The 72,089-nt window shown below is 46.4% G+C and overlaps 1 protein-coding gene across 1 annotated transcript; it reads right to left on the bottom strand.

Annotated features, from left to right (window-relative positions):
• Positions 1 to 26,198: 26,198 nt before the first annotated feature.
• LOC146776426 (cytochrome b-245 light chain-like) lies at positions 26,199 to 52,621 on the bottom strand. The gene is made up of 6 exons (XM_085639661.1): positions 52,420 to 52,621; positions 37,500 to 37,569; positions 36,153 to 36,227; positions 32,340 to 32,423; positions 29,624 to 29,705; positions 26,199 to 26,942 (listed from the first exon to the last, which is right to left on the bottom strand). The coding sequence occupies exons 1-6, from the start codon at positions 52,475 to 52,477 to the stop codon at positions 26,748 to 26,750; spliced, it is 564 nt and encodes a 187-aa protein (XP_085495787.1). The 5' UTR covers positions 52,478 to 52,621; the 3' UTR covers positions 26,199 to 26,747.
• Between the last annotated feature and the right edge of the window lie 19,468 nt (positions 52,622 to 72,089).

Genomic DNA, 72,089 nt, shown 5'->3' with positions numbered 1-72,089 from the left:
CCCATGTAAGGTAAACGTTTCAAACCTGATGTCTGTAATGTGTCACTTTCAACTTTCGCACCCTTGTCCGAACTTACACCTACATCTGTCTTATTTACTGAAACTTCAGCATTTGCAACCACCTTACCCGCAGCCTCCTTCCATGTAACCTTGGAATGTCCGGACTCTGTACCTACACTCTTATCAACACAAATACGTTTCCGATGCGCTTGAGCATGCTCCTCACCTGATTTTTTGGATGCACTGTCTTCTGACAAAACTCCTTTCTTCGCACCCTTAGCATTCGATTTGGTATGGGTTCCGCTCAGAGCACCTTCACCGAGGTTATCCTGTGAAAAATAATTTCTGGAAATATCTTTAGTAAACCCCCCCTGGTCCCGAAAAGAATTGCGAACATTCGCTACCAGGTCTTCTTCATCTTCAAGTTCCCCTTCCTCTAAAGAGGCATCCTCATCCTCAATTGATATTTTTCTTAACACCCCCACCTCACCGACTCTACCACCCCTACTACTTCCACTAGGAAGCTCACCATCCCCTATACCCCCGTCGTACGACATCCAATTTATAGCTCGCGCAAAACGAGACGCTCTCTTGGCATCCAACGGCGCGGGGAATTTCGCTTGAAAATCCCCCTCTTCCGTTCTTCGTACGCTGCAGGACGCAAGAGGCCTGGCTGAGGTAACCTTACTGCCCTTTTTTGTGCATGGCAGTATCTCTCCCTCGAAGGGCTGCAAGTCGCTTGTACCTGCAGCTGCGTGCAGCCTATTTCCCTCCAACTTAGATAATCTAGCTTCATTCGTGATTTCTTTTGGCATCCAGACCCATTGCCCATCTGCTTCCAATTCATTCGTACTAGCCGCATGACCCCCAACTGTCTTGTACATAGATTTACAACAGTCCTCACTAATTGAGTCATCAAACTGGCTTAACTTAACCTGCTCGTCGTTTTTATCCCGCTGTGTCACTACAACACTGGGCTTATTCGCTGGATGTAACAAAATATCCCCCCCGCGCTAGAAATAACAGGTGACAAACATCTCTCTGTTAGTGACTCTGAAGATACACCTGTATCGACAAACTTTTGCTTGTTGAATATAAAGATATTTTGTTTTTGTCGGCACAGTGCTTTATTTTCAGTATCATGGCCCTGCAATGACCCCGAACGGCCAGTAGGCGGAATATTTTCCTTATTTTCAGCTCCCCGTGTGGCTTGGGGAAGAGACCTGTCCCTATTTCGATAGCTTTCATTTACCCGTAAAGGAATAGAGGCTGCGCGTGTGCACGGCCTGCCCCTCCCTCTTTTCACAGGTGTGTGAACTATCTTCCCTGCAGGAGCCTGAGGTAGACGCACACCACACGCAGGTGAGGCGCCGACCCGCAAACCCCCCCACACAGGGTGAAGGCACTGGGGAGCCTTCACTCGACATGTAAGCCGCCACTGCCGCTGACACACCCCCCGCAGCCCTGCGCGAACCGCGCTCCATGCCCACCCACGCCTGCGATAGAACGCCAGGCACTATGAGGTCTTCCCTCCCCGCCTCACATAAAACGCGCAGCGCTTCAAGCACTGAAGCAGCTGCTTCCATATTTGTTAACCAGCCAAGTTAAAGAATGAAATATGCAAAAAACGTCACCAAAATTGCCAAAATTGCAAACCCCCTACCTCACACCCTCAGGAGACATAGCGCGACGGTTATTTCGCGCTCCTAATGTTCGCGCTCCTGCCCTCAGCCAATCAGAATGCGCGCCACCTGTCCGGGCCATACCAATTGCCCGAAGCTGCCCGGGGCTGGACAATCTGCGATTGCCACCCCCAGGAGCCCTCATCGTGCCTCATCAAGGTTCACGAGGCAGGGTTCCGCTGGGATCCTTGCGACTAGATGCAAACGCCGAGATGGAGGCTGCATAGAAACGTTCGAAAGGCGGCATGTTTGTTCAGTTAGCGCTATAAAAACACATGAAAAACAGAAAGCAATCCGAAAAATGTAACGTGGCGACCAGTGGAGGACCAACAGTTGACCTGCTTGTGCGCTTTGGTAGATGGGACAGAGTTTAAGCAGGGTCTCCTAAAAGATTACCGCAGGTAGAAGTATTGTTTCACTAATATAGTGCTTTCTTGACCTCATGCGAGCTCTAAGGCGCTCTCTCGGAGGCCCGATTGCATCATTTATATATAGGGTCTTATTAGTATCACATCATTTAGTTATTTAATACCTTTGTATTGCTCTATAAGTGATGAGGCAGCTTCACAGCGCTTTGGACACGATGATGCAGTTTAACAAACCTCAGCAGCTTAAGGTGGATGTAGAATTAAAAGGAGAAGAAATGGAAAGCGTCAGGAACAGGCGTTTTGGTTGTCAGGTGTCATTGGGTGCAGTTCCAGCCGGCCGGGCCTGCTGTGGTGTGCATGCAGATAACTCCAGGTCCGGGCACCTCTTCCAGCCGCCATTTTGTGGTTGCATTTCCTTGTTCTTCTACTGGAAGGATACACGATGCCTCCGTGCTGTGCAACGAGCTCCAGGGGGTAGAGGAAGTTGGTTATCTTGTGGTGTAAAACAAGGACTTCCTCTTGGTGATTGTGGCACAGTTCAGCCTCCGGCCGCTGATGCTGTCGTGGGAGCCCTTAGGGGGCCTTGTTAGGAAAGGCTTGTGCTGCATGAGTGTCATATCAGCCTCTCAATCATATCTATGAGGCAAAGCAAAGCCACTCTGCGTGGCTTCGAGTGGCCTCTTAGATACCGAGTAAGCCACAGCAGCGCAAGTCGCTGCCTTGCCTTACTCTGCGTTAGGGAGGCGTTCCAAGGGAGTTGCAGTGGTTTTCCCATGCAGCACCCAAGAATTTTTTTGCTGCCGAAGATTAACTTAATCACGTCAACCTGGGGCAGCGTCAAAACATTACACCTCCCCAGAGCAGGCGTAACAAGGAGAAATATTTTTATTTCTCCTCGTTTTTACCTCTTTCCATGTGTGCTGCATTTTGCAGCACACATAGAAAGAGGAAAACACCTCTCGGAATTGTTTTTGTGCAGCAAGGTGCCCTTCCTGCACAAAAACAAACATGCCTGCAACGGAGGCACCCTTGCACCCTACGTTGGCACTAGGTAGCAAATTGTGTGCCAGCACAATGGGAAAGAACAGGGATGGACCGTATTTCATAAATACTGTGCATTCCTGCCCTTTCACATTGGCGTAGGGCAGCACAGCAAGAAGACTTACGGCGCTGCCTATTCCAACTCCTCATAAATGAGGTCCTTGGCCTGCACTGTGGAGGAAGGGCTCAAGCCCAAGGGCAGTTGGAGGACAATGGCATACATGTTTTGGGTATTTTCATTTATTTATAACACTTACTGTCTAGGCCCTGAAGCGCTTTACAGAAGGTAGCTCGCTACTCTGCAGCCTTGGTTGTTAATCAGGTGGTCATAATGTATAAAGATCGTAGGCCAGGATGATTCTTAAAAGTTGTGCGCTTTGCTATGGCCAAAAGAGGCGCAATCCACAATTTTCTTTGCCACAGAAGAGGCAAGTTTGCCCTTATGCCCCCACCCTATAATTTTGCAAGCTATCCCAATTGTTCACAGTCACTCTTAGAATTGTAGACTCAAAACTTAGGAAATAAACCCACATTTTTGGAATGAACAGTCTTTGGAGGTTGTGTAAAAGAAATGTCAGAGACAGCGCAAGTGTTTTTGCAGAGTTGATTGAACAGTGATGAAAATCAACTATACAACAATAAGAATGGAGGAAATTATGGCATTCGGCCCATTTAGAATTCGGAGGGCGGCCTGCCAACGTCGAGGGTGGCAGAGGTCATAGTGTCCGTCACACTGGCAAATGACCACCTGCCATATTCAGAGAAGTCCGCCTGCCTGGAAGACCTCTCTACCTCTGAGGGGCCGCTGCCACAGCACTCACACTTTTGGAATTTTTTTCCCACTGTGTGGGGGTAATTTTCACTTTTTTCTGTTCAAGTCCACCAAGAAAACCTGGTGGTCCTGAATAGGAAAAAATTAAAATGAAAACAGGAAAAAAAAAGTAGGTCAGAAAGTCCACCCAAAGAAGGGCGGAAGGTCTGAGGCATTCAGACTACACAGTGGAAACACGATGGTTTGCAGGTACACCAACAGTTTTATCGGCAGGGTACTACTCTGGCATGTTTGTGATGGACTACCGACAAACTCAAAATAATGACACCCCACAGACAGTGCGTGAATCGCTGTCCTCCCAGCTAATTGCACTTTTGGAGCACTTAACAGTATTAGATTCATACACTTAGTGCAGAGTGAACGAGACTCGAGCCTGTGGTGCCCAAGCCAAGACTAAATAACATGGGCTTCCATGTACTCCATGGAACATTGGCACACTAGTGTTAAAGCAAACAGGTTCCTAAGGAGTCACTTTTTAAACATTTTCAATATCTTCTGGGGTGAACAGCCTCTCAACCAGTCTATATAATAAATGTGTGCCATTAAAATCATCATGGTCATTCCATACAAATGTATTTACCTGTGAAAGAGAATATATAAATGTATGTGACTGTATTATTATTACAACAAGGATTCAGTTACAAGTGGTACAGAAGTGAATTAGGTGGTGGCAAAGTGCTTAAATCTGGAGAAACCATGATACAGGAATGAATGACAAATTGAAAGCAGTTTAGCTGTACAATGGCTGTATAGCAATTGGTTGGATTAAGGGCATACCTGTGTTTGGTCCTATGAGTGACTTGTGTACACAATCCAAACACTTAAATTAGGTGATATTTCGACCCACTTTCTCTAATAAATGCCGGGGTCTTCATTAGGACAAGAGTTCTAGAGACATTGTGGGTAGCACATACAACTGCAAAGGTAGAGCATCTTGTGAAGTGGTCTAGAACATCGGCAATAAGAAAGGCACTTACCAGTTCCACACATATAAGAAGCCGTCAAAGCTCATGTCAGATATGGAAATAATCCTCAAACATCGAAATTTCAAAGGCTTGTGGTGTGAAGAATACTGCCACAACCAAAATTGGTACATTCAATCTGTACTATTTTGAGGTTTCTTCTGACTCTTCAAAAATGCTGTGCTGCGGGCAATCACCCACGGCCAACTGAAGACAGATGCAACCTGTAGGCAGCGTCCAGGGAAGCAGGGGCAGCTTCAGTAGGGGTGCGTGCTACTGGGAAGTGTTTTTAGCGTAAAACCTTAAAAGCGTTATTTATTGCTCCTTTGACTTTGATCAGTGATGCTAGTCCCCAAATAAAAGCTTGTAGAAACCACTGCAAGACAATAGCATGGAGCTTTGGAGTAGGGCAGGCAACAATAGCAAACAAAGCGAGAGATGATGGGAAAGGAGGGAGCGATGAGGAGAAGGATGGAAAGTACGACGACTGACAAGGAGAGATGGATGGAAAGATGGGAGAATTCATAGAGAGAAGGCTCGAGATTGAGTGGGCGAAAGAAATAGGGATGGAGAAGGATGGATGAAGAGAAGGATTGATTTATCAAAGAGAATGGATGGGTAGAAAAAAGTAAGGATGGATAGAGAGAAGGGTGGGTAGATGACAAGAAGGAATGATGGATGACGAGAAGGAAGGAAGAATGGCAGAACCCTTATGAGAGACTGCTGACCTTGCGTGTCTCACTTACTCAGTGCCACTAGAGATATAGTTCAAAATGGGGGTTATATAATTTCTCAGACTACTCCCTTGCAGGATAATATGGCCTAACCCCCCCCCCCCCATTTTGTGATATGTCAGAGCGATAGAGACCTACAGACAGACAGTTATTGGTCGTTGACATTGAAACTGTGTAGCAACTCTGTAGGAGACCGCAAAATGGCTGCCTTGTACCAAACAGCCCACTCATAGGGTTCCTCAACTATTACAGTGAAAAAAAGTTCACAGACCAAAATTCCATGTTCATGGGCTATGCTGCAGAGACGGTATAACCCTCTATGCCTCAGCCAGTTTTTGTTGCTTCCCATGTTGGTTTCAGGCACTGCCCTGGTTCGAGATATGTAGAGTATATACACTTGATGAGTATTAGGACTGTCTGTAAGAAAATCTTGCGATCTTAGTGTCATACAAACGTAATACCCCTGACCACCAGGCATTACTCTTGGCCAAAGGAAAGAAGACGGGGAGGAATAGGAAAATATAGTGAAGAAGAAAGGGATGGACTTGAACCCAGAGGCCTTCCTCTACAAATCCTCCATTGAAGATTGATCCAATGCCTATTAGACAGTTTGTTTCCTAACCTATCCGCAATAGAGAGATGGAAGGATGAGATCAGAAGGGTGAATGGGATTAAAAGAGAGCTCGCCAGGCAGTCGGAGGTTGGTCATGCGGGGAGGCAGACATACATTGACAGCATTGCTTTATCTTCATGTTAGATTCTTAGAAGGAGTGAAGGGGCAAATGCTGAAGAAGCTGAACTCAGAGTAGGATTAATTATGATTGCCTTTTTTTCCCCACATCAAGACCATCGGTCAACTATGTAGTTATAGTTTATTGCCGTCAGAATGTCTTATGTAAGTACGGTCAACCTTTTAAAGATCTCCACTCCTGCCAATCAAGGCTGGACACATTTTTTTGTCTTTCTTTATATGAACATTCTATTTTGCAGGCTCACTTCTTTTCATGCAATATCTCTATTTTCTTCGGTCCTTCATTGGTGTCCCTCTTGGGGAAAGACTGTCCTCAGTACAGACATCCTGCCTTGAAACACGCTGCCTCTCCACTTGCCAATGCAGTGGGACCTCTGAGATATGTATGAGACTTACAAAAAGTATCTGCACGTGGTAACTAGCTCATCATTATTGCCAGGAGTGTAAATGTGCTCAACAAATGGAAAATACAATATATGAAAGGGTGGCAGTCCTCCTTTTTAGAATGAAATTCAGCCGAATACGTTATTGAGGATAGCCTAGCCGGATGAATGCAGATTTAAAGTAATGTGCTAATACGGATTTACTTGTAGGAATGCCAGGACATAAAGAAGAACTTAAGGACAAGGACACCTTGATCACCTCCATCTTATCTTCTGCTATTCCCTCAACCAGGGCCTCTGATCTCAGATGCCAAGGAGCGAAAGGGGATACAACAGGCTCTGCTGTTGAGAAATGAGCCTCACTGTGTCCAGATTGGGACGAGTCCACTCCACCACCAAAAATTAACCATGACTGAACCCAAGAAGATGGAGCGTACCAAGCTCATTCCTGGGAGTCGTTCTGGGAGATCACTCCGGACTCACCAGGTGGGGGATATTTAGCTTTGCAGATCAGTCCAGCAGCAATGTATCACGCAGAAAGAGGAATCCTTGCTGGCCCTGGATCCACAATCTGCTCACAGTGCAGTGGTGGCTGGTGACATTTGAAAGTGGTGGGCGCAAAAGTTAGGGATGAGTTTTAAGTAGCGAGCAACCGCTGCATTTTCTTTCACTTTCGCCTGGTCCTAATTTTGAAAACTGTGTACCCCCATGAAAGGGACCCTATCACACCCATTTGCACAGAATCACAATTTCAACTCATATATGTGACCACTGCCCTCTGCAGAGAGGCCAATGATTGGATGGCCATATATTGTAATCAATTTTGAGCCACTACAGACCCTGTGAGAAACCACAGCTCCAGATCTCTCAATCATGCAAACAAGTGGTGCCCCTCAGTTCAAACCATGCAATGTACACAAGTAATTTGGTATGCGAAAACGTACATAAACATCCTGGAAGTAGCTCAAATACTCTACATTATCCTGCATATTGAAATTGCACCCATTCAGTACCGATAGCCTACCTGAATGACAAAGCTATCTGGAGACTGCTGATGTCCACCTAGCTGTGGTCCAAAACCATGGTGCAGCAGCTGTGACTGCTAGGCACGTGGGCTTTGCAATAAAGAAGGTGACTGCAGAAGGAGCAACCAGTTAGGAGGAGCAGACAGGTGTCTCGACGAACAGCTGTAGGAAGTGGCATGGAAATACCTCCTGTCGCCTAAAAACAAGCACTTATTCTGAGTGCTGGGGCCTGGAAATAAGACTTGGTGAACTTGAAGGAGGCACCCTGCTGTTCCCCATGGCCAGCATTAGATTTGACCCCCGCCCACAATTCTATGACCTGTACAGTGTATGGGGAAAGTCCTGCATAGAACTCCCACATCAGTACCTATGTTATTTTTTGGTATATTTTACAATATTTTAATTGTGCTAAAATAAGCTGTGCCAGTACTGGGTACATTTTGTTTTGTAGCAATAGCCCTCATATCATCTATCGATACTTATAAAGCGTCTAGATATCTGCGGAGGGCATCTGAGTGCAGAATAATGTCAAGGGGTGAAGAAGAGTAGAATAGAGGCCGTTGTGTTTTTTTTTTTTTATAGCATAAGGGAATGAAATCCCTCGAATTTAGTAATGCATTAGAAATTAAACCTGGATTGTATTTACAAATAAAGTACTTCTGCCTGTGGTCACCTTTTGGTAAAGTAAAAGACAACCATTCTAAGCCGATACTATAATACCACTTCCGCTGCATTTCTCTCACGTGTATTAAACATCACAGAAGAGGTTTGTCTACTTACCTATGGCAAGACATGCTTCGACGCAGATTGCACTTCAGTGATATTAGCTCTGCTGGAGTACTTCAGCCATAGAAATGTCAATGGAATCTCTCGCTTTATTTTCTTCTAGTATCGAGTTTAGAGGCAGAAGCTGACTCCACTTAGTCCTGTGTCTGTTAACTAGTAGGGGAAGATATGCACGATAAAGTGTTTTTAGATGCTGGGCACCATTTTATTTGGCAGTTTTATAGCGCTCTCGTCCAGAATGTATTGGTGTATTGTAATTACATTACACTACACCAGGTCATATTCAGATTTTATTGGGATCACGGAAATGAAACGATTTGCCCAGATTCACAGGATGATGCTGCTTGGCTGCCGGGATTCGAACCTGGATCCCGGTTCTATAGTGGGCAGCCCTATTTATCAATGACCTGCGGATGTAATGTAGTTTTAACGATAGATGTGGAGCATTGACTGCAAGAGGCCTTATCGCCTCATTCCCTTGGACCAGCTAATTAAACGTGTGGCAATTGTCTCTCAGTAGGGACTCCGGTTTTGTGTTACAGTCAAAGTTCCCATGATTTCATTGCATATTGCTTCCTTTACACTACAGTTAAATTCAGCATGCCAGTGTCTGTATAATTCCTAAGCTTTTTTTCTCCTTACCGCCGTGTCCTTATCCACTCACAGGGTTGGGGGGGGATCAGGCTGCACTAGGCATTAGGGGGCCACTGGGACTGACTGCTCCTCGGCTCTTGGCGGCCAGTGCAGGCCCAGTGAGAAACACAGGCACCACCTGGGACGGTCCTACCATCAGCAGCAGCACAGGATTTAGGAAGCAGAACTCGAGTCTGCAGTGGTCTTCAAAAGGCCTGATCAACTGCGCAGACTCGACTTCCCGCCTGCCGGCAGCCTCTGCTACACCCTTTCCCAACTCGTTACAGGGCAGGACACATCCTATTCTGTGACAAGTTGGGAAAGGGTGGGGTGACCACCCTCTCCACTCCCTGACTGACGTGCAGCCCCAGTGTTACAGGGTTTAAGATTAAAACGCCCGGGGAGAATTTTGCACGCACGTCTTCAGGGGGTGGAGACTGGTCTTTTGGGCCAAAAGTGGGGGTACAGCACTGACCACCAACCAGCTTGTTAGGTGTGAAAAAGGCAGCTTTATTGAAGACAGGTGCATCTTACAATCAGTTTCCATGGCCTGTACCGTACAAAACTAAACCTCACTAAATATTTTCCTCCTACCTTACCCCCACCCCCTCCCCTAAAGCTTTACCCTTTGCAACCATTTCTAAACCCCCAAATCGGTCCTCCTTGCTGCCCCAATAAACTTGTAACTTCTTATAATTTCCTAACATAACTATCTATGTAACCTTCCTATGCTATTTCCCCTTCCTACATGCTCCCAAAGTGACATTTTCCAACCAATAACCAAACAGATCTACCAACTATTACCCAGGAAAAACGTCCACCTGAAACAATAACCATACACACCACCAGCACCTGCTTCCAGCGACAACCAAATGTACATGTTTCCCCACCCGATGCACCTGTTCCCAACAAAACCAAACAATCCAAAAGAAAAATGCCCATAGTCCTACACCCAAAAGTCGAACAGACCCCCCTCCATCTCCCTGGAAAAAACAGTGAAAAAACGGGACGGGCGGGTGGTTCAAAATTCTCCTTTCCTGCCTGGTCCCCAACCGGCTGTCGACTCACCCCACCGAAACGGTAGCTGGTGCCACAAAATGGCCAGTTAAATATCCTCCCAGCCCAAGACCAGGACAAGTGTATCCCAACAAGCCCAATTGGGCTCTGGCTGCAGCCCCTGGCCCAAAACCCCCCCCGGGGGAGGCAGGCCTCCCGTTGGTCGGCTGCCCCTCCCAAAGCCCTATTAGGCCAAGAGGGGGGTACAGCACAGACCACCAACCAGCTTGTTAGGTGTGAAAAAGGCCACTTTATTGAAGACAGGTGCATCTTACAATCAGTTTCCTTGGCTTGTGCCATACAAAACTAAACCTCACTAAATATTTTCCTCCTGCCTTACCCCCCCCCCCTCCCCCACCCCGCCCCTAAAGTTTTCCTCTTTGCAACAGTTTCTAAACCCCCAAATCTGTCCTCCTTGCTGCCCCAATAAACTTGTAACTTCTTATTATTTCCTAACATAAGTCTCTATGTAACCTTCCTATGCTACTTCCCCTTCCTGCATGCTCCCAGAGTGACATTTTCCAACCGATACTGTAACTGTAAACAGATCTACCAACTATTACCCAGTAAAAATGCCACTCAGAAGATTCTGGCCCCAGACTTTTCTGACACCCCCCACCCCCCCCCCCCCCCCCCCACCCCCCGGATACCTGCATATGTCCAAAGCCCTGTCCAAAACCTCCTTAATCTGTATTATATACAACTCTAAACCATAGCGGAACAAATACACCCCATCTTCTCTGAAAAAGTAGACCGCTGCATACCTAAGCTCTGTATGTACCACTCTCCCTATGCCTTCCGTGTCACAAAAAATGTGCATGTCCCAGTTGATCTTTCTTCTGGCCTTATCCATCGCTGCTGGTCTCTCAGTCCCCCTCCAATGCCTCCTGGGTATGAACTCCGACCAGATAACGTAACAACCTGACCACTGCTGCTTAATCTCCAAAAGATCCCTCTTCATTTGCTTTAACAGGGCCAAACCTTGGCACTGAACCAAATCATTCTCCCCCAAATGAATAATCAACACATCCGGACAAACCCCCACCTCTAATCTTCCTGTTTAACGTTGGGAACAACTCGTGCCACCTCATACCCCCCTTTCCGTTCCAAGAACACAGACAACTGTTGATCCAAACCCAAATCCAACCCGTTTCCTTTTGTAAACTCATAACGTTCTGCCCATTTGACAAAAGAGTGTCCTACGATGCAAATGGATAATTCCGCCGCAGCAGGCTCCACCACCGCACCTGAAAAGACTCCTATATGAGGAAGGAAATGATCATCATGCGTCCCCCTTCTCCAAAGCCCCGCAGTCGGATGTAGGTTTTAAAATAATCTGACTTTCAACTCCCTGGGCGCATGATCTCGTCCCTCCCCCAACCTCTCTTAGCTGCGTCTGTGGATGCCCGTATGCGGAATGAATGTGTCCCAAACTGGCTACGCTCTTCCCCCAGGCATTGGAGGGCGCGCCTCAAGACCCAAAGCAGCTGCGACGCCAACACCCTGCCGACACCCTGCCACTGGAAAACCTCCCTGTCACCCCGAACCCAACTCCTGGCAAGGATCCCCCCCCCCCAAGCCGCTGGACACACTGTCTTGTCCAACACCGGCCCAATGACCACCCACTTCCCCACTCCCCGCTGGTCCGTTTTGAAACGGTTGAGCCGCACTGCCATTCAGTCGACCTTCAGATCCACATCCCCCCCCCCCCACTTAACCCCTGGTGCCCCCTTCACCCCCAGCAGCTCCGAAACCCAGAAAGCCCTGAAGTACATCCAAGACATGAACGTGGAAAACAAAACCACTTCTTCCGGATTGCGGCTTAGTGGTAGGACCCATATCAAGCCGCCAGTAACGCGACCGACAACGGCCTTCTTGGCTGAGGTCTGCCACTCTTCTCAAGCGCCCAACCTTCCAGTAATCGGCTGCCTAAGTCACCCGCCGACAGCGCATAACCCCACCACAATTTTCCCATGAAAGCTATGGCCAACAGCTTGATTGCTATTGTTACCCTAGACAAACCTTTGTCAATCATGGACAAAATAAACTGTACCACCTGCTCTTCCCTTACCCAGGGTTGGTCACAGCGCTCTGCGCCAGTATCAAGTAATTCCTTCCAGGCCTGCGCGTATGCCTTCCACGTAGATGGTGCCAGGGACCCTTTCACCAACTGTATGACCCTTTATCTCCTACATACCACATCCCTGCTGGAACCGGCGTCCTGTCCTTGTCCTCTTCCATGACTAGCCCATGGAACCTCTACCACTGTGAACAAGACAAAGCGTCCACAATGTCATTGTCCACTCCCGGCAGATGTCTGGCCTGAAAAAAGATATCATGCTCCAAACATCTCAGCACAAAAACCCGCAACAACCTGAGCACCTGAGCGTCCCTGGCCAATTGTCTGTTCACCACCTGAACTACTGCCATATTATCCACTTTAAAAATCACTTTGTTGCACGCCAATTCCAGCGCCCTTACTGTCACGGCCACTACCAGTGGAAAGAGCTCTAGAAAGGCAATACTCCTCCCCCATTCTTCCAGTGTGGCGGCCATTCTTCTGTGCACCACCTCCCTTGCCAATAGAGTCCAAAGACTCCTGCCCCCGCCGGGTCCAACGAGATCGTGACATCCCATTCCCATTCTTCCTGGGTTGCCATAGGTATGCCGTCAAAATGGTCAAGAAAGTCCTACTTAGTGCCGGCCGACAGGCACATATTATGGTGAGGCATAGACAGACCCGCCAAAGACATCCCCAGCCTCCTGCAGAAAGTTCACCCCACTCTCACCACCCTGCACGCAAAGTTTAGGTGTCCTAGCAAGTCCTGTACCTCCCAGTCACCTTTTTTTTTAGCCAGCAAACCGTCAAGCAACATCAGCATGTGCAATTTTTTGTCAAGCGGCAATCGGGCTTTCATCGCCCCCAAATCCAGTTCAATACCAAGGAAGGACAACACCGTACTGGGACCGTGTCTTCTCTGGCGCCAGGGGCACACCCAGGTAGCCCATGAGCTCTTTAAAACTTGCCAGCTGCCGCTGACAGTCCACAAAACCGGACAGGAATGTACTAAAGAGCTCAAATAAGGCACAGGATATGGAACAGCCCATTGGCAGTGCCTTGTCCACAAAAATGGACCCCCCCCGAACTGTATGCCCAACAACTGATAATCCTCAGTGTGTACGGGTAGCAACCTAAAGGCCAGCTTTATGTCACATATTGCCATGAGGGCGCCCTCCCCTACCGTGGCAACTAGATGTCGTGCAACATCTACCAATGAGTAAGACACTGAAGACAGCTCGGCCACTATGAAATCATTCACCGACACCCCTTCTGGCCACGACAGGTGTTGTATCAACCTGTATTACCCCGATTCCTTCTTTGGTACCACGCATATTGGGGAAATAATCAGGTCCCAAATGGGGCTACTCATGAACGGACCTGCCATACGCCCCTCCTGCACTTCTTTTAACAATTTCGCCTGCACTACTGGACCGTGCATTTTCGCGGACTTCAAATTCTCAGCCCACCTTGTGGCCCTTGGACCCTCATAGCCCAGCCTGAAACCCTCCTGAAAACCCCGCTGCAACAGCTCTGCGTCCTCGTGCCGTGGATAGGAGGCTAAAATTCCTCCAGACAGCTCTCTTTAATGGGCATACGAGCCTTTGCCCACAGCCCCTTGTCCTCCCCGTCCACCTCTACCCCCTGCTGTATGCTGTGTGGCCGTGAGAGACTGCTGTCCTTGCCCTCTAGCCCCTGTCCCCCAGCATTGCACGACGGGGTGTTTACCGGCACACTTCGAGCACTTGTGCCGAAACTTGAAATACTGTCTGGCGCACGCGCCTTTGTTGAAATCCCAGCACACTCCCAGTGTGCCCCCCACGCTGTTTCCTGTGGCCCCCATCCCCCCTCAGGTGGGGCGGTTCTGAAAGGGGCACGGAACGTGAGGTAGGCCGCTAGCCGTGTATATCGTCTTCCCGAACTTCGCTCCCCTATAGTCTGTTGGTAGAGGTCCGCATCCATCTCCCCCACTTAGCCTCCGGATCCCAGGACAACCTCGCCCTGAACTCCTCATCGTAATGGGACCATGCATACCCTCCGTACGTCACCTGTGCCCGTATAATCACGTCCATGAATTTAAACAATGCGATGGACCGGTCAGGGTACTTTTCACAGTACACACTGGCAAAAATCAGAAATGCCGCCGGCCAATTCTCTATGTTCATGGCCACCCGCGGTCTCTTGGCAAGCTCCAGCTCCTCTTTCTCGGACCCCTCTTTTGCTGTAAGCTCCCTATGCAGTAGCTTCACCATGTCCACATATTCACCCTTCCAGATCTTCTCTTTGGTGGCCAACATAAGGTGGCCCCCAAGGGCTTGGTAATCCCCATGTACGGCAACCTTATTATCTGAATGTCGTGACTCTCCTTAGTCCCCTCCATGGCCACCCAGTCTGTCTCTTTGCTACCCGCATCCATTACTCCCGCCTTCCCCTCCGAGGAGCTGGTTATCGCCGTCCCTTCGTACCCACTGACACCCTACTTCCCGGTGCAATACCTGGCGTCCTCCCCCTTTTCGCTGTGCCCCACCAGCCTCCACCCCCCTGCGTGTGCTCCCGTGCCTTACCTGGCATCAAGGTCGGCGTCCTGACCGGATCCTGCTGCCTAACCAGTTGTGAAGGGGGGGCCGCCACACTCTCCACCAACTCTTCTGTAAAAGACTAGACATTTCATTATGGACATCTTCCCCCCCCCCCCCCCCAGCCTGCCCCCGCCTCTTCTCTGATCTCCCCTTCTTCCACACTCTCTTCATCATAATCCAATAGCAATGGGCCGTCCTCCACTGACTCTAGCCCGCAAGAAACCGCTTGCTCCCCATCATTGTGGATTGGCAAAGGGCCGCCCACGGTTGACTCCAGCCTGCTCAATTCTGCTTGTTCCCTGCAAGTATGTAGTGGTTCTCTTAAATCAATGTTCCCATGCTGCTGCCCTGCACACCTGTCCTGTGCATCCCGCATTGTTATCCATGAATCCTGTGCTTGCGCCCCAGAGGCCGCATCAACCCACCGGGGTTGTGACATCGGAGATCGGTCGTTCTCCCTTCTGCGCACCACCTCGTTGGAGCCCGGCTGCCCGCATGAGGCATAGCCTGCCCATCCTCTTAGCAGGGTGGAGCCGCATGTAACTCACCCGAGCACCTCACCTGCCGCCCCTGCCAAAGAAAAGTGGAGTCCGACATGCCGGGGTTAGTCCTTACTTCTGACCTTAACACCCCTGGATACCACTGACACAGTTCACCCGCTACCCTCCCCAGTCCCAGAGCACCGGACGAGTGTCCCCCCCCCTGCCGTGCCGGAGTGCCCCCCTGCCCTTTTGACCAACCCCCGTCACATGTTCGGTCCCAACCCACCTCCCCTTGCACCCCCCACCTCACCATCACTCCACTACAAGGAGTCCACCACCCGCTTACCAGGGCAGCTGTCCCACGCCTGGCCGTTGGTAGCTGCGGTCCCCCTCTCTTCCACCCCCCCTGCACTCCTCCCTGCCCCGGGGCTCCCCCCCCTTGCCCATCCCTCCGCATCCGACCACCGCTGGCGGAGTCCCACTGGGGCCCTCTCCAGCCAGCTCCCCAGCTCCAGGGACGGCATAGGTCCCCACAGCGAACCCCCCCCCTCCGTGCTACCCGACCTGTCGCTGTGCCTCCTCTTGCCTGACGTCCCCTCCACCCCCCTCCTGTGAAGCCCCCCACCGGAAACCCCAAGTGCACTCGGCACCCTGAAATCCTCCCCGCCAGGTCCCCCCACCCACCGCTGAGTCGACCACCGGCCACCCCACCTCCCCCTCCTCCGACTCCCGCTCCCCACTGCTCTCTACCAGCAGGGGAGAATCCCGGCTGCTGTCCAGCGCAATGGGTGCGACCCCCCTTGATGGGCCCCTTCCCCGGGGCCTTCCCTCGCCTTGGGGCCCCCACACCTGAACTCAAGCGCAGGCGGCGGAACCGCGCCCCGCCCTCCCCCGTGTGGATCTGTGACGCATGGCCTGCTTGGACATGCGGCTGCGCCCCTCAGACCCATTATCCCGCCGTCCTCGGGCCCGCAGCGGCGAGCACGCTAGTACCGTCCGCCGTGACCCCATTTGCCGCACGCCTTGGAGGCCTCACCTTCATCGCGGGCCGCAGCATGTCTGAGCGGCTGCCTCAGCCAAAAGGCGCAACGCCTCAATCACCCACGGATCCTCCGCCATCCTAGTGCTGCAGGAAGCACGATATAAACAGCACCTGCACCCAATATAGAATACACTTGCTCTGCCTACAAAATTCTCTTTCCCTGCCTGGTCCCCAACCGGCTGTCGTGTCACCCCACCGAAATGGTGGCTAGTGCTACAAAATGGCCGGTTAAATATCCCCCCAGCCCAAGTGTAGCCTAACAAGCCCAATTGGGCTCTGGCTGCACCCCCTGGCCCAAAACCCCCCGGGGGAGGCAGGCCTCCTGTTGGTCGGCCACCCCCCCCAAAGCCCTATTAGGCTATGTATTTACCAGGCTGATGACCTCACAACCCTCAGGGCTGTGAGATCCTCAGCCCGGCAAAAACATTTGGTTGTGGCCCCGCCCACAGGTAGCACTATAGGATATGTCGCTTGCTGGCAAGCAGTCTGTGCACAATGGTTTTTATTAAACATGGATATTAAACAGTTTGTGTTTTTAACTCTGTGCCAATGGCTGACTGGGGATGAAAGTAAAAGGAGCGGAGCCCCGACGACCTCAGTCAGAAACCACCACTGTACAGTATTACCTGTACCAAAACAGATCCCACCAGCAGAACAATAGAAAAAGCACTAACTTGTGAAGCTCCAGCTCTTGAAATGCATGCAGCCATCTTCTTTTGAAGTCTTGTGACTGGACTAGCATCAGCCAGATCAAGGACAGTCACATGCCCTGGTCAAGAGCTCAGTCCCACACGGAGGGTCAGAGGACGCTATTAATGGGAGCGCACAGCTCCCTGCTCTTCGACATAGAGCATGATAATTCTGTTCTCCATGGGAAACATTGGGAGAACATTCATACAAGAAAGACCGCCTTTAACCACAGCAGGTTGACATGTAGGGAGGTGTCTACCTTAAACCACCTGTTGACACTGAAGAAAACCGATGCCGCCCCAGCCATTCACTGAGGAGACAGATGTGACCCACAGGACGCTGACCTCAAAGGACTAACAATGAAGGAGTTTCAGGACGTTAAGGCACATCAAACGGAGTTGACTGAAGCTCTAATTCTGGAATATAGTTGACAGCCTGATAGAATTCGAGTGTTCTCAGCAAGAAACAGGCTTAAGGAACAATTATTATGCAGCGTGCTGAGAGCACATCAGGTCGTGCTCACAGAACAGCCTAAAGAGTACGGACAGTTTCAGATGGAGGGGCCGCTACCTCTAGGACTGCACAAACATCAGTCCAACTGTCTATCCAATACTGCTTCAGTAATAGAAGTCCTTTAAGCAGGGGTCTTGGACAACTTTACTATTTACAGCAGTGGGTGTGTGTCCTTAGGCCACCATTTTCAAGAGATTGTTCAGAAGCAAGAGTTAAAGAGCTGTTCAGTGCAAAGAGCCAACAGTAAAGCTCCCAGGTCTCCATGATCTGGAGGTTGCTCTCATGACCAGAGGTTTCTAGATCCAGCTCAAAGCCTCTTCTGAGACTGAGTGGGGCTGAAGCAAGAAGAGTAGTTTGGCTTCTATAACCATGATCCCCAGTGATAAGTATGAGAGGTCCAAGGCCCGGTGTCTCCAACCAGTCAGATAATGAGCAGTGCTCTGCCAGATTTATGACCGAGGCTGGGGCTGGGTCACAGAGGCGAAGAACTGAAGCACTGAGGTATTTAACACTTAAACAAAAGTCCTCGTCAACTCAATATTGGAGTGTGCTTTTAAATTGGAGAAAATTCAAACGAGAAGTTACCTTCATGATTAAGTTAACTCTTCACTTTAATTTTCTCCCATTTCAAAGTGTCGCCTTTACAAACAGCAGGCCTCTTGTTCCCAGTGGCCAGTAGACACTGAGCCATACATAGAACTGAAAAATAGTACTTTTTTTTTTTTTAGACAGGAGAAATTGAAAGTGCAACATGTGTTTTTTAAATAGTCATTTTTTTTTTAGTTGGGAGAAATTTAAAGTGCAATTTTTAACCTCGATATTTAAAAAAAAATTCTAATACATTTTTCTGCACAATAAATTTTTCTCACTCAAAAAAATGGTTGTAGGTTTGTGTTAAACATATAGCGGTGCCACATATGGCAAAAGATATATCCTGTGCCACAAGTACATACGACACAGGCACTCGTACACATACATCCCATTTATACATCGCCAAAGACTGCACTCTCACTGACCAACATGGCAGCCCTGTGATAGTGCCCCTAGCCAAAGTATTTTGTTCAACCATAGTATCTGGCTCTATGGACATTAGGCTTAAAGTCAATTAAGCTGGGCGTGGGGGTGTCTGGAAACAATGCTCGAGTTGTTTATCCTTTAGTAGCTCGCAATGATTTTCACTGATCAGTAGTAGCTCTCACTACAGAAAAGATTGGAGACCCCTGTCCTAGACAATGGTGGCTCATCAGAATGGTGGGAGCAAATGTTTCATTTGCTAGCCTGGGAAGCCAAAGACCCACTGAGAGGAGAAAGGTCTGCCTCTTTTTTCCTTGGAGGGGTTTGATGAGCTGTGGAAGCTCTTGGAGGGTGTCTACTTCCCTCTTTTGGGCCCCCTTGATATGCCCTAGCAGTTCTGTTATGTATTATAATGTGTCAGAGGTAAACGTCGATACTGCTGGACAGAACAACACTTAGCACTATCCAGCTGTCCTAGAAGGTGCAATAATGCTGAAGATGATGCACAAATGGTATTTGTGGTTAAGTCTAATTGGGGACACAAAAGTGCTCAGTGTGCATGGTGAGCTATCACCAGGTAGGACCTGGTGGGGAATTACCTGCCTAAAACACAAGAGTAAGCACTTTTTGCACTCGTCTGCTTTTGAGAGTAAGTGTACAAATGAGTGTGCACACACTTTGTGCCAGACATTGTACTTTTGGCCGTCTCAGAGCGAGAGGCAATGCAGTATTTTGAAAGGATGCACGGTGCTGAAGTTGTGGTGGTAAAATACAATGTTGTAGCAACATGCAGAGAGACACCATTCCCTCACACATGCTTAGTGTATACAATAATGCTAAATACCACGTTTCAGCCCTACACAGAATTTGCAACTAAGGACTTCTTCATGGAAGACACAAATGACAAAGTTGCTCAAAATAATTAGCATCATACTGACAAATGTAAAAATTCACCCCAATGGGTGATATTAGATACAAAGACATGTGAAATGATACATTCAAAATAATGATAATTAGATAAAGGCCGGGAGTGCAAATGACAAACAGCTTTGAAACAAATCTGCATTTGTTATGGGAAAAGAAGTGTCCAATCCTGAAAAACTACCAAGTACGTAGGTTATAATGGTTCTTAGCAGCACCGCCAATCAGTACCATTAGCTGAACTAGATCCTTAAGCAACATCAGATTAAAGATTGTACCTCTGACAAGGGTACACCAGGGTGGTGCAGGATTAGCCAAATACTTGAAGGAGGTCACCTCTCTGCAGAATCTACCTGCTGAAACCAACGCAATGGACCAATCTTGGATGTGTCAAAAGTTAGGGATTGTTTCAGTCCTCCCAGGGAAATGAATGCCTGATGTAGGAGAGGCCTCTTATGTTGCCCCCACTTTTTTTCTGATGTTTACACTGGTTTCTGGCTATAGTCTGGCTGGAACCCTGCTAATCAGGGCCCCAGCCTCTCTGTTCTCTAAACAACCTGGATTGCATATTAGGTGCACTAGTGATTGGATACTGTGGTGCCTTATGAGTCCCTAGTATATGGTACCTTAGGTACCAAGGGCATAGGTACTTCACAGGCCTACCAGGGGCCGAAGCATGTATTATGCCACCCCTGGGAAGCAGACTAAAAATGACACCACAGGCCTGCTACTGCAGCCTGAATGAGGTGGTGCTAGCACCCTTCACTGAGATATAGGTTCACTATATCTCTCCCTACACACACATTTAAACCTATCAGTCACCCCTAAGGCAGGCCCTATCAATCCTGAGGGCAGGGTGCTTGGTTTTCATGCGCGGGGTGCCTCTGCCTGAGCAGGACCCCTCTGCAGCTCTCAGAGTCCATTCTCTGGGGCTGTTTGTGAATGCAGTCAAACCATATACTCTTAAGTGCATTATAACCTTGCGGTTAATGCTAACTTTGGAATGGCTGCATCAAAACATGTCGTGTTTGGTGCATACACCAGTTCAAACCGGCTCAGGGGCTACTTGCCCCTGCTCTGGCGCGAAACTAGACAAAGGGAAGTGGATGTAGCCACCCACTCCCCTGACCCGTAGGTGGGGGTCATAGAGCTAGTCCCTCCCTTCCTTTCAGTATAAGTTAGGGAACCCTTGCCATTGCAAACTAGATACCCCTGGATGACGCTCTGAAGACGAATCCCGGACCTTCGACGTTCCATTACCTCTGGAAGTTGGAAGAATCTCCCTTGGAGTCAAGGAGTGACTTCCGTGCTTGGCAGGCACCACATCTTGCAATCAACGGTCGCAAACTCCACCGCTCCTGCCAGAGCCCAGAGTCCCTGCAGACCAGGAAGAGGATTTCCTGACTTCTCCAAGGCCATCGTGAGTCCCCAGCAACACGGAGGCAAATGGACCCCATGAATGATGAGGAACCGCAATCTCTGGGTACCGTGCACTATTTGAGTGCAACCCCTTCACGACGTTCTATGAACCGGTGCATTGGACCACGTGTGGTTCAAGCCTCCAGCAGGAATCCCTCCGAAGATCAGAGGCCTACCCCGTCCAGAGTGACTGTGGGCCCCTGTTGAGTGAATCCTCCCGAGGCGTCTTCGCGATCCCTTGCCGGTTAGCTTGTGGGTCCCCAGAACACTTTTCTACAGTTCCAAAGGCTCTCCTGGTTGCTCCAGGCCTTCCCTGACTTACCTTCGCTGGGTGAGTCCCTCAGACCTTGATGGTCGGCACCGCTATCTTTTTATCCTTTCCACGAGACTTGCTGTTACCAAGGCGTGTTGGCTCCAATCTGGTCACCGACACCGCAGTAAGCTTCGTGGGACACGCCGAATCCAGCTCCTGGTAATTGTCGACGCCTCCTGGACCTGAGTCAAGACACCCGTGGATCACCTGAAATCACCCGACGACAGGGCATCCATCTTGCTTGCCCCGGGTCACTGCCAAGTGACTTTGAACACGGTCCCCTCTGCTTTCAGGTCTTCCTTCTTCTGAATCCAGCCTTGGATTCCACTGGACACTTCTCCTGTCTTCACAAGCAGCAAGTCTTCATTGGCTCCCATTGAAAATGACGCCGCAACCCGACACCAAAAGACACCTATGCACCCGGCTTCCCTGGGTGAGGTAACTCCAGCACTACGGTGCTCCTGTGGGTGTTGGCTCTAAAACTACTTACCCTGTAAGTGACTTACTTGTAGACTCTCCCGAAGTAGCCTTAAACTCTTAATTTCCAATCACGACTTGCTCCATTGAAGTCAATAGGGATTCACGGCTGTGTTAACACACTGCATGCGTCTCCCGTGGGTCCTTTACTTACCTGCCTTGGGTGGTTTCGTGAGGCCCCAGCGCTTCTGAAGGCCCTAGGCGTTGTCCCTTTGCAAGTCGTTGTTCTTAAGTCTCTTTTTTAGTATATGTTCCGGTACGCCCCTAGGGCCCCAGCCATATTTGTGCTTAACTTCTTGTGAAACGTTGATTTGTGCATATGTTCCTGACTTCTAACCTCATAAAGAGATTAGCAGAGAGTTGTTAGAAATAAATACATATATATTTGATATAGACAGGAAAGATTTCTTCAGTAGAAGGAACCAGATGAACACAGCGGGGTTCTCAGGGGAATTTCTTTAATAGAAGCGATAGGCATGACGCGTTTCGGCATGTGCCTTTCTCAAATGCCTTTCAACAGGATGTCCATTTCCAGAGGCTTTTGTACTTTTCATTCGCTCCCGCGTTAAAATGGACGTGATCCAGCTGCGCCGAGTTTGAAACGGAAGAGACTTGCTGTTGCCTGCATCGGCGGACTACAGTTCCCAAGAAGCCTCATATCTGCTTGCTGGGTAAGTATCTAACATCGGTTTTACTTCTTGTTGTGAAGGCTGGAAGATTAAATTGTCAGAGCGTTCCAAAAGTTCAAATAGGTAAGGACATCATGTTGCCGCTAAAACAAAGAAAACCGCCTTTGTCCCCAATGACCAAGCCGCAAGTACAAAGCGTGGAAGCACGGAGGCTACGAAACAATGTTGAAGCCTCCCCGTGAATCACGGACTGCATCTGTAGCGTTGCCTGCTTGTCCTTAGTTGCGGCAGTCTAGAAACTATCCAATCCCTCGGAGTAGTACACAAATTGCCCTTGTTGTTTCCGACGCTTTGCTGGACGGGTCCCGCAAGCATTCCATGGTCATTAAAAAAAAAAGTGCACAGCCCCTTGCATTTGTACTGAAGGGCATATTTATTTACGAATTGCGTGGCCCTTGCGCCACACAAAGGGGCTCAAAGGCAATGCAAAATGCAAGTCTGATTTATCAAGCCACACAAGGCAACCTGTAACACATCGCAAATCGCTGCGTTGTGTTAGTCTGCCCTGGGAAGGAGCGTGGGTGTTCCCACATATCCACTTATGCATTTTGGCACATTCCCAGATTTACCAACACTGGTAAACCCGGGGATGCATCAAAACACTGTGCTTTCCCAGGTTAGGCCTAATGAGGAGCAATACCTTTATTTCATCCTGCAGCACACATAGAAAGAGGAAAATACCTCTCAGGATTGTTTTTGTGCAGGAAGGTGTCCCTTCCTGCACAAAACAATCCTACTTACAACGCAGGCACCCATGCACCATGGTGCGAGGGTGCTTGCTTTGTCACGAGGCAGCACACTGTGCGCAAGCCCTGGCAAATGACAGGAATGCACCGTGTATTATTAAGTGCGTCGCATTCCTGCCCTCTCCCTATCATGCAGCGCAGTACAGCAAGGAGACTTGCTGCACTGCGTTGCACGATCATTTAATAAATATGCCCTTCACTGTATATTTCCAGTTTAGATGTTTTGGGGGCAATACACAAAGGCATGTAATGGTACATAAAAAGAGTACTACAGAAGTACTACTTTACATACTCCAATAGGTCTTTGTAAAGAGTCCTCTAAATGTGCTCCCATGCAGCACTGCCTAAATATAATTCACGTATACATCTCACGCTTATAAAGAACATGTCCCCTACTGAAACTTCGTCTAGGACATTATTCTATAGACTAACCTAGGGAGATGAACACTTTGAAACCGAAATTATGGAACATGCTTGAACTTTTTTTGGACAGGCCTGTTCTCGTGCTTTACATTTAAAAGAACTTTAATTTAGGATTTGGCAACAAAGATGACGGGGGCTACTTTAGAAGGTCAGGGCACCTTCCATTAATTTATTTGACTCCGATATCTGCATAACCCACTCCTATAAAGGGACATATTTCTGGTTTGGACTTTAACAAACAATCTTGTGTTGGACTGTAATACAGTACCACTGGAGTATCAGATCAAAAAGCTGTATTGTTTAAAATATATTTGCCTCCACTGACAGGAGAAAGCAGGACACGGGCAAAGGGTACGGTTACATCCAAGAATATTAAAAAACAGTTTTTCTAAATGACTATTTGACTGAGCATCATTTGGGAGGATGTGGTCCGTCGGCTAGACTGCCGACTTTGGTGCTGGAAACCAGGGTTCGAGCCTCGGGGTCGCATCCACATCCTGTGATTCTGGGCAAATCACTTAATCTACCGTGCCTGAATATGTAATGTAAATACGGTGCTCCTGTACAGTGCTCCAATACCTTCGGGTCGAGTTCGCGCTACATAAAAGATACACAAAAAAAAAAAAAAGAAAAATCCTTTGATGTGCAAGGGTGATTCTAAGGAAGTACAGTCGTTCAAGGGAGTGAATACGTGGGAAATTGGCAATCCGCGTTCACGTAACGTTAAGTTAGCCCTACCTTTGGATTTTCCTGCGACAACAGAACAGACACCTTTGATCACGAACCATTCCTTTAAAGATTGAGTCACTGATAAATATTTTGCTTCTTGTAACATTAAAGGGCCTCTAGAGTGTGTGGGAGACTTAAGGTCCCAGACTGAAGTTACCTCTGAAGTTTATTATTATTATTTGTAAGGCACAACGAATCATCCCCAAGGGGGATCTCTCGGCGCCTGAGTAGCAGACAGCATATTAGGGAGCGCTCATTAAAACAGCCAGGTTTTCAGCAGTTTCTTAAAATTGTGCCAAGTTTGACAAGGGTCTTGTCTGTCATGAAGTAAAAGACATCAGGATAGCTTAGAAGTTGAATCTATCCAAGATTGCATCAATATCCACTACCTCATTTTCAACGGGGACAAAACAGAGTTCCTAGTCGTGGTTATAATTGTGTGAAAATTATAAATAGTAACCCCTGCTTTAAGGTGGGAGGTTGAGCTACTTATAGCCCACAGAGATGAGGTTAAGACCCTCAGGCTGATCAACAACAGAATGACTTTGGTTAGCCAGTACGATAGGCGTCAACCATGGTTAATGTCCTCCATGTACACACCCGTATATCGAACATGAGGAAATTATACTGCAGGAGCATTCGAAGGCCTTCCCAGAAGAAACCATATTCTCCTACACTACATGGCATGCACTGGCGGTCGATAGAGAAGAGGGGTCACTTTTAAAGTGCTGACACTGGTGCACAAGGCTGTCCATGGGACCGCACCGGCATACTAGAACAGGCTAAAGATTTGTGAGCCAGCCAGAGAACTGTGCACAAGCGGCAAAATGTGAGAGCTTATAAAAATGAAAGGGATAGAGCAAGCAATAGAATGTTTTCAGTAGAAGACCCTTTAATTCTTATGGGTATGCGACTGATCCAGTTTACTCCCTTTTAGGAAGGCACAGAGCACTAGCATACTACATGCAATACAGAAGTATTCCTCCTAGTCGGGCAGGACTGCTAGGTGATAGGAGGCTACATCTACAAAGCGCTATTCACAGCGGCGGCTACTTGGAAGCAGCAGTGGGGTTGGGGGGGGGGGGGGGGAGAATTGGTTAAAAAATAAAAAAAATAATAACTCCCAGCCAGTTGGCTGGCTGCTGCTTCTCCTACATACTCTTCCTGGCGGAACAGGAAGCACCAGGGCTCCGGGGATCCCTGCAGCCAATCACAATGCTGCAATACAGTGGTGTGATTGGTCTGAGCGCCGTTACACGGCGCTCAGCTAGGGGCTGGAGGGGTGGGCATGTTCTCTACCCAGGCTGTACTGCAGCCTGCATGGAGAACACTGTATGTGCACATTACTGTTTTGAGCGGCCGAGAGGGCCGGCCAAGCACTCATGCTCACATAGGAAGTGCAAACCACACCACCCCTGCTCTGAGAGCAGCCCCGTCCCACAAAGACGCAGCATTGGGGAAAACTAAAATAAAAATAACCTCAAGTTATTATCACTTTATTTTTCTTTTTTTTACACTGCAAAATGCAGTGCGGATATGCTCCTCCGCCTTAGTGGAGGAGCCGCCACTGGCTATTCATTTGTAAGGGTTCTGTGCATTGGTTTAAAATATTTGTAGTCATTTTTCAATGCCCCCAGAACACCGAAACAAATGGGTAAAACATTGCAAAGAAGGCCATGCTTCTTGTGATGCAAAGGACAACCATCAAGCACTGAAAGAATATTTAAGAAGATCAGAGCGATCCAGTGAGAGTTAAAAGTTTTGGCCTACAAGCGATGCCCAGATATGCATCTGACATGTTAACATAACGAGCTGTCAAAAGCCCGTTTACTAATAGAGACAACCTTGATTGGCTTGTTTTTTGCTTCTTTATTTAAAATCTCAGAGCCGTTGTCTTATACATGTAACATTATTTTGCTGTTAATAGCGTAGGAATAAGACGCACAGGGAATCGGATGAGGAGTTCCTAAATGGAGTAGATTAAAAACTCACAATGTTTGATCATCATGTACCAGAAAATAGCACCTAGATAAACAAATACCATAGAGATACAGACCTTTAGACCACAATCTGTTGCAGACAAACTAAGCTGAAAGTAGTCAGGGTGGACTAAACCCACTGGCGAGTGTCATGGGATTTCTGCGAGGTACCTACCAAAAGGCACTCTTGAAGAAAAGTAAGCATAGGCGTGTGTGGAGCAGTGATTGATAAAGCACATGTCCCAATTGCAAACAATCACTTAACCCCCTACTTCCCCATCCATTGCATTCAATGCTGCCAATGATCGGTTCAGAGATCAGCGAATAGTCATTGATGTATCAATCCCCAGGATATGCAACACCAGATGGTAGGGGTCTTAGGGAGTGGGTTCAGCGTCCTTCACATTCCCATGTGATTTCTACACATCATCCGTGACCATGACGGGATTGTCCCGACCTCCACTAATAGGGACTTCATCCGCTTGCTTCTTCCTGGCATCTGGGGGTGGTCGTGGCGGTGGATTTTCTGGAGGACGCTTGATGGTCTCAGCTGCCCGTGGCTTTGCCTGCTTACGGGCTTCCAAGGGCCGCCACTCCTCTCCACAGATAGCAGCCTAAAGCAGAGAAGACGGAAAAGTAAGGGTCAGAATGAAACAACTGGCCATCAGTCTAAACAATGCTGTGAAGCACACACAAAACAGGGGTGTTCCACCGACGGAACACTAACAACAAAGTGATGGTAACTTGGGGCATTCCATCCGGTGGGCAACATCCGGTGGAGAGTAGAGCAAGCACTTTGAAATGCACCCTGAACTCCATGTCTCAATGTGTCCACATTTTTGATAGCCAGTCCCTGATGCAGTTATACTATTTTGTCCTGATTGCATCATGGGTTCATTTCATGCATTTCCAGGGTATCTTCGACTGGTCTCAAGAGTCCCCACTTTCTCAAAAATCACCCACTGCTGCTTTTGAAAAGTGGAAACTCTATTATGTTCACTTCGACATCTTGGGAGTCTCACACAGTGTCTGAAGTGGAGATTAAAGCCACTTTATTCTTCAGATCTTTCCATCGCGGACTCTCTTGCCAGTTGTTGCAACACATATACATTTTGCAGACTCAGCAGTGTGACCAAGGAGGGTATTAAAATGGAGGCCAAATTCATTTCTGACCCCCCCCCCCCCCCGGAAAGTTTAATATGCACAATGGTGGTAGTCAACATAGTCCATGATGGTGACAAGTGTGAGTAGCTGGGATTGGTTCAGCAGTCGCAGCTGTAGAAGTGTTTCAAGTTTGCAAGAGGTAGTGGGAGTTTTTCACTCTGGCACGGTTTGGCAGTGTGGGAAAAGTGCATTGCTGATTAGTGTCAATCCCTGCCACTGGCCTAGAAAGCAGAAGCTCTCCACCTGCCATTTAAAGAACTCACTCCAGGGACATTTTGAGAGTATTACTAATCCAGAAGGAATTAACACAGGCGTCACATTTCAATGAAGGGACTTGTTTTATTTGAGAGCTCTCCGACTAGTACCTGCAATTGTTTAAGAAATCTCATTCTCATAAAGAAGGCACTATGGGCTTGATTACGATGTCGGTCGGAGTTGCCTCCGACCAACACCGTCGCGGTCTCGGGACCCACTGACCGCTGGCTGGCGGTCCCGACACCGCAATCACAATGCGACCGCACATGGTGCGGTTGCATACTCCAATTTCTCAATGGGAGTTTGTGCTGTAGCCGTAAACTGGCCAGAGCACAAGCTTGCATTGAGAAATGGGAGATTCTGTTAATTCCCGCACTGTGTGGCAGCCACCTCAAGGTGCCTGCCGCTATGGTGCAGGGATTAACAGGGGCACCATAGGTGCCCCCTCGGCCCCCAACTGGAGGCCACAGGGAGAAGGGGGCCCTGCAAGAGGCCCCCAAACTCACTTTCCAACAGGCTTTCCATGTTAGAAAGCCTGGCAGGGAAAGCCTGTCGGAAACCAAGCATCATAATCCCAACGGCAGAAACACCGTCCATTGGAATTACATGCCGGTCTCCAACTGGCCAACAGGCTCCTTGAGCCCGCCGGATATACCGGCCGGTTTCAGTTTCGACCGCACGCATTGTAATGCGGCAGTCGGAAATTAAACCGCAATGAGGTTCGGAAAGCCGCTGACCTGTGGTCGGAGGCTTTCCAAGCCTCATCGTAATCAGGCCTATGTGTCAGATGGACCTCCATGGTGTTGGGTTTCATATTTTTTTAAGTTTAGCCTAAAGACAGCTTTACTCGCCAGCCTTCTCTTTTCCCAAAAAAGGACACAATCAAAATACATCCGTCCACCTGGGGATTTAGGTCAGCCCACTTCGTCCATTGGTCTTTTCAAATTTCATTCACATTTTGCTTCCGACTACCACAACATACACCATGGGGCAGTGGGGCAACCTACTTCTTCCATTGGCCACCTGTAAAGGAGTGCACTTCAGTGTCAGGGCTGGTGTGCCCGGGCAACTCCTTTATTTGTATGTGCATTATATGTTTTTGCTCATTGCATAGGTTCCCAAAAACAAAGTACCAAACCACTACATAACAGAAAAGGAGTGCCTGCCAGTGCAACATTTGTTCAATTTAGAGATGTGAACACAGTGAGAAGAACTGAAACAGAGGGGGAAAGTAGGGATATAAAGAGCGAAAAGAGAAGCCATGTAATTGCCAGCGGGAAGCACGTATAGGGCCTTCTGACACAAATACTAGGCCTTAGCAAGATCGCATTTCCCTAGCTATAACCAGTGAAGAGTAGAAAAATGAGCTGAGATTAGCGATTTACTGCTCAATTCCAGGATAAAGGTGGACAGGTGCAATGCAAATGAATTGCAGTTTCTGAAGGAGATACCTAGGCAGTCCTAAGGAAAGATGATCTCTGACCTGAACATTGCGAGTGCCTGAACCAGGGCATTTCAAAAAGAGCTAGGCAACAGTGGAGTGATTGTTTTGATGACCTGAGGCATAAAAAAAGCAGGTGAAAGTAGGCTTAATGATAGCTGCCTCGCAGATGGGTTGGTCATCAATAATTATGCAGAGATTTTGAGCCATGAAAAAGCTCTGCAAGTCAGGCCACCAATCGGAGGACCAGGTGGAGGGCTTTCCAAAGACTGTGACCTCTGTCACGTCAGTCTTGAGTTTGAGGGAGGTGTAATTGTTCCCACTGGCCATCCAGCACAGGCAGCATCTGAATAGATTAAAGTATGTGGTTGCCCATTACCCATTTTTCCCTAAATGCTAGACCTTAGTAGAAAAAGCTCAAGGACTGCTGCTTACCAGTAGGTAGATGAGGCTTGCGATGCCAAGGCAAACAGTGCCAAGCACTGTGGCGAGTAAAAATCCTCCAGGCACTGCCAAACTAAAAAGGAAAACAAAAAGAACAGCATAAATGGAATACATCTGGGACGAGCATCAATGAGAGTCACATGCAGCCAGATTAAGTGAGACTACTCAAACTACAGAAATATTTTATCCCCCTTGCCATCATGGCATGGTTTGATTATTTAATGTCTTGCAACTGTTCTAAAAGGATATGCTATAGTTCTCCGATACGTCCTTTTTTGCACTAAATTATAAAATGCCTTCAGCTGTACTTCAAAGTCAAACTTGAAATTCTAAATATATATATATATATATATATATATATATATATATATATATATATATATATATGACATCTGGTCCTTATTATTACCATCCCACTTTTCCGTTGGCCTCTTTTTCATCATATTTCCAGAACCCGTGACAACATCTAACCCTAACATTTTTTGTGTTTAGTGCTGGTGTATAGAGGATTATGTGCAGATCAGGTTAAGGTATTTGTGTAGCATGATTATGCTATTTCTTTTTAAAACACCCCATAACTGATGCATTTCAGTACTTTGGCCTTGTGCATTGCACCCATTTTAACCTTAATTCTCAAATAAAGCGTTTTTTTGTAATTAATTAAATATCTTCATGTTTACAGTAAGTGACATTTACTAAGCAGACTTATGTAGGTCACAATATGGAGTTAATCAGCTCAAATAACTATTCTTTCCACATTCGTTTGGTGGAGCTCACATGCAAACGTTTATTATTTCTGAATAAATATGGCTTCTTTTAGGATTGTTCCGCTTGTACAAGTACATTTGTTGGCCCGAATGTGCATTTGATGGACATGTGTACAGCTGCCCCAAGAAATGTGCATTGACTACAACAAGTGGGCATTGGTTTTGTCAACATACATTAATTTGACTTCAGTTTCAGGGGTTCCTCATAGTAAATGAACTACGCTTCATATCTGCTTCTTTGCCTACTCTGCATGATAAGAGATACTACCAGCAGCTTTTTGAGGAATACGCAGGTCATGTTTTTCAGATACTCCCCCAAATAAGTCTTTGTTCATTTTGTGTAAACCTGAATGATAGCTAAAAGGAGTTATTTTACCTTTGTTAACGGCTGGAACATTTTAACCAACTTTAAGGGCACTTCTGTTTCAGTGGGTTTTCAGGTAGATGCCTAATTTGATGTGTAGTGCTGGACTTTCAGCTTTGTGTTTTCTGGAGAAGTCAATGTTACAAAAGTGTTCAAAAAGTGAATTCTATAGACACTCTATAGGCTACAAAATCCTTGAAATGGGGGGGGGGTCAGCAAAAATTACCAAAGGTTTTCAATAATACTATTTTTTAATTCCCTTTAACTTTATTAAATTGTAATTAATTCCAGCGCAGTGTGAGCAGCCTCCTGGAAACCAACTGACTTTCAGTTTGGTGAACACCAGGCAGGGATTTTGTGTAGTTTAAAAAGTGTAGTGTCAAACCCCCAGAAGGAGAAAGTACATCTGAAGAAATTCCAGGTAATGGTTCCCTTTATTTTGACATCAATCTCTGCACTTTTCATAATTACTGTGTTAGAATAAATTTTAATTAATTGGCTAGTTTGCTCAAACTTTTCTGTGCAAGCTCCAGAATCTGACCAATTACGGCTAATGCTAATTTCTACTCACATTCTGGAGAAAATTACCAAATCGTATGGGCAAAAATAGAATAGGAGCATGGCGGACACAAGTTGGGCATTTGGCATGCGGTTGATGCCATGGTTAGTCTAAAGACGCCAGCTTTGGTTAATGCCTCAAAATAAAAAGATGTTTTTACATGATTTTCCAAATCCAACCACTAGACAGTGAATTAATGCATATCACGTGAATTTAGGAAAGTCTCGTGCTGCAAAAGTATTGTTTCAGGTAAGTAGCTTTTTTCTTTTCCAACACAGAGCGGTGGTTGACCAGATGGGAATAACCGCTTAGAGTGGTACAATTACTGCCTGCTGGACCAGTAAACAGAGCGCTATAGAAAGGAGAGCAAGACAGTCGGCTTACGCTGGTGCTGCTGCAGACTTGGTGCACAAGAGAACCTGGGAGCTGCCACCAAAACAGCAGCAGTAGCTTGGATGCAGCCCAAAGGAATTTCCCTCTTGAAGGGTGCAATGTAACGCCCATTGGAGCCTCAGGCTCTCTGCTGGTGCTGTCAGAATAGGGCTGTGGTTTTCTAATGACAACACGTGAACACCAACCTACCAGTGAAGTTTAGTCATGTCTCATAGGAGAGGAGATGGTCATGGGAGTCTGCAGATATGTACTCAGGGGGGGCCATGATGCTGCAGTGAAGCTGACCTTTCACTGCACCATCTTGAATTTTTTTTAAAGGGGCAAGTGAAAAAAAACAAACCTACCCCCTTGCGTTGCGGACGCCCATGGAGATGGTACCCTTCTGCCAACTGAAATGGACAGAATTTGAACAAGTGCTGAATGGAATGATGAATTTAGTAAAACAAAAACTCATCGGCATTCACAGCATGGCTAGTTAAAAAAAAAAAATCAGCATCAGGTTTGATTGACTGGCCAGTTCTTTCAGCGAATGGGCGTCATAAACTTTCGTCATTATACTTCCTATGAGTGAACTTCTTTCTACAAAAATATGTATAAATATATTTGGAAAGGGAAATAACTCACCAGGCATGCAGGATGGCACGGACGTAGTAGTTCCTAGTGATGGGTCCAAAAGCTTTCACCACGATAGTCATGCACTGTTGACCACTGTTGGGGAAAATAAATTAAGAACATTACATTTGTAAAATAGTTACAGGGAACATCAGCTGTCCTCTTTCAGCATACAGAACCACCAAGGAATTCAGGAAATTAATTGAGCATCCTCAAATCAGATTTGGTTTCATCGTGTGACAGTTGCAGGATTTGGAGTCCCAGCTCCAACTCCTGACGCAATTGTGATTTCAGGTAATCTTCTCCTGTGGATCATGCCATTCAGCATAGTGACTTCTGCTAGTGCTATGTAGTATATGCACATGTTCATTTAGGTCTCTATAGGGAATGTTGAAATTTAGGCACATTGGAAGGAGATGTGGATGGACTACTTTGTGAATGTGCAACCAGGACACCAAATAGATATTCCACAGAAATCAATACCTTCATCTACTAAAATTCGGACTGCTTACAAATAGTATGAAAAGGCAAAGAGGCTGGCATTCGACTTCAGGCCTTGTGATGTAAGTTGACCAAATTCACACAAGACCACATCACCCCAGTGCAGCGGCCACTTTGGTTTGTATACAGTGGAAGTTAAAAAGACTCGCGGTACAAGCAGACCTGTACAGCACGGCACTGGCCATTTTTAAAGTTTAGACTTATATCATAAGCAAAACAACCTGCCTCAGATGGCTAGCGAACTCAAGAATATAACTAATTGAAAATCGAAGGCGCTATTGAGTTGCAACTGAGCCTTGTGATGGTCACAAGCCTCAATTGCGACTTTCAATGAGATTTTTAATTAGATATCCGCGAGTTAGCCAGCCATGTGAGGCAGGTTGTTTTTTGCTTATGATATTGGTCTGATTACCCCAGTTCCCTGCCTCACCAATTTGGTTTCAAGAGCCCTCTTTTTTTTCTCTGAAGACATTTTGAAAGTAAGGACATTAGCACAATTGAACAAGTTGTTCTGCTGGCTTGGTGGACTAAGGCGTACACTGTAGGCACCCGTTTGCCCTCATGGTCAAAGGTTCAAATCCCAGTTGGTCGGCTCAGTCTTCCATCCATTTGAGGTCGATAAAATGAGTACCATTGAGTTGGGTAACAAAATACATCTGTTATTCAGCGCCTAGGTACCGACGGTGAATGTGCCCTCTACAAATACACTGTATGTTATGTTAGTTGTCAGTGCATGACATTCAACTACTTCTTATAACATTTTGGCAAAAACAGATCCACAGGGCAGTAATTTTTTGGGAGTGTATTTTTTAAGAAATGGATTAGTCAGCAGGAAGTAGGTGGTATATTGATCAAATTTCTTGCGTTCCATGACATACCCTTAAATTGCCAAAGATGTGCTTCCATTGCAATTCATGGATGGGGCATTGACCATTTGTTACCAGTGTCATCCGAAGGAAGTCGGGGGACAAACAATATTGAATCATATGTTAAAGGCTGAGATAGAGACAGACACGTAAGATAGGGAAAAGTTCACTTTCCCAGGGGACCTTTGGAAGATGGGGGCCCTTGGTAATTGTCTACTTTGCCCATGCCTTAAAACATCTCTTTGTTACGTAGAGGCACACGATCCACTTTAAGCAAATGGCTGCTCTGCAGTCTTGCAATTGTAATGAAACTATCACCTAACGCAAAAAGTTTTTTTGAAGCCATGTGTAAAAGTTAGTGGTGCCGCACATATAGGACACTGCTGTTAAAATGCTTGCTAGCACGCCCCTGTAATCTTGCTAGAGTTGTGTTCTGCCCCATTATTACCCACATGACTTGCTGTGTACCCCCACGCCTGTCCGCTGGTTGGACCAGTCAGGTCTATCACCGCTCCCCATCCCTCATAGCTACTTCGACAGTGCATACATCAGTCGTAGCTATACAAAATTATGCCTGTATCACCTTCCAGCAGATACTTCATCTTAGCATGAGGCTCCTCCTTGTGCCCCTCCTCCCACCCGGTACAACTCACCTGCACGCCCAGTAAGACACGTGTGAAGAGAATCAGTACTGCCTGGCAGAACCCTGCCCATGTCACGAGCACGTCACCGGCAGGCAGACCCCCTGTATCACTTGCGCCTGAGCTTTGGTTTCCTAACCCTCTGTGCTGGCACCGAAGGGGAAGGGCAGGTTGCACTATTGATACCATTATGCTCATGAGCGTCAGTTCGGCAAAAGGCCAGGGGTAGCGGAAGTGACATCATACCCCATTTGAACTATAGATTCACTCTCACACATGCATGTTTACACATTAACACACATTCACTCTCTCTCACATAAACACACACTCACCTGCACGCTTACACACAACACACATTTAAAAACATGCTTTACTTACCTTAGTTGCCAGGGAGGGCTATATTCCAGCTAACTGTACTTTTTTTATTACACTAATAGTGAATAATATACGCTTATTCACTATGTGGAATAATAAAATGACAAAAAACAAGGAGATTGGAGCCCCAACCGATGTCTATTAGGATGAGGTGCCCCTGTGTTTTTGGCACTAATTTTGCCACCTCCGAGAGCAGGGGTCCCAAATGCAGTGCCAGGGATCGCAAGGGGCAAGCCAGGGGTTGCAGGAACGATCCCTGGTGACCCCTAAATGATGTTCATGATTATGTTCCTATCCTGCAAAAGAAGGCGAAGCTTGCAGTGCTGCAGACCCCTCCCAGTGGGTCACCCACCGCCGCCCTGGACGTTGTGCAACTATTCCTGTGCTACTGTCCGTGCTCCCGCTGCTGCTCTCCATCTTTACACCACACAAGGCTTCTTTGTCACCCCTGGAGCCTGCACTGCTTCCAAATGGAGCCTGAGCTGTCCCCCCCCGCCCCCGCCCCCCCCCCCCCCCCCCTCCATCTACTGCAAGATGCTACCCTGATAATGCACCCATCTGCCAGGGACCTTACGCTCCTTCCCTTCTTGGACCGTGCACCGTCCCCCCTGACACTTTACTGCGGTCTTCTCAACCCTGCTCATGGTGGACTTGGACTCCATGTTGCTCGCCCTTAGACACTGCACTGCCCAACTTGTCTGCACACTTATTCCTGCGCTGCTCCATTGCACTCCCCCCCTTAACCCAAAGCTGCTCTACACCACTCCCTTGTATAGTGATAATGTGTGCATACAGGTCTATAGCATGGGGCAGAAACATTGTGCTGCCATCTTTATCGTGAGAAGAATAAACCTCTGCTTTTCTACGTTTTCATTCAGAAATGCAGTTTCCTTGTAAATGTTTCACTCTGTTTTTTTTCTCACAATTTTTTTGCATTTCAAGAATGACAAAACTGAACAAAATCTTGAATGCATTTAATGTAAAGCATGGATCAGCATTAAACGGATCAGGCCAGGCTTTCAACAATACACACTGTTGCGGAATGCACTGAACTGGGAAAGGACTTGTGAGCAGGTAGCAAAAAAGAAGATTCATCAACTTACTTCCCCAGCCCCGCTCATCAAATATCAACTCAATACTCTCCCCTTATTACACAAAAGCAAATAAATAAACTGGAAAAGTGATGACCCTTCCCTCTCCAGCATATATAAGCTGTGAAATGGTTCACGCATCTCAAGTGTCATGAACCCAAACAGGTGAAAAGACGCTGATTTCTGCAGGTTTAGCCACATATGGCGCCACCCTGAGGTATTACAAATGGCATTGGGTTAACGTACTTGTAATACGGCAGACGGAAGATCTGTCACATTTGTGATGGAGTTTCCCACCCGCCGAACACTAAGTCAGGCTGCGTCTGCTCTAGAAGCAGACAGTCTTCTTACCATCGCTCCATCGTAGTGCCCTTCTTCCTCTTCCCCCTTGGGTACTCCAGCAGACAAATGAACGCTCCAGCAGCTCTAAGTCGTGCCTGTTAAGGTCAGAACGATGACTGGTGGACCAATGGAGTCATTTCACAACGCCACAACAGATTATTGCACCACGCTCCCTTCCCCCGCCTGGACATCTTCCACCCACCACAAATTAGAACTTGTTTCCCAAATAAAGTAAGAATGCTTCACCAGGACAGTCAAAGATGTCCTGATTGAAAGATAAAACAAAATGGAACGAAGTTTCATTTACTCTCTCGGAACTGTGAAGACAGGTGACTCAAGGGTGTAAATCAGTTAATAAAATATGTATTTTACCAATATTTATGGAATCCAGTTACTTGGGTTCCCTATGTGTTTAGATGTCAAGGATCCCATGGTATCAGGGCCTATTGGGAGTTGTTAATCAAGCTCTAATATAGTCTTTCAATTCCGCTTTTATAATTGAAAGAGCAAAACTACAAAGTCTGCAATGTAAAACAAGAACTAGCAATGGCAACAGGTCTGGCCTGGGCTGCTAGCCATTTGGTTTTTTCAATGCTTGTTTTGTCATGGTATTTGTAAAGCTGTGCTTTTGAGGGAGCTGCCAGGCCTTTGCCAATAATAAAAAAATACTAATTTTTATATCCCAAGAGCACAAATCGCCATAGTAGTCGCTGGCGCTTTGTGGGAGGATGTGCTCCTTGTGAAATAGTAGAATGCCTGTCATTCACAAAGAAGCTAGCCAGTGGCTGAAGAGGGCGGATCCACTGCCCCATTCTGTATGCTGTAGTGGATGGAAGACAAATGTGATTGGCACAGCAGCAGACCAATGGAGGAAGAAGCCTGGATGAAAGCCCTTATAAGTATAGTATACTATACATATCATTGTCGTAAAATCAAAAAGTCTTGGCTGAGGCCAAACTGAAAAAAAACATAACGACTGGGAGAGGTACTCAAACATAACTTCAGATCTTTTACAACCTCTGGAAAAATCTGATTAGACGCCAAATATCTGACGAGACGTACAGAGGCTCTAGCTACTGGAGAATGTCTCAATTTCCTACGAGGCCAGTGAGGTGCTGCATCCTCCAGTCTGTCCTTGTACACCGCTCAATACCAGGGTACCATGTGATCTAGAACATCCCTTGTCGTTGCATTTATATAGGACTTCCTACCCATAACAAGGCAATGAAGTGCTTTCGGGCACGTAGGACACTACTCCAAAATCCCAGATTAGTTGTTAATCCAGGGGTTATTGTTGGTTATTGGGATTAGTCTTGCGCTCTCAGACCATTCCAAGCACTGTGGAATAAAGGATACATGGCATAGGCCGCGAATTGCCAGTTCTTAAACTGTCCAGCAACGGCCACGATTCCTCCAGCGAGTAGAACTGCAAAACAAGAACAAACAAGAGTTAGAGGCAGAGAGTCCATCTACTGCTACACACAGGTATGTGCACAAACACCCCAATGACCCTCATCCCCACAGGCCAGACGTCATCCCTCCGTTACCAAGAGTGGTTAGCATGGGTGAATTTTCAATCACAAACTTCTCTGCGGTGCAAGAGATTTACACCATTTTCGAAGACTTGAAAAGCGTTGAATTGCACAATGACGTGTCATGCTCTTGCTATGAAAAGTGTTGCATCTCTCCACTTTAAATAAAATATATTCCTCAGAGGGCCTCTAGATGAACAGGCGCGTTTCTAGAGTGCTTCTGAAAGAGCATGGTGAGAAGCTCCGTGATGTTGTGTTAGGAGTTTAGGGAAGGGATATTGCGTATACGAGTTTTGTATAGACTATAATGTGAATGTAAAATGATTCGTTTTCATTCAACGCAATATTTGGGGGTAGTCTGTTTCAAAGCATCCCTACTTTGGTAGGCAATAGGAATACAACCCAGATATTCGGACAGATGTCCCTCACAGCAAGCAACTCTATAGGCAACCCTACGGGTCAAAGGTAGAAGTAACGACCAATGACTTTCTACCAGCGTATAGAGAGGTGGAGGGAGTCCTTAGCAAACGAACAGAGCCCTATGTAGATTAACAACGCCGTACAAGGAGGCACATCATGTTAACAAGACAAAAACTACATTAAACACCCATTGGCAAAGCAAATAGTTCTCCCTTTTGTGACAATTGGCTTTGCTAATGGTTTTTAGCCACACTACACCATGTTTTTTTTGTTTTTAGTTACCGATCTAAAGCTGCAAAACAGTTTAATTTTTTTTTTTTTTTACAGCGGACAGGGAGCAGCAGAACATGTAGCGAAGCAAGGGACGATTGTCAGCAACACAGAGGTGCGGGGGGCACAGAACCAACATCAGGGAGGGCAGGGAAGCAAGCACCCCACAGAGAAGTACAGAGGCGTGCGCAACAGGGAGTGAGGTGGGGAGAAGCACACGGGTAGATGCAGCAGTACGAGGTGGGGAGGAACATCAGGGAGATGATGGTTTGAAATCGCATACACTCTGTGAATGCTCATGAAAAATGATAAAAGTCGTTCCCTGACATGAAAGGCAGACACCAGACAAACACACACATGCTAAAGAGGCAATAGTCTATGGGCGGGACAAATACAAGGTTGAGAAGCTGGGGCACAAATGAGAAGCAGGCGGCAAATGAGAGTGACAAGGAAAGCCAACCAATGAGTTGGCTTCAATCTCCTGTATGTTCATTGTAAGCCACAATATGCTTCTCAACAGCAGCACATGCGCCGCCTACTAGGCTTAACCCGAAAAGATACATGCAATCCAGATACTTTAATTGTGGGAACCAGTGTTGATCCCTCCATACGGTGAGCAAAGGAAGCAGTCTAGTGGTGCCATGTACTGGTCGTGTCAAATAACAGCAAAATTGACTTTTTCTGTGGATGAGGAGTGATCCAAAGGCAAAGGAGCATTTTGCCTTCAACACTGAAAATATCTGCACTGTTCTTGCTGGATGCAAGACCACAAAAGTCAATTCATTATATAGTTACTGAACAAATGAAACAAATCCTCTGTAGGGAGCAGCGATCTGGGTACACTTCAAAGTATGAAGCGCGAGGCAGGTTTATAATACACAGTAATGTTTTTTTTTTCCCTTTCTAGTTTCAAATGTACCTGTATATCTCGAAGACACACTGTAAAATATAATTAGGATTACAAACAGGAAGGCAGTATCACCTAATGCTTCCCTCTTTGGCACACAGTACAATATAACTGGAATGAATCCAGCAAGGAGTTCAGTGTCTCCTAAAATAGAAAGAGAGAGAGAGTGAGAAAGAAAGAGCGAGAGAGACAGATATTTTTTTGAATCAGGCCTGGTCTTTCCCATGGATGCACTGTAAAAACTATTAAGATTGCTCGTTCCTGTAGAGAAAGTATCGGATTCAGCCTGGAGATCAGCCTTAAGTGGATTTATATGTTGTCAATCAAATATAGGAGCTAGCCAAATAAATCAGAATGTCAGCCGAGGCTTCCAATATAAGACACACTATAAACCCACACTCTAAACCCATTAACCCCTTCAGTGCCAGCCCCTTTCCCCGCCCAGTGCCGGCCGTTGCATTAGCGGGCGGGGTCTATGACGAGCTGGACTCGTCATGGGCACAGCACCACCGCGGCCCATGACGAGTCCAGCTCGTCATGGGCACTGAAGGGGTTAAATGACATACGGGGTAGCCTCTTACCTGACAACCCAGGCCGTGCTTCGAGACCACGACAGTGGTATCAAGCACTACACACAGCTACAGTACCTTAGGCTTGTCAGGGTTTGGAGTCATTTAGAAGGTGTGCAGGATGTATTGAAAAGAGCAAAGTAATTTTACCCACCAGGACCACATACAGATAGCATTCCATCAAAATGTATCTGGTCTGCTCCACCTACATAGGAGGACTAACCATATGCAAAGCAGTCTTCGCCACACCTCAAAAGGAGAGGTCGAGCCCACCCTGCCGGGTCACATTCTCGCCGAACAGAGCCAGAAGCAACGAAGCACTGGGTTTAGACTTGTTGAGCCTCTCTGATGACTTACAACTAGTTCGAGTAAATAACAGAAGTTCAAATGACCAAGTATTTCCTTCCATCCCTTTTTGCTTTTCTCTGGGATGACCATTAGCTAATTCTGCATCACCATTGCAGAGCACTGCCTGGTCATAGTCTGTTCTAGTGCATAAAGGGATGCGGAGGCTCCAGGAGTCGAGGTTTGGAATAATGTTCACTGCACTCCAAGGGCAACTGAAGATCAGTGGGGTGCGCATGAGCGCCTGGAGATCCAGCACCTTCACACGAGTGCCCTAGTTCCTGGTTTGAGTGATTGAATCACCATTTATACTGTTTGCGCCTCACTTATGCAGCAGTGCCTTCTGCTCATCATGTAATGCTATAGTGCCTAAAGTAAATCACAGACATCCGAAATAGCGCATAAAAGTCAACATGCAATTAATACTAAAATAGCCAACAAGCATTCACAAATAAGGCAATTGCTTAATCAATGGACCAGCGCTTCGCCGCCAATCAGCTGGAGCATGTAATACTAAAATCTATACGTTTTGGTGCTACATTTATAGACTTTCCTCTATAGAAGCAAAAGGCTGCAGAAACACGTGACAAAACATAAGCCTACAGATATGTGCAAGTGAGCAGGCGCTAGGCTCTTGCTGTGGGACGAGTGGGAGAAGGCCTTGGGAGGAGATACATGTGTCGCCAGCAGGAGCTGAATATTACTTTCATTTCAGTGTGCCAACTTCAGAATGAAGCTATGCTTACCAGAACAATTTAGCTAAAATGTGCACAAGACAGGAAAACAAAATGGGATGGCATTGAAATGTGTTTAAGTGTGCAATAATGCTATGGCTTTAAACAGAAACAACTGAGTAATAAATTAAACCAGCACACGTAAAGGTACATATGTGGATCTGCATTTTTGGGCACAAACAATCTTTAAGGCATATATGAAAGTTAATTCACGTTCTCGGTGCGCATGTGGAGCTAAGGGTGCTCTACTCCCTCTTCTGCAGGTAGATGGTCCTCACCACAGTTATGGTGTTCCAGGTCATGTCTCCACTCCGGAAAATATCCATCAGGGGCTTATGGGGTAGCCCAGCAGTGAACAAGTCCGGAGGAACCGCAACACAGTCAGGGCCCAGAAGTAAAGTATGACCAGCCATGGCTACCAGATAGAATTATAGCCAGCCATGGCTACCAGGTAGAATCTATAATTTATGGTTGCTGTTAACCGGCATTTGTTTACTGCATTTGGTGCCGCTGTCTAAGGAAGGCTTCTCCAACTAGTAGCTCGTGAACTACTAGTAGCTCTCGACCTACCTGTATGTATCTCTCCTGTGTGCAACCTAGCCTACTAAAATTAGAAGCTTTTGCAGGGTTGAATTAATATATGTTGACCAAAATTCAATGGTGTGTATTCTAGACAAAAATATTCATTTTTACACCTCATTATTTCCATAATATATTGAAAGCTGATATTGGAGTGAAATCAGGTGGCGCATTGGAGACATTACTAATATTTTGAACTTGGTACCAGAGGCATTGTCGCTATGGCAGTTATGTATTATCTATTGAGAGGCATTCCAAATTGATTAAGCCTTTTTAGGTCGAGCATGCGAGACCTCGTGTATACATTAGTATATACTTCCCTTGTGGGCTTAAAGCTAGCCCCCTGCTTTTCATTTGCTTGTTTCAATGTCCCTTAAAAATCGTTGCTTGCTAGTGGTCAGTCCTCCCCTTTTGTCCCTCCTTTACAACCACAGAGCACTGTCTGACTAAGTACTGTATTATTACGTTTTAGTTGCTTATCTGTTGTTTGGGGGACTCTTTTTTTAATGTATTTCCTGCTTGTGTTACTGCTGCCTGTGTTCAGCTTCCGCGCCCATAGTTGCTTGCATAGTTGCTGCTGGCACCCCCGCCTGGAGCATTGAGGTGATCACTGCTAGTCATCTTGAATATGGTGCCCACCAATGTAATCTAGTCCTATATTACAACACTAATTCTATTAATACCTCGATTGATTTTTAATAAAAAGGTTGGAGACCCCAGGTGTAAGGGCTCCACAGAGCTGCAAATATGAGCGGTTACCATTACCACACTCAATAGCACTTTCTGCTTCAAAAGGATGAAATGCCAGGACGGCTCAGCCTGTTTTTCCAAACATGTACCCTACAGTTTACTCACAGAGGATGCAGCAAGTTCATTACGTCAATGAGAAGGCTTCCTGGCTTAATTGTAACCATGCAGTCTCAACCCCACCCAACTTTTACTGGGACCTTTTCTTTCCACAGATTTCCAGAAGAAGTGAGCTGCGAACTGGTACCATCGACCAATAGGACGACAGTTCAGGCAGAGAGTCCTGCCTCAATGGCAAAATGGTGCTTGGCCAATGGCGATGGTCAGCTGCAGAAGCACCCGTTGCAAGCAAAAGCACTGCCCGTTAGAGGTCAGTGGCTCGCCTCCAAGTTTGTGCAGCGAGCCACAAACCACTTCCTATCCTTAGTCCAAGGATGCACTTTGTCTAGGACAGCAGCAGCATGGTCAGTAGGGTCAAAGGTCACAAATACAACGTGAAAAGCCTGGGATGGTGTCATTGGCTGTGCATGTGAAAATACAACAAATTGCTGCTGGAACGGAGGTAGTCTCAGGTTTATGACGGTCTCAAAATTCAACATAAGTGGTGTCAAAATGGTTAAAAAAAAAAAAACGTTTGTAAAAATAAAGAATCTAAAATTTGGAACTACTAGAAAGTTTAATGCAAAAATCAGTTTGAAAATATTGTCAAATAAAGAACACAAAGTAAGCGCCCAGTATAAAAAAAAAAAACACCATTGTGATATCAATTGAAATAAACTAGATGTAAAATCAAAAACAAAACAAAAAGGGGGGGGGGGGGGGGGGGAAGAGGAGTGCGATCATATGTTCCGGAGAGATCCCTTTTAGAAAAATCTGTGGGACACTCAGTTATTTTCGGTTGGTGGTATATGATTTTGCCAATGACGTAGTAGTAGCTAATATAGTCATCATCGGGTCTTTTTCCTCCACCAGAAGTTAATCTCTCTGATCAAAGAGATTAATTGTAATCTGCATCTGAATAGGAAATCTAAAACTACCTCTTATCTGGAACGAAATGATTTATTAATTACCTGGTAAGGTTAAAAAGAAAGTGGACGTGTATTTAGGATATATATACACACTGTGTCCCTCCCATCACTTAGTGAAAACAAGTCTACATGTTACAGCCCACCTGCGCCCCAGCGGGTCGGCGGCTTTCAACAGGATCGATTCTAGTTCTTGTAAAAGTACCTCTTTTTATAAATATATAGGCACCTTAGGCTAAACATAGGTACTTTTACAAGACCTAGAATGTTTAAGTTTCACAGACTTGTTTATTGAATGTCACAGTTACCGTATGTTTCTCACTGTCCCCTTAAGGGACCGAATTGGGTTTAACGATCTCAAGCTGTAGAGAGTCGAGCTAACCTTCTTGTTAGATATTATGGTCTAAAAGCAGTAGCAGAGATTACAGAGAATTTACAGGTTCCAGTCTGCAGGGAGGCTATACCAGTACATATCGGACTTGATAGGGGGTAGTAGCAATAACGTTTTTCCAGGGTCATAACATAGCTATTTGCTTATGACTAAGACCGGGCAAAATTGAAATTGCGCCAGTGTCATTTTCATAATTTCGGTAATTTGACAATTGTTATATGAAATTCCCAATTTTACATAACTTTGCATAATGACACGTCATGAACAAACGGTAACAAAAGAATGCAAGTAGCTGTTGCTTGGGATGCTTTTGTTTTGCACTATTTTCTTTGCACGAAATGCATCTTCACATCGGAAATTGACACAAGGTCACATTTCCCACCAAAATATAGTGCAAAATGAAGCGTTTGTATTTTGCGTAATTATGCATAGCTCTGCGTAGTTCTGCCGACATTTTGCATACGTGAGAAAGCAAATTCCGCACAACCCTACTTATGAGTAGGCCTGGGCGGTAAATTCCGTTCCGTTCGCGGAATTTGGGCAATTTCGCGTTCCGCGGAGAACGCGACATTGCCCAAAAATCTGCGTTCTGGACTTCGCGAAATTTTTTGCTTGTTCGCGTTCTCAATATGCGTGTTCGCGAGATATTTCACCCCGAGCACGCAAACAGCGATCGCGAACAGGAAAAAAGTATCGCGAACAAGCAATTCCGCGTGTTCGCGGAATTTCTGCGTGCGCGGAGATTTTTTACCGTTTTGCGGAGATTTGCGTAACGCGATTACGCAAATTCCGCCCACCCCTACTTATGAGTCTGACATGATGTCCGCCCTGATGGGACAGTTGATAGCACCCCTGCATTAAGCAAGGGCCGCTGGGATATGCAGGAGTCTTGGAATGAAATGTCCTTTGGGCAGCATCACCCAATGCATTTTAAAACGTTCCTCTGTAGAAGCTAGCCGGGCAGAGGGCGTGGCGGGGCGGAGAGAGGAAACACGAAGAGGAAATGGAACACAGAAAAGAAAGGGGAAGAAAGGAGGAAGGGTAGATGCTGAATTAAAGGGGGCAAAAAAGGAGAGAAGAAAGCAGATAAAAGAAGTGAAGGGTGAAAAAAAAGCAGGACCCCCCCCCCCCCCCCCACTGGGAGCAAGCGCACATACAAGCAAGGTGCTGTAATTTGCAGCCTGTTTAGATGGCGGTGAGAGCAGGGCTGGCGGGCTGTATGATGATTGGGTCACCCTGAAACCTGAAGCCTCCCCTCAAATCAAAGCCACTGAAGCAAAATGGGAAAAAATGTTCCAGGTCCGTATCTCATGGTGAAAGAATTAAAGATAAGATTCAAAGGCAGCTGGAATCTGGGAATTAAATGAATTTGCTTTTTGTACTTCTTGAAAGAGCTGGGCAGCACACAGCTGCCTTGAGGCGGGCACCTGAATACCACCCATTCCTCTCTATTAACCATTGATTTGGCATACACCAATTACTACCTACTCCGAGGTACAGTGGAGTGTCATTAGCATATTAGTGTATGAGATATAGGGTTCAGCGATGAAGACCTCCAATGGTTCTAAAGATCTTCTGATAATTTAACCCATAATTGACCCATGGTGGATGATACAGGTTGCGTATTTGACACCCAGAGAGGAAGGACACCAGTGTCTAACCCTCTTCGTTCCACTGGCTGGTGTACAGGATGGCTCGCTCTACTAGACGATCCCTTGTCACCTTCTAGTCTGGGGCTTTCATTTATCAACCTAATGCATTGTGGGAGTTGTAGTGTTTGATCAATTTAACAAACATCTGTCTGAAGAACCAGATTCCTATTTTAAATCAAAAGCATAGAAAAGGACATGGGTTCCGCAGGCAGCATGTAATCATATGGAGACTCCGGGCTTCGATCCATATTTTGCATTATCCTCTAAGGCTTTGGCTGAGAGGGGATAGAGGGGTGCGTTCCAGATATCACAGTCTTCGTGGGGGATTTGGCAGAACAAGAGCGCCATCGATTTAAGTGACGGGTCAGCTGGCTCGGTCATCAGAAACCTGTCCAGCAGAGTGCGGCCAGGTCAAAGCTGCGCCGCCCAGTACACATTTGTGGTCTCATTTGAGACAAAGCAGGCCCTGTCACAAGATTTTGTTAACAAAATTTTGTCGCTTCACCTGTCCCACCCCCACCCGTTGTTGCTTGCCTGTGACAACCGCCATTCACCCTCCTATCCGTTGTCGATTGCCATGTCCCATATGCACACAACACAAACAAAAAAATTGAAAAAACTAAACTGCTCTTGCACACGTAAGAGCTAAGTCGCTTTATCTGTCAATCAATCAACCAAGGGTTTATATAGTGTGACTACTCACCCATGAGGGTCTCAAGGCGCTTGGTGGTGGGCGGGGGGGGGGGGGGGCTGCTGATCTGTCTGGGTGCATTGGTTCAAGGATTGCCTGACGTGGAGAAGCAGGGTGTTCCAGGTCTTGGTGGCAAGGTGGGAGAAGGATCTTACTCCACTTTTGGTCTTGTGGGTCCGTGGCCAGGGTCAGTTGGGCAGAGCGAATGTGTCTGGTGGACTTTATCAAAGTGTTTTTTTTTTAACCCGGTTGTTCAGAATGGTTGAAAGTAAAATAAAGAGCGATTTGATGTGGCCAGCATTGACCACATCATATTGCTTTATTTTTTACTTTGAGCTGCACTGCTCTACAACATTGCTAATAAAAAAAAAGTGGCAAAGCGTTTGCAGCATCCAACTTACTGCCGCCCTCTGGAATCTGTTGAGTGTTCTTGGAATAAGGTGTGCAACCATGACACAAAGTGAGCATCACTGGTGATCAAAGGAAACCCCTGTCATATGTGTCATCTGAACCTGTAAGGCATCTGTAACCACCGGTTGAAGTGCTTTAAAAAAAACAAATAAATAAAAATAAAAAAAATAAAAAAAAGACAGTAGCGAAACTGATGCTGCACGCAATGGGGATGGGTTGAGTGAACATGGGGGCGGGGTTAAAGGCGTGGCTAGAAAAAAAACGAAATATTCTGAAGCTTTATTTGTTTTTTCACCTTCAGGTAACTACATATAAAATAATGCACAGCTGAAATAAAAAAAATGATGCAAGTTAAGTTAATTTGTGGGAAATCCACTACTGTACATTATGAAACCTTTTAGTTATAAACTGCAGAGGTCTGCGTGTGTAACCAGAGAGCCACATAATTAAAACCTGGTAATAACTTTTGTATGTTTAGTGTTACAAAGATCCAGTCTGTGACGGAAAGCACTGTGAATATGTAAGTCATTATTTTAAACTTGCATTACACACAGTATAGGACAGGCTGCTACAAAATGCGCAAAAAGGTTTAAGATAAAAAAAGTGCTTCCAAAATATAGATTTTCGTAATACCCAGACTGTATGTCGTGCACATTTTCTTTTATAACTGTCCTCTTAAAGCACACACTTCACAGCTCAGCTGGTAACTCCCTTGCAATACTACTTAAAAAGAATACATCTGTGTCTCCAGGAAGCTTCAAGCGATTCCATCAATTAAAGCCAATAACGACTACCAATCATCCTTTACATTTGCAGATTAACCAGTTGCACACATTTACATTTCTTTCAGGCATGTAAGCACCATGGCGAGAAGACTTGTTTAGCGGCTGTCCATCCCTTGGTTTAACAGCACACGTCAGCTGAAGCATTTCAGCTGTCAGAATTAACCATCCCTGGATGGTTGTCTTTTCACAGCAAGTAGGCGAACGGTTTTTCTTAAATTAAAAAACCCATGGGCACATCGTGCCTCTGAAATCCTGCCCACTTTGACCACTGTCTAACCTTTTGTTGAGGCCTGCAAGATTTGTCTAACTTGAGGGACTGTTGTGTAAAAGGTTGCTTGTGGCTTTGTGAACTGTGCCAGTCTGTATGTTTAGGCTCATTTGGCATCTTTCCTGACGAGTGGACTCTGAACTTGATCACTTTTTTGTATTCTGGATTGTGGTGCCATAAGTGAGACTGGTAAGCCCAGACACGGATCCTGTGTTCAATGTGCCACTAGAACCAAGCTGCTCCTGAATGGAGAGGTTCAAATAGGCTGGAACCAGTCTTGGGTTGCTAGTGTTCCATTTTGGAGAGGACCTGGCTTAGCACTTTGGGCTGGACTGTTGCTATTGGAATAGGAGTGATATGCATATAGCTGGGTCTAATCTGAAGTGGCCTGGTGGGCAAAAATATAGATCGACTAATTACTAGTGGTTGGGAATAATTCAATCATTCCATCCATTCGTTTTTTGTATTTTCCATTGTTAAATCCTAAATCCAATGGGTATGTCCAGACATGGATTTCAAACTTCTTCTGACGCAAGTGGCCCAAATAATCCAAAACTGGTCTTGGGTCGCTTGTATCACAGTTCAGAGAGGACCTGGCCTGCCAGTTCAGGCAGGCCGGGCTGTTCCTATTGGAGCTGGACCAAGATTGGTTTGCATATGGTTGAGTCTATTCTGAAGTGTCATGCTGGTCAAAAAATGATGGCCTGGCATGCAGCCTCAAGTAATTACCAGCGGCTGGAATTAAATCAAGCACTTCAGTACTGTTATGTATTCTTCATTGTGATGCCCTAACTGCGATAAGTAATGTCCGACGTGGGTACCATGTACACTGTGCCACTGGAACCAAGCGGCTCCCGATGAAGAGAGCCAAATAGGCCGTAACCGATCTTGCGCAGCTTGTGTTCTTGTTCAGAGAGGACCTGGCTTGGCAGTTCAGGCTAGACTGTTCCTACTGGAGCAGGAACAAAGCTGATTTGTGTATGGCTGGGTCTAATCTGAAGTGGAATGGTGGGCAAAAAAAAGGACGAACTGGGATGTTGCCCCCGAGTGATTACCAGTGGGCTGTGCTCAATTTGTAAAAAAATAAGTGCTGGTCCTTCCTCAGAACTCCGCAGTTTCCACCACACATTACCACTCTATTTACACAATTACTAACCATCACACTGCTACAAGTGTGACAATTCAGACAGTCTGAGGCCGCCAAAGCTTTAAGAATGGCAGGTATTAGTTGTTTTTAATGTATATTGAATTAAAAAAAAAAAAAAAAAAAATTCTGCTCTTCTTTAAATTACACAAACGCCGCCACCATGTGGCAGCTGTCATAAGTGCAGGTTCCATCAATTAAGTGCCGGCAATTAAGTGCTGGTGCAGACCACCGGCTCAAATTAAGCTCTGCCAGTGGGTGAGATTAATTCAAGTATCCCATTCATCACTTTTTTGTATTCTTCATTGTGAGGCCCTAAGTGCGACTGATATGCCCAGAAATGGGTCTTGTTTTCATGGTGCCACTGAAACTAAGCTGCTCCTGACTGAAGGGGCCCAATTAAGACCTGATTTTACCTGCTGTCCACAATTTAACATGGAAAGATTTGACATATGTGTGTGCAAACCATTATGCACCAAATAGGAGCAATTGAAACTGTAGAGAATACTGCAGTCCACCATATGGAAGGCCACTGACTAATCGAGAAAGGTCAAGGCACAGTCCTACCATAATAAATGGGAAGCAGCCATCCTACCCTAATGGGGTAGAGTCAATACCCGGCTTTGGTCTGTCTTGCTGAAACTCTTCATGAGAATGTTCCATTCGAGGTATGCACTAAATTGTAAAGACTGTGGGCCCGATTACGACTTTGGCAGTCCTGGAGCGGGCCGCCACGCCAGTGCCCCACGCCAGGACCACCAAAGTCGACTGCCACGTGCCCACCAGATTATGACTAATCTTGTGGTCTGGTGGGCAGTCCTTTGGTGTTCCCACGGCAGTGCCTATGAAAAAGGCACCACAATGAGAACGCCAAAGCCCTTTCCTGCACGGCATTGACTGTTAATCCATGCCGTTCAGGAAAGGGGGTGACTGCACACAGGGATCACAACATGTGCCCCCTGCTGGCACCCTTGGTCCTGAGGCAGCAGCAGGCCCAGTAGGGCCCCCTTAGATTCCTCACCCCCAGCAGTTTCTTGGTGTGAGAACCATCATGAAACTGCTGGCAGTGAGGAAACTCAAAAAGCTTGGCGGTGCCGCAGCGGCACCACCAAGCAAATTACAGCCTCAAGATCACCATGCCAATGCCAGGGATCACGGATCCCTGGCGGTAGTGGCGGTTTGCTGAAAGTCCAACTGACGTACCCGTAATAAGGCGGTTGGACCGCTGGTACGGTGGTCCCCAACCACCACCGTAAGTTTGGCTGTCCCATGGACCGCAAACTCGTATCAGCCCTCTAAATTGCTCCCTAAACTATAATTCTGGCTGGATTGCGACCTTTCCTCAGTGTTCTTTGATTGTGTAATACTGTATCTTATCTCCCGAAAAATAACCACTACAAAGATTAAATGTTGACAACTTCACTTTGCTACCTGAATAATGTCAATGACAAAATAGGAGCCTCTAGCACTTTTGAGTAGAGCAATAGCATCCAGTGTCATGGAGTCCATGGTTAAACAATTGTGACTCACTTGAGAACTTCCCAGAAACCACTGACTGTCCAAGAGCTGGGCAAAATGCCCAACAATGGCTCCGCTGCCCATTCCTGTGATAGATGAAGCTTTCCATTTTCCCTTGATGCTCCTTCCAAGAAGATTCTCTTTAATATTATATGAGAGAAAATCTACTTTGAATCGGCCTAATAAAAACAACATTTATAGACCCACTTGAAAGGATAGGAAAATGGAACAAGGAAAATTCAGTGCATACTATGAAAAATCCCAGAAGCCCACATCTGTTGCATGTGCATGTTACTGGATCTGCCTTCTAAATCTGATTGCTTTTATCCAGTTTTTACAGACATTGAGATGAAGGAGAACTGCTCGCCACATTTGCTCAGTGTTCTTGGTGGCACAACATCGCCAAACGTCTCTGCAGAGGGATGGGCCTGACTGGACCACACTATGCAGGCATAACGACATTTCATGCACATCCTCTTCAGAACTACTTAAAAGACCTTGTGGCTTTTTGTAAAGTGGAAGTATTTTGCATAGTGTAGTAAAAGCCTCCAGCAGCTGGCCCAAGATTTCCAAAAACTGAAATTATGCTGGGAGGTCGTCCTGTGGTTCTTCGCCTCCTCGGTAACGCTTATGAAATGGGGGTCAGGACTGAGTGCAATTTGGAGTACAAATTTCTATCCCACCCATTTGAAATCTGCTGCCAGATATACATGCGAGCAAAAATCTTATGAGTCATATGTTTATTAAGGACACTGCATGCTTAGCAGAGCAACATCTATGCAAATCTCCTGTGTCAGATGTGAGATGGTGCCAACGTTTTAGCCCGCAACACTTGTGTAGATGTTTAGGTGCCACAATGCAAGGGGAGAACAGGATTCAGAACTGACATGGTACACCTGGATGCCCTGAAGCATGATCCGGGCCACTGTAATTATGTTATTCTGCGGCGTTTTCCGCAGTTATGAATGTGCCACATAATCCACCATCTGTAGCACAAATTGAGGACTGCACCAAAAAAAGTTTCTGGTTCAGCTGATCGTAAGTTTTTTTTAAGAACGACTGTGGCTGATTTTTTTGCAAATGTTAACCGATTACTTCTCATTTGCCGATTGCTGCAATCAGGAACTCGTTAGATACAACTTCGTCCACACGGTATAAATTGTTAAACGACAATAGAATGTACTACTTCATGTCGCATATTGAGACTTCTCGTGCCGCATAATTTATCCAACGCTGCCATGTAACCAGAAACTCCAGTCCCTCATAATTCCAGTGGCCCAGGAAAACGCATGTGAAAAGGCAGTGAGGGGGGTCAGAGGAGGGGGCAGCCCTGCCCCCAGCGGAGGGCTGACTCTGGCAGCCTCCTGCCCACAGACAGGCAGGCGTGTCTCGCGTCAGCAAACCCCAGCTGCTATTTCCTCATTCCACTTCCTTCTTTTGTAGTTTCTGTATCTGAATGTATTGCCACATGTCCCTTCCTCAAACCGCGTCCGAAGAAACTTTGCCTCAATGGGGCCATTACCACCTACAAAGTACTCACTCCTGGGTGAGCACACGCTTAAGGTTAGGACAAACTTTGGTACAAACATTTCGACTATTATGATCAGCATTCCACAAAGTAAAAAAAACACTTCGCCCTGCCCCGCCCCTTTGTGCATGCCAGCTTGGGACAAGTGGCGAAATTATTGCAGGCGGAAGAGGGCACTTGAATTAAACATACTTTCGGTTCTCTTCTCGTCGCAGGAGAATTCTGTAACAAACGCCACGGAACACGGAATTGATGCAGAAATGTCTATAAAATGTGAGAAGTGTGGGATACCAGTCTGAGGAAAGTGGCGTCTTTCACTGAAAATTGTGTAGATTCGAAAAGGCGCGCCGTGATGTGTGTGTCGGATTAAAGATAGAAAAAAGAAGCACGCACAGAAGAAAGCACATTTGATGAGCGACCGCTAAAATATCACGTCGAGAGATTCCCTTGAAGATGTGCACAGTTTACATGACGCCTACTAAACCGACCTCGCATCCTTTCCCTGTCGCAATTCAGCACAGTCAAGTAATCTCCAAAGAAATTCACCTTTTAGACTAAGGCTCGGAAGAAAGAAAACGAATGTCTCTTCTTTCGGTACACACCGAAATTCCTGCACCCACCGAGGGGCGTGTAAAAGTATTTAAGAATCTCGTATCCCCTCGTCCATCGAACTAATCAACCCGAAAAGCTTTACTTTCAACCCTCCTCCCCAAAACAGAATAGCAAACTCAATTTAAAGTTGGCGCTCCGTGGTACTCACTGAGCCCGGATGCCAGCGCCTGCTCGTTGGCCCACATGGCCCACTCGATCTGCCCCATGGCTGCCTGTGGAACTCGTCCTCCCCCCGGGGTCGGGTGTTTGGCCGGCTGCTCAGCTGTGCACCGGTCGCTGCCTTCCCCAGATGTGTCTACAGCGCACCGGGTTGGGCGGTGACTTTGTTCGCTCCATATAGCCCCGCCCCCTGTTGTGGGTTGTCAGTTCCTGCCTCTCCCTCCGCAGGCCGAGCCCCGCCTCCTCTTGGTGTTAAGCACCTGCTGCAATTTGGGATTTTCCTGACCTACTTCCTCCTCCGCGGAGCTCTCAGGCGGTGGGCCTGGCGATAAGTTAATTTATTTATTCAGGTATCCCGCGTGGAGCCAAGGTGAGGAATGTCGGCCTCCTCGCGGGGATTCCGAACTGTTCTCAACTGATAATTTACTATCACAGCAGACAATAGGTTGTAGCGCTGTGACGCGCCTGGCACGTGCACAGTTTAATTGCTTTGGAAAAACCGAGTGCTGAGTAGTAGCAGATTTTCTGAAAATGTAGTCACCAGTTCCTCAACACTCGTAGGAATGAGAATTAATTAGTATAGAAAATCCGGGACGTCTAAGCACTTTGCCGACTACAGGGTTCACTTTCCCACCCCAAAGTCCTCGAGCTCCTTGCGGCACGCAGTCCCTCAAAAGGCCCAGCACAACAGCAGGCACTTCAAAAGAACTCTTGGGGAGATGGTCGGTGAAGTCTGTTGTCCCTGAGACTTCAGCAGGAGGCAAGCTCTTGCTCAAACCCTTGGAGATCCTTCACAAGTTGATTTGAAAGTAGCACAAAGTCCTTTCTTCTTTCTTTGGCAGTCAGGCAACCACTGCAGGCCAATCCCCCAAACAGCACTCAGCTAGGGATAGTCTCTTCCTCAATTTCTCTGGTTCCTCTCCTCAGCAAAGGTTCTTCTTGTTTCCCAAAGTGATCTAAAGTTCTGGGGTCTGGGTCCCCCCTTTTATACTCATATTATCTTTGTTCTCTGAAGGCAGAGAGGCCTTTACCTAGTCCAAACCAGTTCTGGTCAGTCCTGGAGCACTTTGTTGACAAGGCTCCTTCTTTCCTTTCACAGTGCAGGCCAGGGACATCAGACGCACCACAGGAGGTGGAGCCAGCACTGTGGAGGTAAGGCACAGCCCTATTCAGGTCCCAGGTGCAACTCCTCCCACCCATCTAAATGCAGATCTCTCTAATCAGCCCTGTGCTGACTCACCCTGTCTCCTGGAATCCCCCAGCCCCTGTCACTCAAACACAACCTAGCAGAGGTAGGCTTGGAGAGTTAGGCAAGAAAATACCTACTTTCTAAAAGTGGTATTTTCAAACACAAAATGTTAAAACCAACTTCACTAAAATAAGTATTTTATCATTCAGGCATACTAAACTCGAATTTCTACCTAGTTCCCTGAGTCAGTTAGGATTATAAGATGTAATAATCAAACTGCCCATTCTGGCCCATGGTGAACAGGTAGCCTTGCAACAGTGAAACACGAAAATGGCTGTAATTCACTACTAGGACATGCCACACACATCAGGGCATATCCTACCTTTTACCTACAATGCACCCTGCCCTTGGACCTACCATAGGGGTGACTAATATGCAGAAAAGGCTGCACACAGGGTCTGCAATGGCAGACCTGAGACACACTTTACAGGCTGCTTCTGTGGGTGGCACAACCAGTGCTGCAAGCCCACCAGCAGCATTTAGTTTACAAGTCCAGGGCACGCTCAGTGCACTGTACTAGGGTCTGACAAGTAAACCAGATCATGGAGTCACTAATCCATACATCAATTTACTATAGGTAGAGCATATGCACTTTAGCACTGATCAGCAGTGGTAAAGTGTCCAGAGTCATAAAACCAACAAAAACAGGTCGGAGAAAATACAGGAGGAATGCAAAAAGTTCAGGGATGACCCTTCAAAAAGGGCCAAGTCCAGCACAATGTGATTGAGGTTTGCTCCCCACTCCAACAGTAAAGCATTCAAGGTAATAGCCACCTTTCAAAGAGGGTCAAGAAAAGGACTGTAGAGCAACATATTGTTAGGATTCCCCAATTGCAGAGAGCATTGAACATGGGCCTTTACCAACACTTGATCCGCCCAGGGACCCTCCACTTGTGACTATTGCTTCACAGAGAACTCCTGAGGTCAGCACTATTGCAGTGCATTAAACCATCATCCCCAACAATTTCTTTAGAGCCCATACAGTAAGAGGGCATCCTGTTTGAAAACGAGGGAGAAGCTGTTGGATTGCCATCACCCTCTTCACGTTGTGACATCCCTGTGACATTGTTTAGGATTGAGCCTAGCAAGTGATGGATTTGTTGGAGCTGCAGCTGGAGGCAGTGGTGGCCGGCATGGATTGGAGCTGGCGCGGCGGGGAGGCGGGAGAAGGTGTAAATGAAAAATAAAATTAAACGTATCCCCTCGCCGCATCCTCCTCTTTGTGTCCCTCCTCCGGCCGGAACACAGACCAGGAAGCACCCAGGCTCTTCTGAGCCAATCGCAATGGTGCAATGTAGCTTTGTGATTGGTCTAAGTGCCATGGTTCGGTACTCAGACGGGGGCTGTGAGCCTGGGCATCTTCTCCACCCAGACTATAATGCAGTCTGGGTGGAGAACATGCTAAGTGCGCGTGAATGTTTAGCCAGCCCGAGACGGCCGGCCAAACATTCATGCACACTTAGGGAGTGAAAACCACTCCTCCCCTCCCCTGCTCTGTTAGTGGAGCAGCCCCGCCCCACACAGCCTGGCAAAGCTGCCCCGCCCCTAAAAGGAAAAAATAAAATGATAATAACATTGAGTTATCATCATTTTATTTTTCCTTACACTGCTGAAAAGCAGTGGGGCGATGCTCCTCCGCCTTAGCCGAGGAGCCGCCACTGGACAGAGATGGAATTTTTTGACATAGATGGTGAATCCTAGACTGTGGAGGAGGGGCACCACCTTCTGAATGCGTGCTAGGCATTGTTGCCTGCTGCTGCTCTTTACCAGCCAGTTGTCTACATTTTGAAAGATATGGGTAGGCGTCTCTGCGCAGATGCACAGCCACCACAGTTAGGTCCTTTGTAAACACCTTTGGAGCCGTAGTGACTCTGAAGGAAGCGCTTTGAACTGGTAATGTCCACTTAACGCAAAGCTACCCGTGGTAGGTGGGGTCAGTGAGAATATGGAAGCAGGAATCTTTTTAGCCTAGCCCAGTCATGAGGTCTCATTGTTTGGAGAAGCAGGGTGATGTCCTGCAGAGTACTCAAGTGGAAGTACTGCAATAGGATGTAGTGATTGAGGTGCCAATAGTCTAGGATCTGCTGAAGGCAACCATTCTTTTTTAAAATTAGAAAGTAGAGGGAGTTCATTCTTTGGCCTCATTGATGTGGAGGCATCAGCTCTATGGCGCTGTATATAGGGAGTGCCTGAACTTCTTCGAGAAGCCGGGGGTGGTATTGGATGAGGACTTGGAGGCGGGACAGGATACTTGGGGGGGGGGGAGGGTGCTGTGAACCAAGAGGCAGAAGCCTTAATTTTGACAACCCAACTTAACAAGCATTTGCAATCCATTAGGTCTCGCATTTGCGAGATTTTGAGCTATTGGCATTGTAAACGACAATGCCTTTTATTTATGTGTTTTGAAAACCTTCAAGCAACGACTATGAGTACAAAGTGCACATAAATAAAAGTCATTGCCATTTAAAGTACCAATAGGTTAAAGTTTCGAAAGTGTGAGACCTATTGCATTGCAAATGCTTGTTTGGTTAGGCTATAACTGTTAAATTAAAAAATAAGGTCACTTTTATAAACGGCTCCCTTTCAAGTATAAATGGGCACTGCGATTAATTAAGCTGCGCAATTAAATTTCACACAATTTCAAGCAGCAAATGACAAGTAAATTTTGAATGAGCTGGCATACGTTTGCCTGTAGAGCATTTGCATATATTTGCGTATGTATACTCCAATATTTTAATTCTGTTTAGACACTGGAATAGACTTTGGTGACGAGGGGCAGGCAACAGAGGACAGAGGCTATATGTGAGAAGCAGAAGCTGAAACCCATTGGACTGTAAGTGCAGCAGAAGGCAGGGGACTGTGGACAGAAGTGGGAGTGGAGAGCTAGAGTAGCTGAAGCAAGGAAGTAGAGGCCAGGATGTTCGTTTGAGACCCCAAGGGGTGAAACGCCTCACCTTTTATACATTCTGAAGGTCTGATTAGCTCAATAAATTCTGCCATGCTGCTGGGGGCTACTGCCTCCGCCGGGGGAGCCGTCGTGTATCATCAGTGAGGCAGCAACAGGGAAGCAGCCCACGAGCCACAACGTGCCTGGCTTGGCAGAGACTAGAAGTCAGACAAAGCACTGGAACCCTGGCACTGGCCTGACTGCTGCCGTTCTGCCACTGCCTCTGCGCCGCGCCTCCGTCCCTGCCCCCCCCGGCTCTCCCTTCCAGCCCGCTCTGCCGCTTCTAAACCAGCTGCTGCCCTCCATGATTTCACCTGAAGCAACATCGTAAACAAGCATTGGCATAGCCAATAGGTCTAGCTTTTGGGACCTTATAAGTATTTAGTTATCCAGCACAATATCCTTGGTGCAACAGCATCAATTGTTGCATGGCTAAATACTTATAAGGTCCCAAAGGCGAGACCTATTGGCTATGCCAATGCTTGTTGGTATTTGTTATGGTCACAGTCCACTTAGCTGGTTACTATACTAGGTTATCCATTCTGAGATAATTTGTTTAGTTGTATGGTCCTGGCCAAACTTAGGTTAAAAGGAGAAGTAATGGAGAGATTTGTTGGGAGGACCTTGTTAATATCATCCCAAATCTGACTGTCATTGTGAGATACCAAGTAATCTACTAGTCGGGATCTGCAGTGTTGGACTAAATTGGAGTCCATTGGCAGTGGTATGTGGTAAATCTCTTAATTTATTCTGTGTCTGTTCAGTTGGTGATGTGTGTGGCTCGTGGCTGTAGACTGGTACATCAGCATTGCAGTGAAATTATCATTATTTGACTCTTGCCTGGAAAATCATCTTCTTATATTATGTCTGGAAATTTTAACACCTACTCCAAAGAGAAAAGACAGATAAAGCAATGAAAGTTCAGGCAATGTCTGTAAAAAAAAAAAAGGAAACATTCGAATTTGACACAATGATGAGATGGGGCCTTGTTTAAGAATTTGCCAACCATGAAACTTGAGTGTTTAGATTCATGGTGTAGGCTGCAAAACTGGATAAAACCACATTCATTTCAAATGGGAGGGCGCGCAACAGAATACGGGTGTGAGGGGGTGGCTTTCGAAAACATTGAAAGAGCAGCTGTTGAAGCAAAAGTAATGGTTTATTTTAGACAGAGTGTCTTTACGGGAGGAAAGCATCCCAGAAAAAAAACACAGAAGGAACTCGTAATCCTCTCCATCAAGGAGCAATTTGCGCAGTCAGAGTACGCAAAAGTAACGTCTTTCTATTTAATAACAGCGTTCGTGCTGCAGGAGCTAAAATTAATAAAGCCGCTTTTATTAAAAACTCATAAAAATCGCAGGCATCCGCTCCGAGCCAGCCACCATTTCGGTGATTAGCCGATCTCGTGCCTCCAGATAATGGATTGGCCCGTTAATATTGGCATAAATGGCCTCTGTGGAGATTTTTATAGCAAGATCACAGGCCTCTTTGTCGAGGTCTGGCTTACTTTATAGACTAAAATGGCAGATGCCTCTTGGAGGCAATATGACACTCAAATGTTTATTAGATCATAATCTTTAAACAATACAAAACAGTTAGTATAATTTAAAATCAATTCACATCAATCTCAAACAGTTTTTCCAATTAGATTTTCAGATCAAAATAAAACCAGATTAAACTCCTCTCGACCTATATACATGCCAGTTAATAATAAGACTCACTTCTATATTGTTGGGTCTATTCCCTACGGAATTATAAAACCGGTTCTAGATAAGATATAAAAATTTCATTTTAAAATTCTAAAATATCAGTTCTAATTTAGTATAAAACTCTGTACTGCCTTTATGAACTTCCCCAAGGCGATTGCAATTTCTATGTTGGGCATTTCTGTAATAACATCGATCGCTTGTGCCCGGTTTCTTATGCCATATTTTACAAATATTGGACGTAGCCAAAGTTTGCCTTCCTCTAGGATAGGTAAACAATCCAACAGAATATGCACCGAGTCTACTTTTGTTCCCAGATTGCATTTACAGCAACCTTTGGGATCGAGCATTTTATTTTTAATTCCTTTATTTATTATCCATGGGTTAATCCCAATGCGGAGCCTTAGGATCTCCTGTCTATACCATGGATTTGGTAAAATATCCAAATAAGGGAACCAATTTTCCTTTACCCAGGAGTTCATCATAAACTTTACTGATTTTTTCTTACTGAAGTATTCCTTGTCTGCCCTTTTAGATACTTCTTGACCATTATACTTTAGCTCTTTTTTGTGCATTCTATCTTGAGTAACTCTCGGCATAGGACCACTTTTGTATTCTCAGCGGCCTGTACCACTTTCTTACTACACCTTTTTGCCCAACTTAAATTACTTTGTTGGATCTCGTTACGGCACCAATATGCAATTTTTTGTCCATTATCATTCTCCAGGCGTTTCCAAAATCTAATCGCTGCTACTTGTACTTGTACTCCCCACGCTATTGTTCCTATTTCTAATCTTAGAGCTTGGATCATTGCTGATGGGGGCAGTGATAAAAGGTTTTTCAAGCATTTTCCTTCCTCCAGGTCCCAGATATCTTTACCGCTCAAATAAATGATCTCTGCACCATAGAGTACTTGTGATGGTATAATTGCATTAAAAGCCTTTAATAGAGGACGATGGGACATATCCCCATAGTCACGGTTAAACATTTTTAGCCCGGCAATTGTTGTTAGTGCCTTCGCTTTTTGGGCTTCTAGGTGTGTGTGCCAGTTTAACGTTTTATCAAACCACACACCTAGGTAACGGTATTCATTTACAGATTCTAATTTAAGATCACCTAGAAACCAATTAAACTTGCTCGCTTTTTTCCCGAAGCATAAAATTTTCGTCTTATCTAGATTTACCGTTAAAAATTTCTTTTCACAATATTCCTTAAAAAATTTCAACTTCCTTTGAAGGCCTATTTCCGTCTGGTCTACTATTACCAAGTCATCCGCATATAAGAGACACGGTACCTTTTTACCATTCATCCTGGGGCTGGCACTACCCTCCACTTCTAAGCCCTCAGGTAGGTCAGATAGAAATATGGAGAATAGCTGGGGGGCCAGTACACAGCCCTGTCTTAGGCCGTTTTCAATAGGTATTTTTGATGTTAGTGACCCCTCCGTATCCCTAATTACTTGGGCCCAGGTCCCTCTATGTAGTTCTTTTAATATGATCAGCAGATCCTTTGGGATATTTTTGTTAATTAATAGTTCCCAGAGACATTCCCGGTCCACTGAATCAAAGGCGGCGCGCAAGTCAACGAAACAGCAACAGAGCTTTCCGTTCTGTTCCGTTGACTTCCTTGCCAATGCCCATAGGGAGAAGCAATGGTCAATTGTAGAGTGTCCTTCTCTGAACCCTCCCTGTTCTACGGGTATTATTGCGCACTCGTTGACCCAGGTATTTAGTCGATTTAAGACAAGTTTCGCAAATACCTTTTCTCCAATATCCAGGAGGTTTATCAGTCTATAATTTTGGGGTTCACCTATACTGCCTTTTTTATGAATAGGCCTTATTATTGCGCCCTTACAGTTTGATGGCATTTTACCTTCTATTAATACTACTTGGAATAGCTGGGATAGGAACCTTGCCCACCATTTTGTATGTGATTTTAATATTATCGCTGGGAGATTATCCGGTCCTGCGGCCCGAGTTAAATTCAATTTTTTAATTGTAGCTTCTACCTGCTCTTCCGAAAAGTCTGCTTTAAAATTTTCTGCGGGTTCGTGCCAACCTTGGGGCTCTGTGTCCCCAATTGGCGTACGTGGTCCATACAGCTCCCTTATGTATTCATCCCAGGCTGCCTCACTTACGGCACACTTCATTTCCTCAACTTGTGGGGCCGATGCTAGTTTTACCAATTTCCAGAATTGTCTCAAATTTTTAGTCTCTATGGCCTCCAGTAGATCCCCCCAGCATTTCTCTTTATGTGCCCTTTTTGCATCGGAGACCATCCTTTTAAATTCAAGTTTTAATTTAGTGAGGTGAATTTGCCTCTCTTGATTAAACTCTTTCCTTTGCCTTCTGGCTTCTGCCCTTATCTCTCTTTTCTTAATTTGACAGTCCATTGAAAACCATTTTACTCGACTTGCCCGGTTTAAAGTGCCTTTCCTATTATTCTTTTTTAAATTTACTCTAAGGCACTGGACTACTTGAGCTATCTTCTCCTCATACCATTCCAAGTTTACTCTCCCAGAATTTTCCAAGTCAATCTTTAATTGGAAGGCCTTTAACTTTTCCTGGTACTCATCTGTTAGTCTTGTTGTTGCCCGTCTAGGATATTCTACTTCTTGGGGAATCACTTTTTCTCTGGGTTCCATCCTTCCCCCTTGTATCGCTAATTGCAGCGCATTGTGATCACTAACCTCATTTTGGTGTAACTTAAATTCCTGCACCAAAGGCATGTTCCAGGCTAGTGTAAAAATATAATCGATTGGGCAATTTTGTGCCCCTTTTTTAAAGGTCTTTTTTGCCGGGCTGTCTGTTTTAAATCTGCCGTTTAAGCAAAATAGGCCCTTTTCCCCTAGGTAATTAAATAGATCTAGGTCCTGTTTCGAGGGGTCACATACTGGGAAACTGGCGTACTTAATTCCATAGGCATCCAATAGTTCTGCATGCCAACAATCCGCCTTCGTTGGATATAACTTGTGATTAAAGTCCCCCGCAATTAACAAAACATCAGAGGGATACCTTTCTAATAGGGAGTCTATGTCCTCTTTAAAATTCTTCATCTCAGTTACATATTCTCCCATATTGTCCCACTGCATATAGACATTCATCACAATTATCCTTTCACACTTTTTATCCAAGGTCAAAACATTTAACCTACAAACCAATAGCCATTTACAATTTATTTTTAATGTTTCAACGATACCTAAAATTTTTGTGGAGATTAACGTCATAATTCCCCCCGAGGGGCGGCCATATCTTTGTCTTTTGGCCAGGCGATTTAATTGATGGTAACCCTCAAAGCTAGGGGATTCGCCACATGCCCAAGTCTCTTGTAAGCAGGCAATTGCTACATTGTTTACATACAACTTTATCTGTTCTTGTTTTAGCTCATTGCCTAGCCCATTTATATTCCAAGATAAGAGACTTAGGCATTGCGGCAACCCCACTTCCTATTCTATCTCACTTAAGCCTCCAGCCTCGCCCGCTCCTTCCAGGAACCTCTCCGAGGAGTCATCTACGGGGCTTATTTGACTCCAATTCCCCCATGGGTCCTCCTTTACTGTATTGTTTATCATTACATTCAGGCAGCTACTCTCTTCTTCGTTGCCCTTATGCAGCCACACCTGACGTCTCCCTAGGCCTGCATGGTATTTTAAGAAGTTCCTTCCCGATTGTATTTCTTCACTCAGGTCCTTTTCTGGAATCACCCTTACTCCCCCTTGGTATATCTCTCTGGCTGCTTCCACAATCGCCCTTTTTAGGCAATAGGTTTAGCTAGAGAAGGGGAGACGCGAGTTAAACACAGGAAACAAGGCTTGAGTGTCTGCCAATAAAAACAAGAGAAGCCCGGCGGAGCGTGGCGCGCGCGCGCTTGGGGGCGGGGGAGCGGACCCTTTGAAGCTCGCTCTGGGTGGCAGACAGATGCCACCCAGAGCGAGCTGCCAAGGACAAGCACTGGATTAGCCTGGAATTCGTTATTAATACCAGGCTCGTGAGATTTCCAGGTAATCCAATTTCAAAACTTAACTCTAGTAAGACCGAGAAGTCCATATAAACGGTCAAACATGCGCAAAACGTTTAAAATCGCATCATAAAAAGAAACTAAAATACAAACAATTTACTATCATCTACCACCAGCGTTAACATATTAGCGAATCAAGGATCGCTCGCCAAGGTAAATAATGAAGGTCCAATTTGTAAAGACGAGCGGCAGTTTGGCTCTCAAAGCAGAAAAACATTTCTGACGAATCAGTCCTCAGAAAACTAACAAATATGCGCGCATTTCCCCTCACTCGAGCAAATTCATGCAGCTCACGCCTAAAATGTCCATACAACAAAGACCCACAATGAAGGGAGACATTTCTCTGGGCAGCCCAATAATAAACTTTATGTCCGTGATTTCAGACTAAAAACAACACCCGCCCCACCCACAAAAAAACCAAGTATCGGCAAGCTAATCGGTATAGCTTAACCTTAACATCCAAGCGAGACCGAGTGACGTGGGAGACGCTCCTCAAATCTCCTATCTGCCACTATTATAATTTACACATTGCTGCTGTAGTTTCTCTAGTAACCACTATGTGGCAATGAAAGGCAGCAAACGTGGCTCTCTGAGATGCAGTGCAGCACAAGGAATGACGGATCTACCAATGGCGTAATAAACAACAAGACAAGCCAGGCGGAGCGTGGCGCGCACGTGCTTGGGGGCGGGGGAGCGGACCCTTTGAAGTGCCCCCAAAAGGCGGATTGCATGGCGGCACAATGCGCGTGATTGTGTGCGTGCTAGCCATGCAATCCGCTTTTTGAGAGCACTTTTCAAACCCGCTTTCTATATCACATCACATGGTTATTGCGCGTCAATCATTGGGGCTCTAGGGGAGCCGTTGCTAATGCTTTCTTTCATCTCAAAAGGCAGCAGCCCAGGGCGGGCTGGAAAAGTTTGTATCTCTCGACGGCTTTACTCTCTTGTTGTCCCCACCTCTATCTCGGTCAGGGCAGGAGTGAAGGAGCCGTTATTTGGGCAGTCAAGCTAGGGCAGAAGGAAGGGAAGAGACGTGGCAAAGTCTGCAGTGCTGCCAAGAACACATCATAAATATCAAGCTTGGCGTGCCGTGCGGGAGAGCGTGATCTGCCTGCAACAGCAGGCAGGACTATAGAGGGAGATCAAACCAGTGTAATGCACCCAGAGGGAGTTGTAACTAGTATAATGGAACCAGAGGGAGTTCAAAGGAGTGTAATTGAACCAGAGGGAGCTCAAACCAGTGTAATAGAACCAGAGGGAGTTGTAACCAGAGTAATGAACCAGAGGGAGTTCAAACCAGTGTAATGGAACGAGGTGGAGTTCAAAGCAGTGTAATGGAACCAGAGGGAGTTCAAACCAGTGTAATAGAACCAGAGGGAGTTGTAACCAGTATGATGAACCAGAGGAAATTCAAACCAGTGTAATGGAACCAGAGGGAGTTCAAACCAGTGTAAGGGAACAAGGTGGAGTTCAAACCAGTGTAATAGAACCAGGGGGAGTTCAAACCAGTGTAATGGAACCAGAGGGAGTTGTAACCAGTGTAGTGGAACCAGAAGCGGGCCTTTATGCGGTTATTGAACCTGAGCGAGTTCTGACTAATGTAATGGAACCATATGTCTGGCTACTGTGATTGGACCACCGCAAGGTTTGACCAGTGTAATGAAAGCAAAGCTGGGTCTGACCACTGTTAACAGGGCAAGGTCTTAACAGCGTATTGGAACTAGGCTGAGATCTTAGCAGTGTAATGGAACCAGAGCGAGGTCTGACGGGTGTAGGCGTTGCATGAGCAGTGTAATGGAACTAGAGCAAGGTCGGAAAAAGAAAGTGAGGTCTGGCTAGTGTAAGCTAGGTATGGGTAGTGTAAGGGAAAGAGTGCAGGCTCTGACACAGTAAGAACGGACTGACCATTGTAATGGAAGCAGAGCGAGATCAGACCAGTGTAACGCAAGAAGAGTGACTAGTTTAAGCGCGGTCTGACCCATGTAATGGAATCGGAGCAGGGCCTGGAACAGTAAGAAGGGTCTGACCACTGTAATGGGAAAAGAGCGAGATCTGTTCAATGTCATGGAAACAGGAGATTGACAGGCCATCTCAGATTTCTCATCCGTTTGGAAAAAAACATCTGTCCGCCGTGCAGAATTCACCTGCCCAGAAGGCGGGAGCCATGATAGTCGATGCAGCTCCCGACTGTCGCCTAGCAACAGGGCAAGGTCCATCTTCTCTTCGTCGTCAGCTCTTCCTTGTCTAGCAACAACGAGTGAGGGCGAGTCGATACAGCTGCGCAGAATCACAACGGAAACCCCGTGAACCTTCCTCCTCGCTGACAGGCACACCCGAGGAACGTGTGGGGTTAGGGGAGGCCTTGAGGAGAACGATATATGCTGAGGAATACACTCGGCCCGTTCTCGAAGTCTCACTGTGGCCGCCATCCTGCCGCCTTCTTGATCTCGCCTTTCTCACCTTGTTTCTCCATACGCCGGCTCGGAACAAGGGCGCGGTTCACTCCCTCCACCGCCATCAACACAAACCGTCGCTCCGCAGCAGCTGATCTCTATCTCATCTCGGTTTAAACAAGCGGACGCCATTACGCCATTACGAATTTGCTCGGCTTTTCCTGCCGGCCTCGCCTGCCAAAAGGTTTCTTGTCTTTATGGGGCCATGTGTTTGGCCCCATAAAGATAAGAAACCTTTTGCGACCAACGCAAAGCAAGCGAGTCTGTCCGAATGGGACGGCTCGAAAAGCCAAGCAAATACGTCACCGACACCTCTTTTCCAATGGCTGGCCACCGTTTAGCATAAATGGTGACGCCAGCCAATGGAAAAGAGGGGCGGGGCTTAATGCCCCTTACAGAAATACCCACCTCATTAAATCTCGCCAGCGAGACTGCGCATGCGCGCAGCCTTACGCTTGCGAGACCTAAAAAGGAGTGCAAAGACTGTGTAATATTATAAATGAAATATGATTTTATACATAATATGATAGAGCTGTGTAAATAAATTCACTTAATGAGTAACCTTTAGTAGTCTCCATGGCACCTTTTTTGTGCCAATAATTCATAGGCTATATATATATATATATATATATATATATATATATATATATATATATATATCATATCAGATATTCTAGAATCTGTTAGTTTATTGCAATAGTGCCTATTTCTGCTATTACTTGATCACGAAGTCTGAATCTATTACTATAGGGGACCTTTTCTACACATAGTTCATATACCCAGGTTCAGGTAAGGTTATTCGGGTCTCCTATTTAACTGTTTCCCCAACCATCGTAAGCACCCATTGATCTGAGGTGAACTCCTCCCAGCAGGGGAGAAAATCCCCTAGTCTCCCCAACAAGTGTTCTGTGATCGGGGGCAAGAGGACACATGGCAAGTCCTTGTTTGGCAGTAAAGACGACCCTGTTGGAGCCGCCTCTACCGTTGCCCCGGTTAAAGCCACTGCTTCTGGTGAAACCCCTGCCTGTCCGGGAGCCCTTAAAGGACTGCTGCTGATGGTGGTTACCCTGGCCAGATTGGGTGGAGTTGTCTTAGCTACGCCATTAAATTTCTGTCTCCGAAATGCAGTTTTTATGGTAGGGGCCAGCAGAACACCAATAGACTTAGCAGTCTGGGTATCTCTTTTTCATTAGGTTGAGCCTGGGCAGCGCATGCACTGTTCTGCGAGCCATGCTGCATTGGAGTATGTACTTTAAGCTCAGCCCACTCTCCGCCCATATTAGTCATTGGCTTATCTCACTGTCCTTTGTAAATGCTGGCCTCTGATTCGTTATTAGGCTTGTTAGTTCCTCCTTAGTACCTCCTTGTCTTCACTTGTAACCTCCCATAAGGACTGGCCCTTTTACTTTGGTTGTTACACAGTACGTCATCTTTAGTCTGTAAGCACTACTTCCTTTAATGAGTTTCTCTTTTACTGCAGGAGAGTAAAGCATTTGAAATGCAATAGGTCTCACATTTGTTAGAGTTTCAGCTATTGGCATTGTAAAACCAAAACATAAATAAAAGGCATTGTCATTTACAATGCCAATAGCTCAAACTCACGTAAATGCGAGACCTATTGTATTACAGATACATGTTTTTTCCGCATCTCATTAACCTAAGGGCAGAGAGAAGCTCACTGCTTAATGGAAGATTGAGGAGGTGCTGCTGTACTCCTGGCCTGAACCCCAAAATGTGGAGCCATGCAGGGCGCTGCAGAAGGATGCTTGCATTGATGCCTGAGGAAGTGGTTTCTTCGGCCTCTAGAGCGCAGTAGATATTAGTGTCTGAAATTACCTTTCTCTCTGCCACAAGCTCTGGTCCCCTCTTTCCATGGTTTTCCCGGAGGTACTTTATCAGCTCCTCCATCTCCTCCCAATGATTTCTGTCATAGTGAGATGATTGAACGCCCATAGAGTGGGCGATGTGCCAGGGGGTGTTGCTGCCCACAATGCTACATGCTTGTTAGTTGTGTCAATAGTGCTTACTCTTTTTGTCTGGAGGGAAGGGGCTTTTCCACTCTCTATGTACCACTTAGGAGTCTGGTGGGACCTGACCCCGAACGTAGTGTGGTTTAGAGGTTTGAGGCCTAATTCTTTTTGTCCACCCTTGGTGTGACAACTTTACCCTTTACCGGCTCTTTGAAGGTGTCTGGGGTAGTCTTCAAAATGCCCTTTAACATGGGGAGAAACTGCACAGCCCTTTCAGTTTTACAAAGGATTTCTACAAGAAAGTCACCCTCTTCTTGAATGACGTGCTGCCCTCCTTGTGCTGCTGGGCATCCCTCTGAATTAACAGTGTGGGAGGAAGTAGTGCAATCAGATGGAGACAGCTTGGCGGTGTAGGGCTCTATGTCTTTGTAATCTGTAGTCAGGGATGACCGCTTGGTCCTCCTGGGGTTCTCCCGTCTATTGGGGCTAGGGATTACTGATAAGGGTATAGCGGCTCATGAGGGCTACTTGGGTCCAAGAAAGGGTGGGCTGGCTTCTCGAAGGAGGCAGAAGATAGTGGCCGAGGGGGAGTGGAAGGTTGTGGGAGGGGTGGAGGTGGTGGTAGCAGAGGAGAGTGCCTTGGAGAAGGAGGCTGGGTTGTGGGCTTGTGCCTCTGTCTTTATACTTCTTGAGGAGGGGAGGTCTGGGTGCATCTAGAGCCAGCTCGTCCTCAAATGTAAACCTGCACTTCTTGGGGATACCTGAAAGTGCATGTGAAGGCTTGCCCTTGAGCACCTTAGTCAGGATCTTGCCAGCATCAGGGTGTATGAACAGGGTCCACTGCTCGGTGTTAGGGACCTTTATCTGCTGCAGAATGATGAGGGCCTCAGTAGTGTCCGAACACACATTCAGCATCGGTCTGGGGGCTGCTTTCGGTACTGTCTGGGTTCCTAGGTTGAATGCTTGACACCTCTGGGGGAGGTGGAGCTGCCAGTCGGCATGGCTTGATGCTCTTGGTGCATGGCTTGATGCTCTTGGTGCATGGCTTGATGCTCTTGGTGCATGGCTTGATGCTCTTGGTGTGTGGCTTGGCAGGTGTTGAAGGCTGCTGTATCTGTCTACCTGCACCAGGTGTTGGAGCCTGCCCTGAAGGTTGTTGACTTTTATGATGTTGCTCAGGAATTGATGTCCGTCTCTTCGTGGAGTGGAGCTGTGCTACAGCTGGGTGTCCTTATGGGGCAGAGGCCTTGTTACCTGGCCTTTGGGTAATGACGTCAGACCTGGGCGTGGTCATCAATATAGGGTGCTACATTGATGATGCGGTACTGACTCATAAGGAAGAAGGGCGGAACGGAAGTTGGGTTAATAGGAGATATGGATTGGTGAGAGCATTATTATTGACATATTACCAATAACTGCTAAATTGACGCTTTTAAGCCTTATTGTATTAGCTGTAAAACTCTAATAAAATCTGTTTATTAAAAAAAGACCTGGGCTTGGTCTTGACCCGGAAGCCAGAAGGTGGAGCCTTAGCTTCCTTGTGCTCCTCCTTGGAGGCTTGCGAAGAGCAGTCTATCTTGCGGAGCTGGAAGGCCCGAGGGCCCTGATTTTTCTTCCTCAATTTCAAGGGGTCTTGTTCGCTGAAGATGTCGGCGATTTAGGTGGTGAAGGTTGCCCAGCACTTCTCTCAGCAGTACCCAATGCCTTTTTGCACTTGAAGATGAAGGATACAAAAAAACAAAAGCTGGCTAGGGTAAAAGTCCAGATCCAAAAGGATACAACGAGTCACTAAGAAATGTAATATCACAAAAAGAAGTAACTCAAAACAGATGGACTCACCAAAGGTTGCACAGCTGACGCTTTCAAACTGAATGTTCAAAAACTATATATATATATATATAGCATAACAGGACTAGTATCAAAAACAGTTGAAAGTCCCATCCGCACTCCTTTTGGACCTGCAGTTTAATTTTATTAATGACCCTACTTCCTTGCATCTGGTGCTGATGTAAATGGCTTTGGAGGGTGTGTCCAATTAGGGGTGGATACTATGATGCCATTACTACGGATGTCCCTTCTGCCTGGGAGACATTTGTTACGTGAGTCCTATAAATGGATCCTCGTCTTGCTGATCTACCTCCAAGACTTAGATAAGTGACAACAATTCCACCATGGCATGAAATGATGGACCTGTCACCACATACCTTCCCCACCCCACATGTTTCTAGCCATGGAAGGAGAGAGCCATTTTGTAGCAAAATGCTTGCTACAGCAGTGGGCAACTCAAAAGCTGATGATCCAGTGGCCACCTGTGTGGTGAAGGATTTGCATAAACTTTAAAGGCAACTAGACCCCAGATGTTTTTTCTCATTCACAGGAGTTGGTCATTGGAATGCCCCCAGGCTCTTTCCCTTATGGAGATGTGATTGACTGATGGACTGACTGACTGACTCCTTTCATAGTACACGCACCTGTGAGATGAGGCTTCGAGTGATTGATGTTTTACTCGGTACGAGGCCTCAAAACAGTACACATTATTCCCAAAGTGGCCAGAGGAACTTACATGGTACTCGAGACTTCACATTTAGAATTTGACATAATACTTCCAATGCGGTAGCAAACAGTGGGCTCAGAAACTCAGAGGCGCTTTGTGAACTTAACACAATGTTTTCGTTGTGGCATCCAAGGGTTGGACACAATACGCCAGAGACAGTATCACAGAAACTTTGCACTGGTGCCAAGAAAAAGCTGACTACATCAATTTGCAAAATTGTTTATGTTTGTGTAACACAGAATGTAGGATATAGATTTTGCTCCAGTCCACATCCCACAAAGAGATTAGTAACAGGGAAAAAAATCACAGGCAATACCAGTATGGCTTATGAATAATTTTAGGTGCATCAGATATAACAAAGACATCCTAATCCACAAATGAAGCTTTAGAAATAAAGCAAACTGATTAAACACAAATTCTGCTATGAATGTTATTAAAAAAAAAATTAACAAGAGGACCGATACTTCACATCTGGATAGTTGCAGAATTTTCCACTTCTTTTAGGTATTCATCAAACATGGTGTGAAATAAGTTGACTCCATATTTTGTGCTAATACCATTTACTTCATTTCTCACTACACAAACAGAATACATGGTGAAAATTGATTTGGAATCTTTTAAAGTCTTGAAGCCCTATTATGGACAGTATAAATACTTGGGATTTTTGGTCACCCCATTGCTTAGCATTGTTTGTCTTTCTTGTCAATCTAATATGCTTGCTTCTTATTTGATGGCTTGCCTCCCTCTTCTTGTGTTGGTCCCTCCCCTGGAGAATAGGTCCTTTACCATCCTTTTGACTTGACGACTTGTAACTTTCCACTGCTTACATTCAGAGAACTGCGTTTTTAGGTCTCACCTAGCGTTGCAGCGTGCATGCGCTGTCGCTCGGTGAGAGATATTGTGAGAGAGGAGATTTCAGAAAGGGGCTCGAAGCCCCGCCCCTCATTTTCATTGGATGGCGTCATTGTTTATGCTAAACGGTGGCCTCCGATTGAAAATGAGCTTCTTTGTTACCGCCCTTTCTCCTTTTGGTACGGCCCATCCGGACTGCATCGTTTGCTTCACCGCTGTCGTGAAGCAATTTCTTATCTAAACGAGGCATGTAATATAAACAAGCCATGAAGCAAAGGATCCAGTCCGGATGGGCCATCCCAAAAGGAGACAGGGCGGTAACAAAAAACGTACCTGCCGTGCTAGCAATTCCCCAGATCACGCGTGTTCACAAGTGAGAGTTAGTGAACAAAACGACCGCCACCCGCCTCAAGGGGCCCCCCTCCCCTCCCCTCCCAAAGGCAACAGTCCACGATGTTACTTGTTGTATCATATATCTGGTTGCCATGACCGAAACAGCAAAATACAAGTTGGGCAGCACAATATGCTAAGCACCGACCCGTGCTTCTATAGGTACACACATGCACGCGAATCTCTGCAATTCTGGACCGAAGTGTGCGCCTGCCTTTTACGTCACAGGCACTTACTCCACTTCAGGTCCAAATGGGCGAGTTCGGGGTCCTCTCCTGTCCTTATTTACACGCACACACACTCACTGGTCCGAAGGGCGATACTAGACTCTGCTCCTGTCACTTCACACACGCACTGGTCTGAAGGGCGATCCCCGCCTCTCCTGTCCCTTCTTACACACATACACACACATGGCGATCCTGGCTCTGCTCCAGTCCCTTCAGACACTGGGCTGAAGGGCGCATCCGGCTAGCCCCGTCCCCGGCTACCACCCCGTCAGGCAGTCAGTTCCAACTGAACTTCCCGCCCCGTAGCTGGATAATTGCCCCCCGCTGCGGGGTAAGTGCGGCCACAGCTGTGGAACAGGGGCGAGTGGAGGCCTGTACTCCTGGCCTCCAGGACATGTCACTGAGTTAAAGGGCATTATTCATGTGTGCAGCGGGGACGGACCTCCCTCTGGAACCGATGCACATTTAGGAAGGAAATCTGCTGGCTCGGGCCTCTTCAACAAGACTAGGTGTTCGTGCTATAACCCGAGCTTGGCAGCCAAATCAGCTCCCTGAAGGTGACATTTCATACTGCTGACATCATTTAATGCCCTAAAATTGGTTTGGGATAATGCTGGCCTGTGTAAGGAAGCGAGGGCAACCCCTGACAAACATACTTAGAATAAGAAACGCATCAGTCCCCAAAGGGTCTCTGGAGTTCTAAACTTGTTGAAATAATTATTTGCCTTTAGGCCACCTCCTGTTCCTGCATCTTCGTTCCCCTTCCTCCCTGCATCTTCCTGTACTACTATAACTTGCCTTCTCTCCCCTTCTTACGGCAGCGTGTGCCCTTTTCTGCTCCCCTATCTTCTCCCAATCTACTGTGTCTGTGTATCTGCCGGGTGATAACTTTTATTGAAACCCCCAAACTCGCCTGAAGCCGCACATCCTACACCTATGCCTGTACCACCCCCCCCCCCCCAAGCCTGGAGCTGAGACCCTCCCCCCCCCAATTGAGAGGGGCGCCCATGTTCTGCCACGGGTACCTCGGTGTAACCGACATAGCCAACCACTGCCTGGGCAGGAAAGCGCTACACCGAGCACCAATTTATTAAGGCAACATTTTATTTGTTCGGAGACACTACATTGTTAAGTCGAAAGTGCTTTATCTGGGTACCCCACCTTAACGCCGACCACAGTTGCAGGCACCCGGGGGCACTGTTCTGCACAGCATGATGGATGGCCGATCTTCCCGTAGGTCTGCCCCGGTTTATTGAGCATTACATTCTTCTACCCCTGCCCTTATCCCTGCCGA

Source organism: Triturus cristatus, chromosome 12 (genome assembly GCF_964204655.1).
Source record: "Triturus cristatus chromosome 12, aTriCri1.1, whole genome shotgun sequence".
In the NCBI taxonomy this organism is placed as follows: Eukaryota; Metazoa; Chordata; class Amphibia; order Caudata; family Salamandridae; genus Triturus; species Triturus cristatus.
This window is presented reverse-complemented; position numbering and strand designations above follow the sequence as displayed.

Coding starts and splice junctions, on each gene's coding strand:
- LOC146776426 (XM_085639661.1), bottom strand. CDS start 52,477: ATGGGGCAGATCGAGTGGGCCATGTGGGCCAACGAGCAGGCGCTGGCA. Junction 36,228..37,499: donor CAATTCGCGGCCTATGCCAT/GTATCCTTTATT, acceptor GGCACGACTTAG/AGCTGCTGGAGCGTTCATTT. Junction 32,424..36,152: donor GGCACTACGATGGAGCGATG/GTAAGAAGACTG, acceptor TTTCCCCAACAG/TGGTCAACAGTGCATGACTA.